Below are 72089 nucleotides of genomic sequence, written 5' to 3'. Positions count from 1 at the left end.
AAGGTGGTATCTCATTGTGATTTTAATTTGCAGTTCCCTGATGGTTAGTGATATTGAGCATTTCTTCATATGTTTGTTGGCTGTTTATGCATCTTCTTTAGAGAAATGTATATTTGTGTCCTTTGTCTGCTTTTTGATGGGATTATTTGTTTTTTCTTTGCTGATTTTTTTGAGTTACTTGTAGATTCTGGATACTTGTCTGTTGCCCAATGCACAGATTGTGAATATTTGCTCCCTCTCTTTGGGTTGTCTGATTACTCTGCTGATTATTTCTTTTGCTGTGCAGAAGCTTTTTAGTTTAATTAGGTCCCACTTATTTATTTTTGTTGAATTTGCCTTTAGGGACCTAGTTATAAATTCTTTGCCTAAGCTGATGTCCAGAAAAGTTTTCCTGATGTTATCTTCTAGTTTTTGATCCATGTTGAGGTGATTTTTGTGTAAGGTGAGAGATAGGATCCAGTTTCATTCTTCTACATGTGGTTTGCCAGTTTCCCTAGCACCATTTATTGAATAGGGTGTATCTTCCCCAATTTATGTTTTTGGATGCCTCATCAAGGATCAGTTGGCTATAAGTATTTGGCTTTATTTCTGGGTTCTCTATTCTGTTACATTGGTCTATGTGTGTATTTTTATACCACCACCATGCTGTTTTGGTAACTATAGCCTTGTAGAATAATTTAAAGTCAAGTAACGTGATCCCTCCAGATTTGTTATTTTTGCTTAGTATAGCTTTGGCTATGTGGGCTCTTATCTGGTTCCATATGAATTTTAGGATTGTTTTTTCTAGTTCCATGAAGAATGCTGATGGTATTTTGATGGGAATTCCATTGAATCTGTAGGTTGCTTTGGGCAGTATGATCATTTTCACAATATTTATTTTTCCCACCCATGAGCATGGCATGTGTTTCTACTTGTTTGTGTCATCCATGATTTCTTTCAGCTATGTTTTGTAGTTTTCCTTGTATATTTCTAAGTACTTTATTTTTCTGCAGCTATTGTAAAAGGCATTGAGTCCTTGATTTGATTCTCAGCTTAGTCATTGTTGGTGTATAGCAGTGGTAGTCATTAGTGTACACTGATTTTGTATCCTGAGACTTTACTGAATTTGTTTATCAGATCTACAGTTTATTTGGATTAGTCTTTAGGGTTATCTAGATATAGGATCGTATCATTAGCAAACAGCGACAGTTTGACTTCGTCTTTTCCATGTGAATGCCCTTTATTTCTGTGTCTTGTCTGATTGTTCTAGCTAGGACTTCCAGTACTATGTTAAATAAAAGTGAAAGCGGGTACCCTTGTCTTTTTCCAGTTCTCGGGGGGGTGCTTTCAACCATTCCGCATTCAGTAGAATGTTGGCTATGGGTTTGCCATATATGGCTTTTATTACTTTGAGATAAGTCCCTTCCATGCCTATTTTGTTGAGGGTTTTTACATAAAATGATGCTGGATTTTATCAAATCTTTTTTTCTGCAACTTTCGAGATAATCATATGGTTTTGTTTTTAATTCTGTTCATGTGATGTCACATTTATTGACTTGCATATGTTAAACCATCCCTGCATCCCTGGGATAAAACCCACTTGATCATGAAATATTATCTTTTTGATGTGGCATTGGATTTGATTAGCTAGTATGTCAATGAGGGAGGTATATTCTTAAGGAATGAAAGATAAAATTTTTAAAGTGGAATTTATGAGGGAAAGCTAATATATGTGAAAAAATAACATCTTCTGACATCTATGTAACAGGAGTTTCAAAATGAAAAAGTAAAATAGAGCAAGTTATGAATTTAATAGGGAATCATTACTAAGGATACATATTTTCATATTAAATCTTTAGATTATAAAAGCCTAGCAAAACCAAAACAACAAAATTGGGATGGGGTGACACTCTCATCTGAAACCATCCTGCTCCACTAACAGGCAGTTTCCCCATCTCTCTCCTTTTCCTCAGTCCTCTCTATTCCCTGAGTCACAACAACATTGAAACTAGGTCAGGTAATAACCCTATTATAACCCCTAAGTATTCAAGCAAAATAAAGAATTGCATGTCTCTCACTTCAAATCAAAAGCTAGAAATTAGTAAGCTTAGTGAGGAAGGCATGTTGAAACCTGAGATAGGCTGAAAGCTAGGTGACTTATGCCAAACAGTTAACCTAGTTGAGAATAAAAAGGAAATGTTCTTAGAGGAAATTAAAAGTGCTACTCCAGTGAATACATGAATGATACAAAAGCAGAAGCTGCCTTATTACCAATACGGGGAAGTTTGAGTGGTCTGGGTAGAAGATCAAACCAGCCCCAACATTCCCTTAAGCCACAGCTTAATTCAGAAAAAAAGCATTAATTCTCTTCAATTCTGTGAAGGCTGAGAGAGGTGAGGAAGTTGCAGAAGAAAATTCAAAATCTAACAGAGGTTGGTTCATGAGGTTTAGTGAAAGAAGCCATAACCATAACATAAAAGTAAAAAGGGAAATCACAGTGCTAATGTAGAAGCTGCAGCAAGTTGTCCAGAAGATCTAACTAAGATAATTGATGAAGGTGGCTACAATAAATAACAAATTTTCAGTGCAGACAAAATAATTTTCTATTGGAAAAAGGTGCCATCTAGGACAGCTGGAGAGGAGAAGACGTTGCCTATCTTCAAAGGACAGGCTGACTCTCTTCTTAAGGGTTAATGTAGCTGATAAATTTAAGCCGAAGCAAATAACTCATTTACCATTCCAAAAATCACAGGACTCTTAAGAACTATACTAAGTCTACTTTCCTGTGCTCTATAAATAAAACAACAAAGCCTAGATGACAGCACATCTGTTTACAGCATATTTTACTGAATAGTTTAAGCTCACTGTAGAGACTTACTGCTCAGAAAGAAAGAATCCTTTCAAAATACTACTGTTCATTGACAGTGCACCTGGGCACCCAAGAGCTCTGATGGAGATATACAAGAAAACTAATGTTTTCATGCCTGCTAACACAACATCCATTCTGTAACTCATGGATCAAGGAGTATTTAGATTTTCAAGTCCTGTTATTTAAGAGAAACATTTTGTAAGGATATAACTGACATGGATGGTGATTCCTCTGACGGATCTGGGCAAAGTAAATCGAAAACTTTCTGGAAAATATTCGTCATTCTTGAAGCCATTAAGAACATTCTTGATTCATGGGAGGAGGTGAAAATACCAACATTCATAAGAGTTTGGAAGGAGTTGATTTTAATTCTCAGGCATGAGTTTGAGAGCTTCAAGACTAGTGGAGGAAGTGACTGCAGATGTAATAGAAATAACAAGAGAAATAAAATTAGAAGTGGAGCCCAAAAAATGTAACTGAATTGTTGTAATCTACTGGTAACACTTGAACAGCTAAGGAGTTATAAACAAGTGAAGGATTGGAGAATACATCACACTACAATATGCCACTTTGGCATAATAATTATTTTGAGCTGAAGGCAGTTGAGAAGAAGCAGATACAGAAAAGCTCTCTACCTTCCTCTTATTTGCCTAAAGGCAGGACACACATTTACAAAGGTGTTCCTCCTCTACTCTTTACCAGGAAGGGAAAACATTGATCACAGAAGACAAATTTAGACTCTCATCAGCCCAAACAGATGGAAGCTCTATAATAAGCTTTACTAAGTAGTCTTTATCCACTATTAGTTCCCCAGTTGTTGCCTTCCTACAATTTGCCACTCCTAGAAGCTCAAGGACCTTTTCCTTTGTCTTGTCACTTTCAAAGAATTTTTTGTTCTTTGTTGAAGATACTATGTAAGCTAGAGTTCTAAGCCACTGCTCTAAGAGTTACTCACTCCCTGGGTGTCCCTGACATATACATGAAATACACATGCTAATAAATAGGATCAGAATCCTGAAAGACACAATTCTGACTGCCATAATCCCAAATATTGACATTTCTAAAGACCAAAATTCCCAAAGTCTAAAATCCCTAACATCTAAAATCCCCAAAATCACAACCACAGAATAGTTTTATCATGTTAAGTAGAACTACTAACTTGTTATTGCCTTTATTTGGAAATTAAGTATGGCTAAAGAGATGTGTATGGGTGCCAAGTTGACAAGAGGTGGAGTTAATTTTAGATGTCAGCTTAACTGGATTTAGGAATACTTGAAACTTGGTAAGGCATAAACTTGTCTGTGTGTCTGTAAGAGTGTTTCCAAAGAAGATTCATGTGTGAATCTGAGAGGATTAGGTAGGGAAGACCTGCCCTCAACATTGGTGGGCAACATCCAATTTGCCACAGAGTCCCAGAGAGAACAAATACCGAGCAAACTGGTATCTCTCTGAGAGCTGGGACAGACTTTTATTCTGTGTCCTGGACGTCAGAGCTCCAGGCTTGCCAACTTTTGAATTCCAGGACTTATACCAGGGGTCCCAGGGTCCTGAGGCTTTCAGCTTTGAACTGAGAGTAACACCATTGGTTTTCCTAGTTCTCAATGTGAAAACATTAAAACTTCTTCAATAGGTAAAGAGATGTTCTTATCATACATCTGCATTTTTGAAAGATAAAATTTCTCCAGGTCTCAGCGCTTTGGGTGACTGCATATGCATTGATTACCCTTTGAAGTTTTTGATCAATCTTGTCAAAAGACTTGTCTGTCCATCACAGCATTTCAGATAATCACAGGCATAAAGCTGAGTGCACAAAATTGCCAACCATACTGATAGGCATTTATATATTTTGCTTTTTCACTTATTTCTTTATGAACATGGTTCACTTGCTTGATACTCATGTGCCTGTCATTTGTGTACCCGAGTTTATGTTTGAAATAATATGTATGTTATATTGCTGTTTTTGTTGTATAAATTATGTATGACATGCTCTGATGTGTTTTATATGTTTCTCAAATAAATTGCCTTTTAAAAATATAAATAAATGTCCTTTAACAAATTTTTAAATTATTTTTTCCAGAGTTATAGTTTTGGAAATTTGATCATGTGGGATTTCAACATTCAGGATCAGGACATTCAGAATTGCACCTCTTGGGATTAAATAAGCTCCTTTAATGAACTTCTATTTGTTTTTCTCTTTCAATATGAAAGAAAGAGTAAAGTTGATGACAGTAAGAGATTTCAAAGTGAAAGTTTTTAAACAGGTTAAATATTATATAATTTCCGATACAAATGAAAGTAACTTTTTTGACACAAAATAGTACATATAATTCTAGACTAAAATTTTGATAATCGGTATAAATAATGACATATATAAAATTATGTTATTCAAATACACTCAAGGAGATATAAAAATATGAATACAACACAGAAGGAATTATAAAAGTTGCCAGAGATATAAGGAGATTTGTACAAGAATATTCATTACTGCTACGTGTGTAGTGTTAAAATATTGGTCCTCTAGAGGAGATTGGAGAAATAATATTTCAGTTCATTTAAACAATACCAACATGAATAGACAACAGATACATCTATATGATGAATATATGTCATTAAATGTATTTCATTAAAAATAGCGTAAGGTATACAACATGATGTCATTTGTATAAAATGTTATAATATGTAAAGCAACTGTACACACATATCTGTATATAGTTGTTGTCGTATAAAAATTCATAGAAATTATAACCCCCAATTTCTTTACTAGTGGATACTATTGCAAAATAGTGGATACTATTGCAACAGTGCTGGAATGCTATCGAATAGTGGACACTATTGTGAAAGTTTTGGAATTTAATTTGGATAATCATGGGAACTTCAACAGATTTTCTTTAAAAGAACCTGAAGCAAAAGGATAAAATGTTAACATTTTATGAAGTAGTTTAATAGACATTTTATTGTTATTTTCTATTAAATTTTGTATATTTAAAATACTTTAAATAAATATCCAATAAGAATCAATATTAAATTATCAAAAGTATTAGCAAAGAGAATTAGCACAACATACACAGATATAAGCACAATATACACACAAAAAATAGCTTTTCTAATGGGCAGAAAAATCAATTAGAAAAATAACAAAAATCACAATAAACACTTGAGATACTAGTAACTGCTCAAACAGAAATGTATAACTAATATGAAAAAGTACACATTTTTATAAGAAATCTTTTATTTCAACATGGGAAAATGTATATTATAAAATTTCCATTTTTTATTCAAATAAATGTATAAACAAACACAACTTTAAAGCATTTTTTGCTTTTTATGAAATACATAATCTTTTCTAAAGTAAATAAAGAAAAGCCATCAAAACTAGTATTTTCAAAAATATGCCCATAATATAATTGATAAACTCATTCTAAATTTGATCTTGAATAAAAATACAAAATTACAAAGACAATTTTGATCAACATACACAGTTTGCGACTTGGCTTATATATATGCATTTTGTAAAACAACAATAATTAAAATAATATTGATGGATACATATGCACACAAATAGAATGTTGAGACAAAAGCAATATCCAAAAAAAAAAGGCCTTTGTACTTATTAGAAGATTGCTTTTATCCGTGGAAAAAATAAATATATCTTTTTGATACTATATTTAAACATAAATTCCAAAGGTAATAACTGTAGGAGTGAAATCTTTTGAGTAAATGATGGAAGATATATGATATAGAAGAAAACTGCAAGAGTTCAACTTGGGTTTGACAAGGCATTTTTGCATTGTAAGGAGAGGGAAGAACAAAATTCAAGAAGAATTTTGGATTTGGTGGCAGAAAAATGAAAAATCAATGGGATCCATTTCCTTAATCTCATATACTGTGTGGCCTCAAAGTTAGGAAACAATCAGACAAACTTCACAACATTTGTCTTCTTCTGTCATATGCCTGCACTGCTAGGAATAAAGATGAGAAGCCAAGAATGTTATTGATCCACAAGTTCATTTGCACACTCTACAAGAACTAATAATTGACTGCCTATGAATCACAAGGTAATTCCTGAATTGTACCACGTTTCATTTTAAGACAAGTTTTCTGTTTATTTGTTTTCATTTTTTGTTGTTGCTGTTTCCTCAAGAGTGAGGTTTTTTTTTAGTTCATGGACTTTGGCCCTGTAACAGGTTGGTTACATACTATAGCTAGCCTGAACATTTCTTCAAATACAATTATTCTAATTTTTTTAAAGGCTCAAATAAGTTCAGTTAAGCTTTCTTGTTTAATTGTATGTTTTGGCACGTAGTAGTTTTAGTGAGGCACAGAAGTAAAGCTATCCAAGTATGTGAAAAGAACCATTCTCTTGTTCTTTATGACTGATGGTGATTGGGCAGAATGAGAAACCTTGCAGGAGAGCACAATCTTTTGTCTTTTGCAGACCAGAGAGGTTTGGATAATGTTCAGAGGAAAACTTAAACCTTGTGTTGTTTATCTATATTCATGGGTTAACCTTCTAGATCCACTCATCTCAATAATTGCATGCATTCTACCAAATTTCCCTATGGGATTTCTATGAAATAAATTGTTCTTGGTAGCATTTCTGAAATAAATACTCTCTTTGGGAATAAATATTTAAGCAAAATCAAGGATGAGTGTTCCATGAAAGAGTTTTAAGAGAAGTTGTAAATATTTGAGAAAGAGACCACTAGCTTTTGAAACTGATAAAAAGTCGATTTACTAACATGATTATATCAATCACTGAAATCTAGCCATTTGCAAGCCTAATACTAGATTGCATATGGTCCATTTCAGGGGCTAATATATCTGTCTCTACTTTATGGAGATTGCCTTAAAGTGGTTTTGGCATATAGTAAGTTACTCAACCCAAGAGATGAGTGATAGGTTTTGATTTAGTAAGTTCTTTCCTTCCTTTTCATTTAGTGTTCTATAATTTTTGAAGAACCAAGAGACTGAGAGAAGTAAAAACGTCCATGATCAAGAACACGGAGTTTGAAAAAAAAAAGTCATTTGTTAAGACATTTTGAGGACAAAATTCTAGAGGTGCCAAATCCAACCAGTTAATTGTTGAGCTATCCAAGTAATCTATGATTTAAAAACTTAACTCTTCAGTTACCAACAAAAGAATTCAGCTGAAAAGTTTGTGTAATAGGTTAATGTTTTCTTTTTAATCAGTTTGAATTGAATTGAATGTGGTAAAATAATTCAGAAATTTTTGCATAATTGCTTTATAAATTCTTATTATTAAGAAACATTTAGTTCTTAGTTTCTTGAAAACAATTTAATTTGAACTTTATCTTTAAATAATTTTTTTCTGTTTTTTAACATCCTACCTATTTTTAAAGGCAGAGTTCATAATCTGTTTTTCACTGCATCCTCTGATTCCTCCCATCCACAGTAATTTATTTTGCCTTTGAATTCTTATAATGCTTCATATTTTACTCTGCAAAAAAAAAAAAATTCAAATATGATTATTCTGTTTAAAAAATGACTTCTTCTAAGGTTAGAATATGTCCCTCACAACATTAATGTGTTGGAGACTTTGTTCCCAGTGTAAGAGTGTTGGGAACTGGGACCTGTAGGAAGTTATTTGGTGATGGGGCCTACATGTTTATAAGCAGATTCGTTCTGTTATTGTGGGAGTGGGCTAATTATTCTGGAGTGGTTCGTTTTATAAAAATGACTGTCTTTCACACATATTCTCTTGCCCTGCTTCTCTTCCACCATGTTATAACACAGCAAGAAGACCCTCACCAGATGCAGCCCCTTGATTTTGGACCTCCCCCCCTCCAGAGTTGTAATCCAAATAAACTTCTATTGGTTATAATTTACTCAGTCTGTGGTATTTTGCTATAGCATTAGAAATTTACTAAAACAAAAAATTAGTACTGAGAGGTGGGATTGTTGCCACAATAAATACCTGAAAATGGGAAAGCAACTTTAGTCCTGGGTAATGGGTAGAGGCTGGAAGAATTTGGGGAAGCAGGCTAGAGAAAGCCTAGATTGCCATAAACAAAGCCTTGAGGACAATTCTGGTAAAAGTTCAGAAGAAGAGCAGACTAGGGAGAGTCTGTAACTTTTTAGAGATTACTTAAGTGGTTGTGATAGGAACGCTGGTTGAAACATGATTAGAGGCCATTCCAATGAAGTCTCAGATGGAACTGAAAAACAAGATATTAGAAATTGGAGCAAGGACCATCCTTGTTATAAAGTAACAAATAACTTGTCTAAAATGTGCCCATGCCTGGGAGCTTAATGGAAGGCAGAATTTAAGACTGACAAACTAATATATCTGACAAAAGAAGTGTCTAAGCAGCAATGTACTCAGATTGCTGCAGAGTTACTTTTAATTGTTTATAGTAAGATACAAGAGAATACAGAGTGGTATAATTTGGAAAATTTGCAGCCTGGTCATGTAGAGTGAAAAAGACTATTTGAGTGTGGCCAAGGAACCATATTCTAAAGACATTATTATGGACAGAAAGGAGCCAGAGGGTATTCATCAAGACAATGGGAGAAAAGACTCCAAAGGCATTTCAAAAATCTTTAAAGCTGCCCCTCCCATCACACGCCAAGAGTTCTAGGAGGGCAGAACTGTTTCTGTACATGGGCCTTAGCAGCCCTCCACACACTCCCTGCCCAGAGCTGCCTTGAAACTCTGCTCCCTGTATTCCAATGCAGTGCTCGTCAGATTACCCAGCCATAGTTCAAGCAAGCTCCCTTGCTGTTCTGGCCACTGCTTCAGAAGGTACAAGCCATGAGCCTCAGTGGTGTCCACATGGTGTTGAGTCTGCAGGCATGCAGAATGCAAGAGCCATGGGAGCATGGCTTTGTCCACCTAGAAGTGAAAAGATGCTGTGGACCAGGAAGCCCAAGAACAAACTTGCCCAGGGTTTGGGGGATCTGCCACAGAAAATATCAATGAAAGCAATGGCTAATGGAGCCCTGGGAGCAGGGCCACTCCCAGGATTCTGAAACTGTAGGGCCACAAGCACGCAGTTCCAACCTGTAAAAGCTATAGGCAAAAGACTCCAACCTCAGATGGCTGCTTGGGTTAACCCCAGCCAAGCTGTAGGAGTGAGGCTGCCTAAGCCTTTGGGGACCCAAAAGCTTCAGTGTGCACAGAATGTGGGACACTGAGTCACAGAAAATTATTCTCCAACTTTGAGACTTAATGTCATTACTCTATTGAATTTGAGCTTACTTGGAATCAGTTACCTATGTCTCTTTTTTAAAATGAGAATTTCCTTCCTGTGCCGGTCCCACCATTGTATTGTGGAAGCAGATAACTGTTTCAATTTCACAGGCTCACTGCTGAAGAGAATTCACTTCAGAATGAAGTGTTTAGTCTCACTAACATCTGACTCAGATGAGACTCTGGACTTTGGACTTTTGAGTTGATGCTAGAATGAGTCAAGACTTTTGGAGCTATTGGGATGGAATCAATGTATTTTGCATTGTGAGAACATAAATTTTAAGACGCAGGGACTTTATGCTATGGTTTGAATATGTCCTCCAAAAGTTCGTGTGTTGGAAACTTGGTCCCTGAATTAACAGTGGTTGGAGGTGGGGCCTATGAGAGGTGATTATATCCACCTTCATGAACGGATTAATGCCATTATTGTGGGAATGGCTTTGTTATCACAGGAGTCTCTGTTATAAAAGTGAGTTCTTTCATATATGCAGTCTCTTGCCCTTCCACCCTTTCACCATGTTATCAAACAACAAGAAAGCCCTTACCACATGCAGCACCTTGATCTTAGATTACCTAGCCTTCAGAACCATGAGTCAAATAAACTTCTGTTGTTCATAATGTACTAATCTGTGGCATTCTATTATAGAAACAGAAAACTTTCCAAAACAATTCTCTTCCAGAGGAATAATTCAGGAATAATTCTCTTGTTTTAACACACACACACACACAAACACTCTCAGCAAAATCAATGAAAAACACATATTTCTTCATTAATTCCTTGCTAAATTTCAAAATTAGACTTTAGATTTTGAATTCAAAATAGGAAATGATCTTTTCCATTATCAAGTAGAGTTGAGACAATGCCAAAAGACATCTCAGCAATACCACATCAATTCCTATATACAAAAAAATTAGATAAATTTCACATCCTGCCCTGTGATTAAGTTATCATCTGGCTTCTAGTAATTAGTCCCCAACTAAAAACAGCGTTGGTTCCAAATGTTCATATACAAATTCATTATTTGAGGATAAAACTCTTTTTTTTAACCCTCTGAAAAACTAATAGAAGATGCAATTTGATTTTCAGACCAGCCTTTAAGACTCTTCATTAGATTGTGTGTTTGTTGCATTTGTTTGCTCAGCATTTATCTCTTACTTCTGAGGACAATGACACCCTTCCTCATATCTCCCTTCCTCAGACCACTTCCAGATGTGGGAATCATTTGGTTACCTCTGGCCATAGTGATTGGTTCTTAAAGGGACACATGATTTATTTTGATTAATTAGCAAAAATGCCAGGAATTTTTTTGGAAATTGCTATAGTTTGGATATTTGTCCCCAAACCTCACGTTGAACTTTGATTTCCAGGGTTGGAGTTGAGATCTAATGGGAGGTGTTGGATCATGGGAGTGAGCCCATCGTGCACAGATTGATACCTTCTCCGTGGGAGGCAATGAGTGAGTTCTCACTCTATTAGTTTCTGGGAGAGTTGGTTGTTACAAAGAACCTGGCACCTCTCCTTCTCTCTTGCTTCCTCCTTCACAATATGATCTCTGACCACGCCAGCTCCACTTCACCTTCTGCTATAAGTAAAAGCAGCCTGAATCCTTCACCAGAAGCAGATGCTGGTACTATACTTATTGTAAAGCCTGTAGAAGCATGAGCCAAATAAACCTCTTTTTCTTTGTAAATTACTCATCCTCAAGTATTCCTTTATAGCCACACAAATGGACTGAGACAGAAACATTAGGAAAAAAAAAAAAAACCCTTTCCTCTGAGGTTGCCAAATTGACAGGATGTGAGTTCATTTTTATCTTGCCAAGAAATTGGGAGGGTTTGCATGGAAATGAAACCAACACAGAAGAAAGAAAACTGAGAAGGAGATTGAGAGATACCATGTCCTGAAAGTACATAGTATCCTGGATCTATTATAGTAGTAGCTGAAATCCATGTGCAGGTTTTGCTGTTATATGAGCTAATATTGTGTCTTTTCTCCTTTAAGGCACATGGGGTTTGATTTCTATCACTTGCAATAGAAATTGTCCTAAGTCATAGAGGTCATATCAATATGAAATACTGAAACATTTTATTTAAAGGTGTTATCCATACCATTGCTACAATGAAATGTAACTAAAAATATATAAAAACGTCAAACTTAAAGCTCTGGGTTGAAAGAGAAAATAGATATTTAGGCTTTGCTTCTTCAGACAAAGGTTGAAATGGACAGAATTTAAATACTTATGACATTTAATTAAATGGGAGCTAAAGCAAAATACTTCTATGTTCTGAAGTAACTCTTTGGAATCTACGAGCTCAAACTTACAAATTTGGTGAATTAGGTTTTCTTAAGCATTCTGTTATTGTTTGCAAACAATTAGATTGTACAATGCCTTTACATTTAAAATAATAATTCTCATATCAATTATTTATTTTAAGTTGAAATCATGAAGTTAACTTGCCAGGTACTCTAATATGTCAGGTCCTCTTAAAATTGTGAACCCTTTTATGAAAACACACAGGTCATTCCTAAATATAACAAGAAACTTCTTAATAGTAAGGGTCTGATTTATTTAATCATCTCATTATTTAACTGTAAGTCTTCCAGTTGATTGTAAAATGATGGATTCTAAATACTTAAGGAGCAATACCAGTCACTGTCTCATAGTCCCAATGTAACAAACTCAGAGGTAGTAAAACAATTCAGTAGTTCTCCGCCAGGTGGAAGTTAATAAATTCATGTCCTTTTTCCATCTGATCTGCCTTTTGTCAGATGATTTTTCAGCACACCTCAGAGGGCAAAGGAAAAGACTTCCTCGGTCCCTGTACTGCCACGAACAGGGCCCCCATTATCTATGTGCTTTTGCTGGGATTATATTTTCTTCCCTCATCACTTGGACATTTCATTAATCAATGTATTTATTTATTAGTTCATTCATTTATTTATTTTCTAGACCAGGTATTGCTCTGTTTCCCAGGCTGGAGGGCAGTGGCATGATCGTAGCTTACTTGATCTCTTGGGCTTATGTGATCCTCCCATCTCAGCCTCCTGAGTAGCTGGGACTACAGGGATAAGCCACTGCATATGAACCAACTTGGACATTTAAAATTATCCTTTCTAATTCAATGTTTTATCTCCCTGGTTGTGCTAATTACCTTTATTACTCTATCACATGCAACTACCACTTCATTGCCTAATTTGATTTTGCACTATGTTTCCCCTTGTCTTTTCTGGATCTTGCTGTAATTCTTTTGCCATTTTTTGAAACAAGGCTTTTTAAAAAGAGACTTGCATGTTGTAACACTTAGGGATTGCATTTAGATGCCTATAACAAACATCCAACTATCATGGTTAAATCAGGGTTTTTTTTTTTTTTTTTTTTTTTTTTTTTTTTTTTTTTTTTTTTTTTTTTTAAGACAGAGGAAAAGACTCTTCCAGCTTCTGTTGATCTCTAAGGGCATTTAATTCAAGACACTTATACCGTGCAGCCGTATTTTGGAGTGAAGTCTCCTTCCCTCCTTCATTAGTTTGTCCTTTACAATAGATCAGAAGTACTTTGAGGAGAAAAACAGAAAATGATAATTAAAGCAGAAAAGGTCACTTTTTAATAATGAAAAGATTTTGGCTTTAGAGATGTTAGTTATGAAGGGGGAGATCTTCAGGAAGTTGGAAAGAGATTATTAGGACTTGGGAACACGAATTGTTCATAAGAGTAAATCTCTTCCCTATTTAATAAATGGTGCTGGGAAAATTGGCTAGCCATAAGTAGAAAGCTGAAACTGGATCCTTTCCTTACTCCTTATACGAAAATTAATTCAAGATGGATTAGAGACTTAAATGTTAGACCTAATACCATAAAAATCCTAGAGGAAAACCTAGGTAGTACCATTCAGGACATAGGCATGGGCAAAGACTTCATGTCTAAAACACCAAAAGCAACAGCAGCAAAAGCCAAAATTGACAAATGGGATCTAATTAAACTAAAGAGCTTCTGCACAGCAAAAGAAACTACCATCAGAGTGAACAGGCAACCTACAGAATGGGAGAAAATTTTCACAATCTACTCATCTGACAAAGGGCTAATATCCAGAACCTACAAAGAACTCAAACAAATTTACAAGAAAAAAACAAACAACCCCATCAAAAAGTGGGCAAAGGATATGAACAGACATTTCTCAAAAGAAGACATTCATACAGCCAACAGACACATGAAAAAATGCTCATCATCACTGGTCATCAGAGAAATGCAAATCAAAACCACAATGAGATACCATCTCACACCAGTTAGAATGGTGATCATTAAAAAGTCAGGAAACAACAGGTGCTGGAGAGGATGTGGAGAAATAGGAACACTTTTACACTGTTGGTGGGATTGTAAACTAGTTCAACCATTGTGGAAAACAGTATGGCGATTCCTCAAGGATCTAGAACTAGATGCACCATATGACCCAGCCATCCCATTACTGGGTATATACCCAAAGGATTATAAACTATGCTGCTATAAAGACACATGCACACGTATGTATATTGCAGCACTATTCACAATAGCAAAGACTTGGAATCAACCCAAATGTCCATCAGTGACAGATTGGATTAAGAAAATGTGGCACATATACACCATGGAATACTATGCAGCCATAAAAAAGGATGAGTTTGTGTCCTTTGTAGGGACATGGATGCAGCTGGAAACCATCATTCTTAGCAAACTATCACAAGAACAGAAAACCAAACACCGCATGTTCTCACTCATAGGTGGGAACTGAACAATGAGATCAGTTGGACTCAGGAAGGGGAACATCACACACCGGGGCCTATCATGGGGAGGGGGGAGGGGGGAGGGATTGCACTGGGAGTTATACCTGATGTAAATGATGAGTTGATGGGTGCAGCACACCAACATGGCACAAGTATACATATGTAACAAACCTGCACGTTATGCACATGTACCCTACAACTTAAAGTATAATAATAATAAATAAATAAATAAAAATAAAAATAAAAAAATAAATAAATAAAAAGAGTAAATCTCAACTCTTTTTTTTCTTCTCTTTTCTTAGTTATAGTAATACCCAGATGTAGGTTCCAAAGGTAACCAATTGAGGAAAAAGAAAAGAAAAGAAAAGAAAAAGCAAGTGAAAATAACTACCAAAAGATGGGAGAAGGGGAGGGTAAGGTGCAATGTGAGATTACAGTCTTTTATAGGAGAAAGACTACAGCTAAGTTTTATATTAGATAGGCCAAGTAAAGATAATATAGAAGTTACTTGAGTGAGCTTCTTACTGGATTCACACCTCCTGACTCAGTTAACATAACTGTCATTTTCCAATGTTAACTGAATCCCTCCAGTTGAGCTGTTTTCTCAAACCTGATTATAGCAGTTGAACTGTGTACTGCAATTATGTAATTAAATTAAATCTTATCTATTCTGATAAATGAATAAAGGCAGAGGGTTTTTCCACAAAAAGGTGATTCTAAATGCTTTGGAAAAACTTGATAAATTTGAGTTCATTAAAATAATATTAATAGAGTAAAGATAGATGAAACAACTGGAAAATTAGGGAAAATGATTGAAGTATGGAAGGATTTGGTTGTTATATATTTGTGCAGGTATCTAAATTCTGTATCCACTTTTAAGAAAGAAAATCTGTATATTATAGAAGTTGTATTCTGGAATGACTGATGGAGAAAAAGCAAAGCAGAATTCCATTCTGCAGATGCATATTCCAAGAACAGACAAAGGGTGTAGTAATGTGTAGATGTCATCCTGGTAACTTACGAGAAATTCACACCTTAAGGGCGCTGAGAGGCTTGCTTTTAACGGACTCTGTAGAAAATCTATTTTAAATTGATATTTTTGACATGAATAATAACCTGATAATATGTTTATTGTACAGATGTGGATTTTGAATAGTAGGTTTTCTAACAGCAAAGGCCAGGGTACATTACTTCCTGTGTGGCATAAATCTCAATAGATCCTCCTTGTCTCCTAAAGGAGAATGTCCAAATCCCCTTGACAGGCATGGGGTGGGGGATTTTATGTACTTGACACTATTTGCATCACTTCATTCCCTACCCTGTACTCCAGTGAATCCAAACTGGTCACTTGTCAGGAGAAAATTTCCTCTTGCTTGCCTTGCTTTTGTTATATGTGCTGTTCATTTTTTCCAAAACATTTTTCTCCCCAACTCTCTGCTTAGTAAATTCTACTCTTGCTGCAGTATTCAATGTGAGTTTGTAATTACTTCTCTGATGTCATCCCAGCTCCTCCCCCTACCCACGTACATACCTCACACTTGTCACACACAGAATTAAGTGCTTCCTTCTTTCTGAATTCATAGAATGCCATAAATGCTTCTCTTTTATCATTAACCCTTGCTGGATAACTGGGATTTATTTGATCTTTCTTTCAACTAGACTCTTACATGGCAGAAGCCAAGGTTTGTACATTGTTCAGTCATTTAATCCCTGTCTCCCAGAGCAGTGCCTGGTCCATAAGAGTTCTGCTATTATTATTTTCATATTCAGCTGTTTTTGGAACATAATGCCAATATTATGTGATCACGTCAAACATTTCCAGTGCTTTTTAACCCTAGCATTTTACCTGGAAAAAATTATATTATTTCACATGAGACTTTAGATAGTTTTGTTTATTTGTTAACTCATAATTGCTCAGAAATACCTGAAAAACCTAATAAAGCCAAGATGTATCCTGACTGAGAAAAACTATTATTGAGACTTCTTCACTCATCCAGAAATAAAATTAAAACCACAATGGGATACCACTACAAATGCATCACGATAGCCAAAATTAAAATAGAAAACTAAAAAAAAATCATAATGCTTTTGGCTAGTATATAGAACAATCAGAAATTTCAAATTCAACTGCTAAGAGTGCAGATTGATACAACTACATTGAAAACCATTTGGCTGTTTCTAAAACTCAACAAGAGCATACCCCATGCCTCATAATTGCACTCTTAAGTGTGCATATGACATATATGTGTACATATATTTAGTAAAAGACATGTATTAGAAAGTTCATGGCTGCTATTCATCATAGCCACAAGCTGAATACTACCCCAAAATTTGACAATGGAATGGATAACTAAATTATAGGAAATCAAACATGGAATATTATACTACAGTGAGAATGAGTCATCTACAATTACACACAATGGCGTGGATTAATCTCATAAACTTGATGTTGTCTGAAAGAAACCAGCCACAAAGAGTATACTATATTTTTACATTTTTATGCAGTACAAAAATGGGCAGAACTAATTTATGCTGCTAGAAGTTGAGGTAGTGATTACCCTTGGCCAAGAGTAGACTGTAAGGAGGCACAAAGGGAACGGCAGGGACACTGTGATGTTCTATTTCTCAATGCAGGTACTGATTCAGTTTGTAGGAATTCATCAAATGTGAATATATTCCTTATTGTATGTATGCTGTACTTCAATTAAAAAATTGTAGACTTTGAGAGGTGGCTTACGCCTGTAATCCCAGCACTTTGGGAGGCCAAGGTGGGCGGATCACGAGGGCAGGAGTTCGAGACCAGCCTGGCCAACATGGTGAAATCCCATCTCTACTAAAAATACAAAAATTAGCTGGATGTGCTGGCAGGCACTTGTAATCCCAGCCACTCGGGAGGCTGAGGCGGGAGAATCATTTGAACCCGGGAGGTGGAGGTTACAGTGAGCCGAGATCAGGCCATTGCACTCCAGCCTAGGTGACAGGGCAAGACTCCGCCTCAAAAAAAAAAAAAAAAAAAAAAAAAGTAGTGCTATGGAATGATGTACACTCTGTAGGGTACATATGGGTCTATGGGTCCAGAGGTTGGTTTAATGTCATCTATGTCTGTGGTTCCCAATACTTTATACATACAACAACTTCTTTGTTTTTACTTTTTCAAACTCACAGTTTTCTTTTAATTTTTAATTTTTGTGGATACATAGTCGGGGTATATATTTATGAGGTACATGAGATGATTTGGTATGGGCATGTAATTTGTAATAATCACATCATGGAGAATTGGGTATCTATCACATCAAGCACATCTCTTTTGTGTTATAAACAGTCCAATTATAATCTTATTAGTTATCTTTAAATGCACAATTACTATTGATTATAGTCACCCTATTGTGCTATCAAATCGTAGATCTTATTCATTCATTCTTTTATTTATACCTATTAATCATCCTCACCTCCCCCTTACACCTCCCACTACCTTTCCCAGTCTCTGGTAACTATCCTTTTACTCTCTATGCCCATGAGTTCCCTTGTTTTGACTTTTTGATCCCCCCCACACACAAATGAGAACATGTGATGTGTGTCTTTCTGTACCCGGCTTATTTTACGTAATATAATGAACTCCAGTTCCATCCATGTTGTTGCAAATGACAGGATCTCATTCTTTTTAGTAGCTGAACAGTACTCCATTGTGTGTATCACATTTTCTTCATCCATTCATCTTGATTAACTCTTAGGTTGCTTTCAAGTCTTGGCTATTTTGAACAGTGCTGCAACAAATATGGGAGTGCAGATACCTCTTCAGTATACTGATTTCCTTTCTTTGGGGTTACCTGAGCAGTGGGATTGCTGGATCATATGGTAGCTCAATTTTTATTTTTGGGGTGAATATCCCAACTCATTTTTTTATAGGTTGTACTTTCCCACCAACAGTGTATGAGCTTTCCCTTTTCTCCACATCCTGGCTAGCATTTGTTTTTGCCTGTCTTTTGAATATAAGCTATATTAGGCTGTTCTTGCATTGCTATGAAGAAATATTTGAGACTGGACAAAATATCAAGAAAGGAGATTTAATTGGCTAATGGTTATGCAGGCTGTACAAGCAAGGCACCAACCAGCTTGAAGGGAGAACTCAGGGAGTTTTTACTCATGGCAGAAGACGAAGTGGGAGCAGACACATCACATGGCAAAAGCAGAAGCAAGAGAGCAAGGGGGAAGGTGTTACACACTTTTAAATGACCAGATCTCATGAGAACTCACTCACTATCTCAAGGACACTACCAAGTGGGATGGTACTAAACCATTCATAAAAAATGTGCCCCCGTAATTCAATTAGCTCCTACCAGGCTTCACCTCCAACCCTGGAGGTGGATTATGTTTTAATATGAGATTTTGGTGGAGACACATATCTAAACCATATCCTAAGCCATTTTAACTGGGGTGAGATGATATCTTGTTGTAGTTTTGATTTGCATTTCTCTGATGATCAGTAATGTTGAGGACCTTTTCTAATGCCTGTTTGCCATTTGTATGTCTTTTTAGAGAAATGTGTATTCAAATATTTGGTCATTTTTAAAAATTAGATTATTAGGCTTTTTCCCACAGAGTTGTTTAAGTTCTTTATATATTTTGGATATTAATCCCTTGTCAAATGGATAGTTTGCAAGTATTTTCTCCCATTCTGTGGACTGTCTCTTCACTTTGTTGATTGTTTCCTTTGCCATGCAGAAGCTTTTTAACTTGATATGATCCCACTTGTCCATATTTGCTTGGTTGCCTATGCTTTTGGAATATTATTTCAGAAATTTTTGCCCAGACCAATGTCCTGAAGATTTTTTCCAATGGTTTCGTTGCGTAGTTTTGTATTTTGATACCTTAGATTTGATTTGTGTATATGGTGTGTGTATATGGCATGCAATAGGAGCATAGTTTTATTCTTCTGCATATAGACATCTATTTTTCCCAGCACCATTTATTGAAAAGACTCTCTTTTTGCCAATATGTGTTCTTGGCACCTGTGTCAAAAATGAGTTCACTTTAGGTGTGTGGATTGTTTTTGAGCTCTGTTATGTTCTGTTGATTTATATATCTGTTTTTATGCCAGTACCATGCTGTTTTAGTTACTAGAGCTCTCTAGAATAATTTGAAGTCAGGTAATTTATTCCTCTGTTTTGTTCTTTTGCTTAAGATAGCTTTCATTACTCTAGGTCTTTTATGGTTCCACGTAAATTTTAAGATTGTTTTTTCTATTTCTGTGAAGAATATCATTGGGATTTTGATAGGAATTGCATTAAAGCTCTAGATTGCTTCAGGTAGTATGGACATTATAACAATGTTGATTCTTCCAATCCATGCACATGGAATATTTTTCAATGTTTTGTGGCCTTTTTAGTCTCTTGTATCAGTGTTTTATAGTTTTCATCATAGAGATCTTTCACTTCTTTAATTCATAGGTATTTAATTTTGTTTGTGGCTATACTAAATGAAACTACTTTTTAATTTTTCAGATTGTTCACTGTTGACATATAGAAATGCTATTACTTTTTGCATGTTGATTTGTGTTCCACAACTTTACTTAATCTGTTTATTAGTTCTACTACTTTTTTGGTGAAGCCTTTAGGTTTTTCCAAATATAAGATTGTATCATTTGCAAACAAAGATAATTTGACTTCTTCCATTACAGTTTGGATGCCCTTTATTTTTTTCTTTTGTCTGATTGCTCTAGCTAGTACTTCAGTACTATGTTTAATAACACGGATGAAAGTGGGCATCCTTGTCATGTTCTAGATCTTAGAAGAAAGGCTTTCAGTTTTCCCCATTCAGTATGATACTAGATGTGCATCTGTTGTATATAGCTTTTATTATGTTGAAGTATGTTCCTTTTATGCCTAATTTTTTAGGGTTTTTATTATGAAGGGATGTTGAATTTTATCAAATGCTTTTTCAGCGTCAATTGATATGATCATGATTTTTGTCCTTCATTCTGTTGACATGACGTCTCACATTGATTGATTTGCATATATTGAACCATACTTGCATCCCAGAGATAAATCTCTCTTGGTCACGAAGAATCATCTTTTTCATGTGTATTGTATACAGTTTGCTAGTATTTTATTGAGGAAATTTGCATCAACATTCATTAGATATATTAGCCTGTTGTTTTCTTTTTTTGATGTGTCTTCGGTTTTGGTATAAGGGTAATACTGGCCTCATAGAATGAGTTTGGAAGTATTACCTTTTCTTTTATTTTTTGGAATAGTTTGAGTAGGATTAGTATTAGTTCTTCTTTAAATACCTGGTAGAATTCAGTGATAAAGGCCTCGTGTCTCAGGCTTTTCTTTACTTGGAGACTTTTTATTATTGCTTTGATATCACTATGTGTTATTGGTCTGAACAGGTTTTGGATTTCTTCATGGTTCAATCTTGGCAGGTTATAGGTGTCTAGGAATGTGTTCAATTCTTCTAGATTTTTCAATTCATTGGCATATAGTTGCTCATAGTATCCACTAATGATTCTTTAAATTTCTGCTGTATCAATTGTAATGTCTTCTGTTTTCATTTCTGATTTTATTTATTTGAATCTTCTTTTTTCCTTAGTTAGTCTGACTAAAGGTTTGTCAATTTTAACTTTTTTTTTTAAAAAACTGACTTTTTGTTTCATTCATCTTTTATATTGTTTTATTCAATTTCTTTTATTTCTGCTTTGAATTTTATTATTTCTTTTCTTCTATTAATTTTGGGTTTGGTTTGCTCCTTCTTCGCAAGTTCTTTAAGATGAATCATTAGGTTGTTTATTTTAAGTTTTTCTTCTATTTTGATGTAAGCACTTTTTGCTATAAACTTCCATTTTGGTACTGCTTTTGCTGTATCCTGTTAAGTTTTGGTATGTTGCATTTCCATTATCATTTGTTTCAAGAAACTTTTCAATTTCCCTCTTTTTCTTCGTTGACCCACTGGTCATTCAGGGGTATATTGTTTAATTTCCATGTATTTGTATAGTTTCATTTTATTGTGTATAGTTTTATTCCACTGTGGTCAGAAGAGATGGTTGATACTAGTTCATTTTCTTTTGAATGTTTGAAGACTTGTTTTGTGACCTAAAATATGGTCTACCCTTGAGAACAATCTATGTGCTGAGAAAAAGAATGTGTATTCTGCAGCCATTGGATGAAGTTCCACTTGGTTTATAGAGCAGATTAAGTCTGATGTGTCTTTGTTGATGTTTTGTCTGGAAGATCTATCCAATGATGAAAGTGGAGTGTTGAAGTCTCCAGCTATCATTGTATTGGAGTCTCTCTCTCTCTTTAGCTCTATATTTGTTCTATTTATCTGGGTACTCCAGTGTTGGGGGAATACATATTTAAAATTACATTCTGTTGCTGAATTGACACCTTCATCACTGTATTGTGACCTTCTTTATCACTTCTTATAGCTTTTGTCATGAAGTCTATTTTGTGTAACTACTCGTGCTCCATACTGGTTTCTGTTAGAAAGGAATACTTTTTCCCATCCCTTTATTTTCAGTCTATGTGTTTATTTATAGGTGATGTGTATTTCTAATAGATAATAGATCATTGGCTTTTGGATTTTTAATCCATCCAGCCACTCTGCATCTTTTGATTGCAGAGTTTAATCCATTTACATTCAATGTTTTTATTGATAAGTAAGCACTTACCCCTGTCATTTTGCTATTTGTTTTCTGTTTTTTTTTTCTTGTCTTCCTTTCCTTCTATTTTTTTCTTCCTGTCTTTCCTTCAGTGGAAGTGATTTTATCTGGTAATGTGATTTAGTTTCTTGCCTTTTTTTGTGTGTGTATCCCTTGTATGTTTTTTGGTTTGAGGTTACCATGAGGCTTGCAAATATTATCTTATAATCAATTATTTTAAGCAGATAACAACGTAACACTGTTTGCATAAACAAACAAGCAAAAAGAAAACTAATAAAAATTCTACTACTTAGCTTTGTTTAGTTTTTGATAGGTTCATTGTTTAATCTATTTAGGATAGAAGTAGTTTACACACCACAGTGACAGTGTTATAGTATTCTGCATTTTTCTGTGTACTCACTATTATTAGTGAGTTTTGTGCCTTCAGGTGAGTACTCATTGTTTATTAACATAGTCTTTTTTCCTACTCCTTGTAGCATTTCTTGTAGGACAGGAGTGGTATTGATGAAATCCCTCAGGTTTCATTTGTCTGAGAAAGTCTTTATTCCTCCTTTATATTTGAAGAATATTTTTCCAAGATATACTATTCTAGGGTAAAAGTTTTCTTCTCTTCAGTACTTCAAATATGTCACACTATTCTCATCTAGCCTGTAATGTTTTCATTGAAAAGTCTGCTGCCAGATGTATTGGAGTTCCATTTTATGTTACTTGTTTCTGTTCAGTTGCTGTGCTTAGGACCCCTTCTTGATCTTTGAAAGTCTGACTATTAAATGCCTTGAAGTAGTCTTGTTTGGGTTAAATCTGCTTTGTGTTCTATAACCTTCTTGTACTTGGCTACTGATATCTTTCTCTAGGCTTGGGACGTTCTCCGTTGCTATCCTTTTGAATAAACTTTCTACCCCTACCTCTTTCTCTACCTCCTCTTTAAGGCCAATAACTTATATTTGCCCCTTTGAGGCTATTTTCTATATCTCGTAAACATGCTTCACTGTTTTTAATTTTTTTCTTTTGTCTCCTCTTACTGTGTATTTTCAAATAGACTATTTTCAAGCTCACTATTTTTTTCTTCTACTTGATCAATTCTACCATTAAAATACTCTGATGCATTCTTCAGTATGCCAATTGCATTTGTCAGCTCCAGAATTTCTGCTTGATTCTGTTAAACTATTTCAATCTGACTGTAAAATTTATCTGATATAATTCTGAATACTTTCTATGTGTATCTTAAATTTTTTTGAGTTTCCTGAAAACAGCTGTTTTGAATTTTCTGTCTGAAAGGTCATATATCTCTGCTTTTCCAGGATTGGTCATTGGTACCTTATTTAGTTCATTTAGTGAGGTCATGTTTTTCTGGAGTGTTTTGATACTTGTAGATGTTCATCTGTGTCTCGGCAATGAAGTTATGTATGTATTGTAGTCATCACAGTCTATGGTAGTTTGTACCTGTGGTCCTTGGAAAGACTTCCCAGATCTTAAAAATTTCTTGGGTTTTGTGATCTAAGTTATATCTGCTTTAGGGAGCACCCCAAGTGTAGTAACACTGTGGTTCTCGCAGACTTGTAGGGGCACTGCCTTAATGATCTTAGACAAGATCTGAAAGAATTCTCTGGATTAACAGGCAGAGATTCTTGTTCTCTTCCCTTACTTTCTTCCAAACAAATGGGGCTTCTCACTCTGTTCTGAGCCACTTGAATCTGAGGGTGGAGTGACACAAGGACCCTTTTGGCTACCACCATTCTGTTCTGGATCTGACTTGAGGCCAGTACAGTGCTGGGTCTCACCCAAAACCTGCTGTAACCACTCCCTGGCTACTGCCTATGCTTTCTCAAGGCCCTCAGGCTCTGCAATTATCAGGTGGTAAATTCAGCCAGGGCTGTGTCTTTCACTTCAAGGCTGTGAGTTCCCTAGGACCTGGGTGGGTACAGAGGTGCTGCCCAGAAGCCAGGGACTAGAGTCTAAAATCTTAGAATTCTATCTGGTGTTCTATTGTACTGAGGCTGGGCTGGCACTCAAGCCACAAGACACAGTCTTTCCCACTCTCCTCCTCACTTTCCAAAGGCTGAGGAGACTCACCCCATGGCCACTGCCACCACAGGCCACAAGGAGTACTGCCAGACTGCCACCTATGTTTCTTTAAGTCCCAAGGGCTTAACCTGTGGAAATAGCTGTGGCAAATGCTGCCTGGCCTGGGACTTACCCTTCAAGGCACTGGGCTCCCCTCTGGCAGAGGACAGGTCCAGAAATGCCATCGAAGAGTCAAGTGCTGGAATCAGGGGCCCCAAGAACCCACTTGGTCCTCTACCTCATTTTGGCTGAGTTGGTACATATGGTGAAAGACAGAGTCCCCTTTATTTTCCCTCTTCTTTTCTCAAACAGAGGGAGTCTTGCCCCATAGTCACCATAGATGGGAATGTGTTGAGTCTCACCTGAAGTCGTATGTCTCAGAGTTTCACCCAAGGCCCTCGACTAGTACCTAGGTATCACTGCTGGTTATTCAAGGCCCAAATACTCTTCAGTTAACAGGTGATGAATGCTGCCAGGACTAGGTCATTCCCATCAAGGCAACAGGTTCTCTTGTGGCCCAGGTTGTATCTAGGAATATCATATGGGAGCTAGGGCCTGGAAAGGTGGCCTCACAACTCTGACTAGTGCCTTGTCCTGCTATGGCTGAGCTAGTATCAAGGATGCAAGATAAAGTCCTCCACACTCTTCCCTCTCCTCTCCTCAAGCAGTAGGGAGGGATCTTATTAGAAGCCATGAGCTGTGTAGCCTGGGGTTAGAGGAGGGGTGATGGCAACACCCCCTTAGCCCCACACTGACTGGTGTCTCAGGAGGTTGCATGTCCCTTCAGTGGTCTGGCTACAGGCCCAGTTCAGCACTAGGAGTCACCTGGAATTGCAGCCTAGAATGCCTTTCAAGTTTATTTAGAGCCCCAGAGCACTTTAGTCTGTAGTGGCAAGGCCTCTGGGAACTCAAGTTCTGACCGCGGGATCAGCAATTCCTCTCTCACTAGGGCTGGTTTAAATGCTCTCTCTGTGAGCTGGTGGCAACTGAGTTTGGTCCAGTTTTTCTTTCTGCTATAGTAGCACAGCACTGACTTCAATGCTTCACAATTGCTGTGCTCTCCCTCCTCCAGCATACAGAAATGTGCTCTTCCTTCTCCAGTGCACGGAAACACTCTCCACAGCAAACTGCTGATTCTGGGAAATAGAAGAGGGGGTGGTGAAAGCAATTCAAGACTGTTTTTTTGTTCCTCTTTCAGTCAGTGATACAAAGTTAAAACCAAGTACTCTGACTGCCCACCTGATTTTTTGTTCTTGTAAAGGTGCTGTTTTTGTGTAGATAGTTGTTAAATTGGTGTTCTTTTGAGGGGGTAGGGGAATGATTAGTGGAGCCTACTGTTCCCTGATCTTTCTCCACATCAAGCTCACTTATTTAGCACTTAAATGAAAGACTTAATGTTTTGAAATCTTCTACTTGATAATAGCTGCAATGTATTGAGAGATTCCTCTACTTCAACCAGGTTAAGCTCAAAGATACAGAGCCAGCGAATGGCAGGCCTAGTATCTATACCCAGCTCTCACTTCAAAGCCTACACTCTATAAAACACCTTCTAACAGATAATCTAAATTTACTCACTAGAAAATAATTATTTTCCCATGTTTATTAATCAAGGGTATTTAATTTTCCATTAGGTGAATGCAGCTAATATTTCCGTAAGAGGTTGATAGAACTGCAGTACTAATGAAGAAAGCCTGACCCATTAGCTTTTACGTCTCCCTATAAACAACTACATTATTTTTCTTCTGCCTTTGATAAAATTTATATTGCTTTTCCTATCCCTTTATTTGCACATAACCCTAAGTATCTAGTTATTTGGATGTGAAGCCAGTATTTCTGGAGTTATGCTACAAACATCCCCAAAATCTCAGTGCCTCACAATAAACAAGTTTAATTCTCACTCATAGACCATACGAGTTGTGAGTCTATTTCATTTTCATTTATCCTGAGGCAAGATAGGGTAATCAGTTTCTTTCTGGGATGTTGTTAAGCTTGTGGCCAAGAGAACATTCAGTAATAGCAGACTCATGAAATGGCTTCTCACCCCTCTGCTTGGAAGAGGCGTGCTCACTACTGCCAACATTTTATTGGCTGGAATAAGCCATGTCACCTCAAATAACTCTAGTGGAATGGGGAGCTTTAATCTCCCCACTAGAAAGGACACCACAAAATTATAGGGCGAAATCATCTATCAGCCACTAGGTAAGGGACATAGGACAGCAAACATTTGATAGTAGTGATACAGGATACTGGAAACATTTTAAGTACTATTTAGTTTCCACTGTATAAATGAAATAACTTATTTTGTCTATTAACCAATGGAGAGATAGCTATATTATTTTGCATTTTATTGTTACAAACAGTGCTTACAAATCTTTCCTTATAGGCATTCACAAGAGTTTCTCTAAGATAAACATTTAGAAATGCAGCTGTGGGTAGTAGTTTCATATGTATCTTCTACTTCAGTAGATCTTGCCAAAGTTTCTTCTAAAATGTTTAACTTTATCCTCTTACCTGCAATACACAGGAGTTTCAGATTCTCTACATAAAATGTTTCTATATGTGCTGTTACTAGGTTTCTTTTAGAAATAAATGTTATAGAATGTTAAATCTGGGTGACAGTGACTATTCATTCTATTTCTTTTCTGTATATTTAAAATTTCTCTTAAGTGCTAATCAACTTAATATTTAGTAAGAGTATTTTTAAATAAAAATAAAATAAAGAGCAGCCATAGAAGCAAATCGTTGTGAAGAATTCCTAGAAGTCTCTTTTCATTATCTTCTGAATCATTGAATGATAATAGATATTTTCTTCTAAATGTTCAGACATGCCCTTCTATTATTTCCTCCTCTGTTTGCTAAGCATTTCTTCAAGTACAAATATCCAATAGAAACAAAAAAAGACTATTTCTTTGCTGTTTTACACTACTTAAACTACTACTAGATAGAGAAGAAATTGATGTCCCTTTTTCCATGTTCCTTGGTCACCTGTGCTACTGGAGTGTGTGCACAATTCTGGGGCATATGTCAGTTTTTTTTTTTTTCTTCTTTAAGCTTATGCATCTCTCTGCCTGAAGACTTCTTCTGACTTTAGAAGTATGCTCAACAAACAAGTGGCAGATTAGAAGTGCCAGGATGTCAATGTTCCCAAAACCACCCTCAACCAATTGGCAACAGCTCTCCCAGATTCCTGAGACTCTGCAGGGAGAGTGTTCTAGAATCTCTCCAAGTGTTCTCTGAAGGATTGAGCCTCAGTGGTCCATGGTGGTGACCTGCCCATTTCTGTACCCTTTTTGGTCTTCCTTTGTCAAATTTGTCCTAACATGCATTAAAGTTTCTTCATGAAGACAAATATACCTGAGAACTGACTGCCTTTTAAAACGTTTATGACATTTAATTAAATGGGGACTAAAGCAAAATACTTAATTTAATAAGAGCTAATCATTATAGATATTTAATATACTAAAATTAATTTATATTTATAAGTGCAAATTATTGAATTTTCATAAAAATAATTTATTTTAAACAAACTTAGAAAGTTGAACTTCACATTCTAAAAAATACTGTGCCTTTAAATTTGCAGCCTTAGTGAATAGAATATCATTTATAACTCAAATTATTAAGAAGCTGTTTCCATAGAGTAGTCTTCCTATAGACTTAAAATAACTCACATTCATACTTTTCAGTGAAAATGCAGAGGTAGAATAGATTTTTTAGAACAGGATTAATGAGAAGTATTTTATGTTATTTCATTTTAATAGGGTAGAGGCAACATAGATGTGTTTAAAAAAGGAAAATGATATAGTTTAACTCTGTATCCTCACCCAAATCTCACCTTGAATTATAATGATCCCCAAGTGTCAAGGGCAGGACCAGGTGGAAGTAATTGAATCCTGGGCATAGCTTCCCCAATGTTGTTTTTGTGATAGTGAGTTCCCATGAGATCTGATGGTTTTATAAGGGGCTTCCCCCTTTGCTCAGCACTCATTCTCTCTACTGTTGCCCTGTGAAAAGGTGCCTTCCACCATGATTGTAAGTTTCGTGAGGCCTCCCTAGCCATGCGGAACTGTGAGTCAATTAAACCTCTTCTCCATAAATTACCCAGTCTTGGGTATTTCCTCAGAGCAGCGTGAGAATGGACTAACATAGAAAAGAAAAAGATGACAGAGAAACAGAGATTGAAGACACACACACATGCGCACACACACACATAGACACACGCAGACTCTTTTCCCTATGTGATAAAAATATAAAATAAATATTTTTGAATGAACAGTCAGTCACTGTATCTGCATACAACTTTTGAGGAAGCATTGACCTAACTGTAATAGGAGATGACAACTTAAGTTAAACTATGAGTGGAAATTCTGATTATTTTATCTTTGTGACTGGAGCTTACCATACTGGATGCTGAAAAACTCTTAGTGAAATTGTTTTGATTATCTGAAATGTTGCATTACTCAGGTTGATCATTCTGAGAGTCATATTTTATATTCTTATATAATCTAGAGGTATGGAAGCAGTAAGACAGATGATTTAAAATACATTGATCAAGAAAGTAATTTAAAATAAAAGAAGAATCTCAATAACTTATTGGTACTTATGTCACATACACTAAGCACAAAGCAAAGCAAAATTTATTTCACTGATTTTTATTTACTAAAGGTATATTTTCTCCATGTGATATATCTGCTAAAAATAAAAGAAGATGTTAAATTAGATAGACCATATAATTGTCTGACATTATCTTCCCAGGTAGCAAGAGTGTATCTAAAAACATTTTTTTCCCCTTTTCTATACTTCCTTTTTTACCAACCCTCTCCCCTTCTCAGTCAGATGAAACCACACTACCTCAAGGAAAATTAGGTTTGTTAAAACAAAAGAACAAAGAGAAAGGCAGGTTTGTTTTTTGTTTTTTTTGGTTTTTTTTTACCTCCAATACATGCTCCTGAGAATCCAAAGAGAAGGCCCTGGTGGAACTGAGTATGGAGCAAATAGAGAAAAAAGGGGAGAGGTTGAAAAACCTGCCCTAGCTGTCCCCCAAAACCCAATGCATGAGGCTTACCCAGGTTGAGAGAGCTCATGCACAACCTTAGGAAGGTGTTGCTCAAACACTAGCATGTGTTAAAATCACCTAGATGACTTGACAAGATGCAAGGTTTAGTCAACCTCCGAGTTTCTGAAGTAGATCTGGGGTGGGGCTCAATAATTTGCATTTCTAATTAGTTTCCAGCCAATGTTGATACCGTTAATCTACAGACCATGACTTGAGAACTAGTGATTTAGGAGAAGGAGGAATGGCCTAAAGTCAAGAAAAGGATTTAAAAAATCAACTTCCAGATGAAGACTTTATAATGGCTTGCTCTGGAACGCCATGTAAAAATGCAGCCAATGCATACAGAATATATCACAGCTGATCAAATAAGAATTTATATCATCTGGCAAGAGAAGATATTCTCTAGGTCCCTGGGAATTAGGGCTCATCAAAGTTGCCAACTGCTAGCATTTGGTTATTTTAGTAAAAGTACTTGGCCATATGCTGTAATTTGACTAAATCCCATGTAATCTCTTGGGAACCCACTGTTTTTAAGGATCTAAATTAGTTGAAAATACCTGAAAGCAAAAAAAAAAAAAAAAAAAAAAAAAAAAATGAGGCTCTTGATAAACAGACATATCAATACCAAGGTGGAAAAGAAAGTCTCAGCACCATATTCGGATGCAATTAGATGTAGCAAATTACCTCCCATTACACTCCAAGGCTCCATTCATGCCTTACATACTCTGATTCTGTATCTTATTTGTAAATGTTCCAGTCTACCTCTTCTCCTTATTCATGATTTTCCTTAATCTTTTCTTATCTTTTTATAAAATCTACTCCTCTCTGGCATTAGCTAGAACCATCCAAATGTCCTGTAATAAGAGGATATTTAGCAGTGATTAATTCCAATAGCCATCATTATTTCCCATGAATGTATTTTGAAGTTTTTCTGTATCCTACTGCATCTTTTTCTTCAAAGTTCATATTAGCACAGAGAGGATGCTGTTAAATATTTTCAAGACTATGGTGTCCAACATAGTCTTTTGATTATTATCCAAACATCCTCACCAGTCTTGATCTTCAGGAAGACACAATCAACTCACTGCTGCTCCACAGATGTCAAATAACAAGTTATGCCAGGGAAATATCCATGCTGGTCCATCTGGAACAAAATGTAAACACAAAATCTACGTTTCATAACATCTCCTTCCAATCATATGACAACTTGGATCTGGATTTAACATGTGGACATCAGGCAGTGAATAAACCCTGATGGCCTATCTGGCAGTCATCGTCCTGGATAAAGACTGGGAGGAAAAACAGGCCATGAGGAAGCTGTACTATGTCAGAGCTTAGCCCACCCTTTAACCTGGGCCCATGCCATGCAACTTGCATCCAAAGGGAAAGCTTGGTCCTGCAAAGAACCTGGAATAAAGAGAATAAGCATATCTCGATTTGTACACATATTCATGACTTCTGCATGGGGTAGGTTATTATCAGTCTGATTAAGGACCAAGCCATGTTGAAGATGAGATACACTCTAAAATTTGTGGTCCTTATGCAGCTTTTTGGGACTACTGACATTGTAATTATAATATTATCTGATCAGGCCATACAATTACCAATGGTCTGAGGTATGAGGCAATGTAAAATCTTTGAAGTAGTTCTCTTTTCTGCAAATACAAAATGTTGTGAGAAGAAAAGAAACTTTCTAGGTGATAAATGCCATCCATCTACTGGTAAACAAAGTTTGTATGTGTGTATATGTGTATTACTGCATAACTCATCACTCAATAAAACAATACGTATATTATTATGTTCATGGATTCTGCAATTCAAAAATTTCAAAAGAGCACAATGATGATTTTGTGTTTCTGCTTTGTGATGTCTCAGGTCTCAACTGGAATCTTCAAATACTGCAGGTGACTTGACCACTGGGGGCTTGAATCATCTGAAGACGTTTATTCATTTGTCTCGAGGCTAATACTGGTGGTTGGTTCTCTACTGGGTTATTGCTTGAGCACCTACATAGGTAAGCTCATGGGTCTGCTTAGGCTTTCTCACATCATGTTGGTTGTGTTCCAAGAACAGGTGCTCAAAAAGAATCAGACAGAAGAGCATCACCTTTTAGGAATTAGCATTGGCTTCAATTTGGTCAAACTCATACACCACCCACATAGAATCCCCCCTCTCGATGAGAGGGGTGTCCAATCCACAGTCTAGGAGTGCGTGAGATGGGATAATTTTGCAGTGATCTTTGGAAAAAGATAACCTGTCAAGGGACCATCTCACTTCTCTGAGTCACACTTGCTTTTCACTATTTGGATGATTTTCTTCTCTTATTACAAAATGTTGGGACTGCCTTACTGTAGCACGTCATGTTTCACTCTGAAAACAGAATCCTTACTTCTCAAGTTTAATTTGCTTTGATGGACACAATTAAGATTCCACAAGACACATGCTGGATGTTGGGAATGTATCTTAATGGGAGAAGACAAGAGGCCTTTTTAGTAAGCAAAAAGAAATGACTCACTTCTGTTGGTCAAACGTGAAAAATCTTTATGATTTATCTGGACCTGTGACCCATCCACTTTACCTTGGGCTAGGTGGAAAAACATACTTAAGATGCGGAAATTGGGTTAAAAATTGCTTTGTCTGACTGCTGCTAACAGTTGAAGAAAAAATATTTAATGAGCAAAGCAGTTTCTAAAACTAGAATCGAGTTAATTTGTGCCCAAATCTGCACCATTATTCGATAAGCCTGTATGTTTCATAGAAATTGAATACCTTGTCCATAAGAGGTTGCCTACTGCATCAGCTAACCCTGGTTCAATACAAGGCTATTTCCCGTATGGAAAGTTCTCTTGAAAACCCCAAAGGTCTCAAGATTCTGAACCTGGGGGTCCTAGGTAAAGGCTTTGGGCTTATTTGCATCTTTCTGTCTCTTTCCAAACTCTGCTAATGATTCTAAGGTCCCTCACCTTTCTGTGAACTTTACTAAAATGAGTGTGCCTGAGTGAGTTGGGCCCCTTTCCTGAGTTGCGCTCTCCTCTTTCAGCAGCCTAGGAGATGAGACAATGGGTTAATTGAGGTAGCTACCTGCATGCAGCTTCTGGACGAACCTATCTCTCTGTTGTTTTTGGATTATAGTCTAAGTAACTGCCTCAAAAATATTTTTTTCTGAAGCTTTTGCCAATATTGCAATTTTCCGCCAAGGATTTTGAGGAAAATGAAACCATCAGTGAATTGTTCATGAAAAAGCAAAACTAATACACCAGTAACTTTAATTATATTTTATAATGTATTCATATATGTTATATATATATAGCACTTATATAGATAACATTTATAAATATATATAGTACTTATATATATAACATTTATAAACATATATTGTACATTTGCCCTTCTTCCATTATGGTACACTCTCTAACATGTACCTTGTAGAATCTTAATGATGTGCTCCAAAGTAATTCATCCTTTAGAATTAAGGGTCCTATCTTCACAGTGGGAAAGGTCATGCTAAAATAAGGGTGTCTCTCTCTCTCTCTCTCTCTCTCTCTCTCTTCCTTCCTTTCTCTCTACATATACATATCATAAGGTGAGAATAGCACCCTCCTCTATGATGGGATGACAGTTAGTTCAAGGACAGTCTCATCAGTTAGGAAAATTAACTTCTCCCCTGTCTTCTAAAACAACTATTTCAGGAAGATACATACATTAAACCACTGTTCAGGAGGATATGGTCGTTAGACCTCACGTCTTTGCCTTCTTTCACTTTTAATGAGGGTGAACATTTGGATAATAGTACTGAAGATATAAACATTTCCATGATTTACAATAGAGGTTCTCAAACTCAGGGTGCACCAGAATTATTTGAGAGTTCACTAAAATGCAGATTGCTTCTGGGCGCTCCACTTTCAGACCACTGCTCTACAGCCTTACTACCCTAAGTATGGTCTGTGGACCGGCAGCGTGGGCAGTCACCTAGGAGCTTGTGAGAAACAAAAGATCTCAGACTCCAACCTAGACATGGAAAATCAGGATCTGCATTTTAGCAAGAACATCAGGTGATTGGAATGTCCGTTTAAGATTGAGAAGAAGAAGCGCTGTTCTAGAATCGTAGTTTGTAGCCATTTCCTGCTGTTCCTATTTACAATTGTATTATAATATGTGCCTATGGTCATACCTATTGTTACAGGCAATTTCCACTGTACCCCACTTAAAATAGCCAAAAAAGTATATTCTGCATCCAAGGATTTAATAACACTATTAAAGTCATAATTATTCCCTAAAATTGTTTTAATATTAGTAACAAGTAGACCATAATATATCCCACGTTTTTTTTTTTTTTTTTTTTTTTTTGAGACAGAGTCTGGCTCTGTTGCCCAGGCTGGAGTGCAGTGTTGTGATCTTGGCTCGCTACAACCTCCACCTCCCAGGTTCAAGCTATTATCCTGCCTCAGCCTCTCAAGTAACTGGGATTACAGGCATGCGCCACCATGCCCGGCTGATTTTTGTATTTTTAGTAAAGACGGAGTTTCACCTTGTTGGTCAGGCTGGTCTTGAACTCCTGACCTCATGATCCGCCTTCCTTGGCCTCCCAAAATGCTGAGATTACAGGCGTGAGCCACCACACCCAGCCCCACAATCATTATTAATACTATAGTTAAACCTACAAAAGGTCTGGGGCTCTCTTTTATTCCAGACAAGAGTTAAAAATAGTGGTGGACAGCACTGATTCATAAATGGAACTCAGAACAAGAACTTACAAAAGTAAAAAATAAAGAAGGAAATCACAGAAGTGTCTAGACAGAAAAGCACAAATTCCCATGTAGACTAGATTAAATCACGACAAAAATGAGCATCATTATCTTCATTATCCTATTAGATGGAATGTCCAACAATATCTCATGGCTAACTTAGCTGGCTCTACAAAAAAGAGAAAGATTCAGTTTACTGAGATAATTTGGAAAATATAGTCAAAATTTAAAAGCCTTTTAATACAAAATTTTCCTTGCTAGCATATGTTTTTATTTTCAAAGGACAGCTTCAGTGTAAATTCAATACAGCAGATACTTTTACAAATTTATGTATGTATGTATATATGAGTTAACAGAGTAAAATGTGTAATCCTAAACATTTTGCTTTAGGAACTAAAAGAAACACTATTCTATTGAATCAACTTACTACTAAACTTTAAAATATACATATTTAGGCCCAGTGTGGTGGCTCACACCTGTAATCCCAGCACTTTGGGAGGCCAAGGCAGGCAGATCACTTGAGGTCAGGAGTTTGAGACCAGCTCGGCCAACATGGCAAAACCCTGTCTTTAATAAAAATAAAAAAATTAGGCAAACATAGTGGCACACGCCTGTAATCCCAGCTACTTGGGAAGGTGAAGCAAGAGAATCCCTTTAACATGGGAGGTGAAGTTTGCAGTGAGCGAAGATCATGCCACTGCACTCCAGCCTGGGCAACAGAGCAAGACTCCATCTCAAAACAACAACAACAACAAAAAAACCAAAACTCCCTTATATTTAGAAGATGCCAGATGGCTGCTGAGCTCCCATGCATAATATTTCTTTTTTCCCCATGCCTTAATATTATAGAAAATAAAACCTTGTAAGTTAAAAAAAACATGGGAAACAGAAACCCTGAAATATTTAAGAACTTAAGAACATTTTATAATCCGATTAAGAGGAAAATCTCATCAAGTTAACAAATGAGTTAACAAATGAGTTAACAAAATCTCATCAAGTTAACAAACCCCATAGACATTTTAAATGTGAGTTTCCCCAAAAACTCTTGTGGAAGGGGTGCAGGAGTAGATCTGAAGGAGTAAGGATTAGGAACAGAAGAGAAAGTGCTGTGGGACAATTGGACCGCCGTCCCCATACTGCAACTGAAAGTGTTTTTCTTCAAGAGAAAATTAAGACAATGGTTCTCTAAATCAAGTTTCTCTACATTGATTTCTTTTACAATTTTTATATCCATGTGAATCCTATGAACATCTTACTGAAAGACATTCTGATTCACGAGGTCTGAGTTGATGCCAGAGACTGGACCTTTCTAACAATCTCCCAGGTGATACCAATGCTGCTGCAACATGGACTGCTCTTTGAATACCAGGGTCTACACCATCAATAACCAACTAGAAATCATAATGAGAGAACGCCATCCCATCCACAATAACGATATCCCAGAGTATCTGGAATAGATTGGAAGAAGAATTCACAAAATTCAAATAAAGAAATATTTAAAAATTTTTTTTAAAATTAAAGGAGGTAAAGAAAATTATCCATGTCAATGCAGTAATAAGATAAAGGCAAAATGGGCTGACTGAAGACTTCTGCCTCTACCTAGCTGTGTGACTTTGCAGACTTACTGTGAGTCTTCATTTCATCATCTGAAAAATGAAAGGGACCAAATTCATAACTTAAAGTCTCCAATAGTCAAATAACTGGGTTTTTAAATTTTTTAATTGAGAGTCCATGAAAAGTGGTCTGAAGACATGAACCAAAAAAATACATATTTATTTTTTTCTCAACTCTAATTGACATCTAACATGTCCTTCAATTAAAAGTGATAGCCCATAGTAGTAAAGGCAGAAACTGTTTTGTAGTTACCAATATAGATCACAGATATGTTCCTATTACGTTATACTTATTGCAAATGTCTCTTACTGTCCTTTCTACTCATCACTGTTTTAAAATTATGGTAGTAGATTGCTAGTTAATAAATGCATTTCACCACATAAACAGAATTAAAAACAAAAATCATGTGATCATCTCAGTAAGTGCAGAGAAAATTTTCAATAAATCCCAACATCCCTTTACGATAAAAATTCTCATCAAAGGAACATACCACAAAATAATAAAAGCTGTCTATGACAATTATAAGCAAAAACTAGAATAAATGGAGAGCAAAATCATGTTCATGCATGGGATAAGAAATCATGGTAATTTTGTTGATAAGGTCTTTGGTGTCACAAACTCAATGACTTGAATTACTTATCTGAGTTGAAAAATGTTCTAACTGGCTCTTTCTTTGGTGTTCATTATTGAAACAAACAAACAAAAAAAGAAATACAAAATCCTTAGGGGAAATGGTCACTGGGGAAATTTTAAGTAATAATTTCCACTACAATTTTTAATTATGATATAATTCTTCCTGGGCTATATGGATTATTTGACATGGTCATGTACTGCAAGACTCAGCCATTTTTGCCCAACAGGTAGCTTTCTTGATGGTATTTTATATAATATTATTCTTTAAAAACTAGTTTTAGTGGTGATTTTAAAAGTGATTATCAGCAATCAATTGATATCTCAGGAACACAGACCTGGAACTTGATAGTGTGGAGAAATATGTCAGTTGTACTTCAAAGAATGAGTACTTGTGAGATTTTTCTAGGGACTCATTCCACTACTCAGGAACATGTGTACATCTGGCTTCGAAGACTAGAAAGTAGTAAAGTTTTCAAGTGCTCTTAATGAAAATATGGAAAGCTAAAAGCAAGAGAATAACTTGAGAAGTATGACTAGGGCCTGAGAAGGATTTCTGCAGGGTCCTGAAAAGACACTGGAGTTGAGCTCAGAGACAAAGCATTGCTTAGAATTTTGGTTTTGCTTCTTGTTAGTTGTGTAATATTGAGACATTTTTATTGTGCCTCCCTAAGCATATGAATTTTACATCTATAAAATGGGCTGATACATCTCCTTGACAGGATTGTTGTAAATACTATATCAGGTAATATGAAAGAAAGCCCTATAAAACTCTTTGGGAAACAGAAGGGGCTCACAAAATACTTACTGTTGTTCACACTGCTCCTCTTTCCTCTCCTTCCTCACTGAGGTGCCCATGAATTGAACTGCACATCAAGTTTAAGAATGTGACACTGAGATGAAAAGTAGCAATCAACATTTGTAACCCTCAAAACACATGTGGATCAGTGTATGTGTGATTCACTTTTCTTCACTCTTGATATAAATGTGGGTACTTCTCAGGTCATCAAAGACATTTGTCAAGATTCAGTATTCCAAAGTCTGGTTAAGTTAAAGCTGTACCTACTTCCATAAAAATGCATGTTGATGGTCAGAAAAAAATGTTTACTAATGTGTCAATTCATGCCTCTACCTCAGATTCCTCAACGAGGGACACCAACAATACTACCTACTTCATAAGGATGTTTTGGTATTGACTAGGCACTTACTAGAGTTCACAACTTGTAAAAGGTGCAAGTAAGCAATCTCAATTATTGTACAGCAGACAGACCAGACTCAGCAGACTGTCACAGGTGGAACAGGTCAGCTGGAACTTTCAGACTCACAATGAGTGAACAAGAAAAAAGCATTGAGTGTAACAAAACTTGCAAGTAAAAAAGTTACTCTCAACTCTAGAAAAAAACAGGTCAGGAGGAGACATTTTTAGAAATACAAATAACAGTGAGTTTATCTGCCACTTAATTTCCATGGGGACCTATATGTCTTTTACCATACCTTTAACTATGAAGCATACTATTATACAAATCCAGCCTTTCAAATGCTAACCCAGAATCTGTGACTTATTAAGCTCATTCATGCCTGAAGGCTTTCCATTCACAGTCTTGTTGTTTCCACAGAAATGTCAGGAATATATCCTTCAAAGTGTATTTCCAGTTTCTGCTAATAATTTTATGGCATCTGGACTATATCCTCTGAAAGAATATAAAACACCTTTAGCTTAATATCAGCCATCACGCAAATGTTCTCCTCATGTCCCAATGACCCACTGTTTTACCTTTTCCCATCAGAAAATAGACAGCTATTGTAGTAATAAATGTGTGGGTTCCTAACAGGAAGCTGAGAACAAGGACATGAGGTGTTGTGTAATAACAGTAGGTAGACAAGGCACCTTAAGGATGTATCATTGAAGCAAATTATTTTAGGAATATTTAAAATTAAGATGTATTGCATCATGCCATCTTTATGCATCTTGTTTCCATCACCAAACTTTACTATGGTGATGAAGCTAAGCAGGAAGATGTTGGAAGCACTCTCATCCAATATTTGCATCATAATCCAAAATAGTAGATCATTTATATGAAGAAGTAGCTATAACAAGAAAAGTATTTTCTCTTTGATTTGATGACCACTTATATCAAATTGTTAAAACAGCTTTTTCTACTTATGTATAATTAAGACAAAGTTTAAAATAAGACAGCTGGTCTAAGTTGAAAAGTTTTTAAGCTTAATGAGTGTATTTGTAGAATATGCATATTGGAACAATCCTTGGTGGGAAGGAGGCCTGCTCAAAAAGTAAAGAACAATGCAATTTTGGAATCTGTCCCCTCACTGCTCTGAACCAAGGATAGGAAACAGCAAAACCAAGGACACATGGAGCGTAGGACACACAGAGCATTTTTCGTAGTTCTGGGACTACACAAGTAGCCTTCCTTTATTGTGAGTGAGCTATCTGATTTGAGAACCAGCAGGTATTTGCTTTCTATTTGCCTTTTTAGCATTTAAATGACTTGAATGTCAGCCTCCCACTGATTTTATCTTATTGTTATTAATCTGACTTGTAGAAGAAAATATCTTTTGGGAAAATCCATCTGATATAGACCCACTTTACCAATAACAACAACAACAAAATGCTCTACTTAGGGTTAGGCATTTTATAAAGTTTTCAATACTTGTGAAAATAACATTTTAGAATTAAGAGACAATATAAAGGGGACCTGTATTAGTCTGTTTTCACACTGCTGATAAAGACATACCAGACACTGGGAAGAAAAAAAGGTTTTAATGGACTTACAGTTCCATGTGGCTGGGGAGGCCTCACAGTCATGGCAGAAGGCACATCTTATGTGGATGGCAGCAGGCAGAAAGAAAGAAAGCTTGTCCAGGGAAACTCTCATTTTTAAATCCATCAGATCTCATGAGACTTATTCACTATCATGAAAACAGCGCGGGAAAGACCCATCCCCATTATTCAATTACCTTTCACAGGGTTCCTCCTACAACACATGGGAATTGTGGGAGTTACAATTCAAGATGAGATTTGAGTGGGGACACAGACAAACCATATCAGGATGTAAATGATGAGTTAATGGGTGCAGCACACCAACATGGCACACGTAGACGTATGCAACAAACCTGCACGTTGTGCACATGTACCCTAGAAGTTAAAGTATAATAAAAAAAAAAAAAATCTGAGCTGAATGTTTGACAAAATGGCACACATGCCACATCTCTGTAAATGAGGCTTTATCCATACATCAAAAAGGCTCGTCATAGGTGCTAGAAATTAGGCCAGAGAATGTGGCTACAAGAAAATATCAGTGGATTTGTGACACTAAGCTCCTTATTGAAGGATAAAAGACGTTAAAATAAAATCGGGAAAATGCATATCCTGCTGCTCTTAAGTCAGTGGTAATATTTATATATGACAAACCACCACAGTTAAACTCAGCAGTAATCATGAAATCTAATAGGTCTCTAAAATTAAAATATTAAGTTATCTTTTTGGATGTTTTAATAGGAACTAACATTTCTGATTTTAAGCTGAACACAAATGAATGTTTAGACTATTTATTACAGTTTCACCACTGAGACAGAGCTGGGATCCCCCTCTTAGGGTCATGTGCACCTCCCCACCAAGTATGGAAATAAAGATAAATCTTGAGTTCCTTCAAGGGAAATTTCAGGCACCTAGCTAGCCTCCAGAAGTAAATAAAAGACTTGATAAGCCAGAACGTAATAGTAGCTTAAAATAATAGCCAATGAACTTGGAATCATGAGACATTTTGTTCCCTATGGAAACTAAAGATAACAACGTAAGTGTCTGAGTTGTTTCTCCAAAGCCTAGATCCCTACCAAATGCATCCATTGGCATATAGACGTCAAATAAGGGGAAACTAAGGTCTGAACTTTGACCATCATTCTTTGTTTTAAATGAGATGCCTGGAGAAAGTCATGTGACCACCTTGGCAAAATTATAATAGTGAGAGACATATAATATAGTTGAGCCCATCTTGCTTCTAACCTCACAAGCTGTTCTTGCCCAGTCCTGCACATAGGCCAGGCTAGCTATGGGAGGAGTTTAGTTTATAGTTTCACTTTAAAACAAGGATGATCATAGTCCCTTCCCAAAACTAACTCCTCCTTGTTGGGACCCAAAACCATCTTTATAAACCTAATGAGAGGCTACGAGGTTAGAATTATGGGAGGGCCCTGAATTCTGCTAAGACCTAGGCATAGTTAAATATAACTGGTTATTGTTTTCTAGTTTGCCTTTTGTAATTGCTTTCTACTCAGGAGTCACTAGCCAGTGGTCATAAGATTTATAACTTTCCCGTTTGCCCCTCTAGATAACATTGTTATTGTAAAACCTAAGATGTGTTTGAGATATTTTTCAAACTTTGCATTCTTGTGGACTAACTGATGCCACTTAGACTGGTGACAAATCCCTCCCCCTAGGACTGACAGCACACTAGGACAATTTTGGCACCCCTGTGATTTCTTCCCTGATCCAACCAATCAGTAGTACCCATTCCCTACTCCCCTGCCCTCCAAGCAATCCTTAAAAACCCTAGTTTCTAAATTCTTGGGGAGGCAAATTTAAAAAATACTTCCTGTCGTCCTTGCTTGGTCATCCTGAGATTATTAGACTCTTTCTCTGATATAACACCTACTGTTTTCAGTGCATTGGCTTTTTTCAGTACTTGGAATCTAGAAGTGACCAAGAAGACTTAATTCCTGAGCCGGGCACAGTGGCTCAAGCCTGTAATCCCAGCACTTTGGGAGGCTGAGACGGGCGGATCACAAGGTCAGGAGATCGAGACCATCCTGGCTAACACGGTGAAACCCCGTCTCTACTAAAAAATACAAAAAACTAGCCGGGCGAGGTGGCGGGCGCCTGTGGTCCCAGCTACTCCGGAGGCTGAGGCAGGAGAATGGCGTAAACCCGGGAGGCGGAGCTTGCAGTGAGCTGAGATCCGGCCACTGCACTCCAGCCTGGGCGACAGAGCCAGACTCAGTCTCAAAAAAAAAAAAAAAAAAAAAAGATTTTAAAATATAATCCAACTTAGATACCATCTTCTACTTAATTCTCATTTTGGAGAAGGAAAACTGGTTTTCAAAGAGCTTAATGATTATCTTTTTTTAAAAAAATATTTATTATTTATTATTAAGTGCTTTTATTTGGGTGCCACTAACAAATAATTATCTCAATTTAAAAAGATAACAGAAATCACATCCAGCCAAAACCATTTTTTTTTCTGAGCAGTAAGCAAGAAGATATGTCACATGGTCAAAGATATGAGTGAAACCAGAACCTATTTTTTTTTTTCTGAGCAGCAAGCAAGAAGAACCCAGTGGTGACAATAGTCACGCCCATGAGCCATAGCTAACATTCTTTTCTGTTACGCTACAATTTTTTTAATGAAGTTTATCTTCCTTAACCAATTGTAAATCAGAAAATCTTTGAATCTGCCTATGACCTTTAAGCTCCTACTTCAAGATATTCTACCCTGTTAAGCCAAAACCAATACATAACCTTCATTAGTTGATTTACAATTTTGTGTATAACTTCTGCTTTCCTAAAATTTACCCTTGTCTTTAAAAACCTTCGCTTGTATGCCGTCAGGGAGGTCAAATATTAAGCATTAGAAACCTGATCCTCCTTACTTGGATCCCTGCAAATAAACACCCTTCTTTCTTCACTACAAATCTTTGTGTGATTATCTGGTCTTACTCCATAGGGCGAATGGATCCTAGTTTGGTTTCATAACACGAACTTGGTTATAGATATCAAATTTCTTTAGATTTCTGTATTTTTCTAAAGTACTGGCACAGAGAAAATAATTTTATCAACTTACAAATTTATCGATATTTATATGGATTAAACCATGCTCATGTTTTCATCATTGCTATAAGAGTTTGGGAGAGGAAAGGTTAAGTAGCTACAGAACAAATCAAAGCCTGAAGAAGACATTTCCAATGTAACTTGTTCTAGCTACACTTGAAATGGAAGTTGAGAAAAATCAACTGTGAACAAACAAGTTAGTCCATTGGGGAGTCATTAAGATTTTTCTCCTTCCATGAGTCAAATGTTCTAGGGAGCCATTATCATTTTTTCTCTCATCTCATCAAACTACACAAAGAGAAACACAAGGTAATTCCCTTACAGACTCCTCAGAGAAAGCCCAGTGGCTCCACCTTAAATGTCATTACTGTAAACCTCCTGAGACATTGTCAGTCAGTCTTCCAGGGAGAGAATTAATCTCTGCTGGAGATCTGTGCTGGACTTTATTCTAGATTGTTTACCCTGGTTTTATTGTTTGGAAAAGTCAGTAAATCTCAGGTCTTATCATAGGACTCAGATTCGCAAATTTCTCTATCATTTTGGCTACACAACTGCGAGTCGAAGGGAGGCATCACTTCATCTTTGGGGTTATTCTCTTTTCTGTTGCTTCAGGGATTTCTTATGCATGTACCATCAGTCAAAGAGTGCCATTGTTTTAAAATTATCAGGAACAACGAAACATAGAGTTGGAAAGAATCAATCACTTCAGTTCAGCTTATTTAAATAATTATTGTGTACAATCTACATGCCAGAAAAATATTCCAGGTGCTTGAAATCTAGAATTGACCAAGAGGACTTCATTCCTCATGGATTTTAAAATGTATTCAAACTTAGACACTATATTTGACATCATTCTCATTTTGCAGAAGGCAAACTGACATTCAAAGAGCTTAATGACTATCGTTTTTAAAAAATTATTTACTATTAAGTGCTTTTATTTGGGTGCCACTAAAAAATAATTATCTCAATTAGGAAAGATAACAGATATCAAATCAAGCCAGATATTTATTATATATGTCATATGGTAAAATGTGAGTGAAACCAGAACCTATTTCCATCTCCACCACTAGCTGTGACATTTATCTTTTATAGCTTCACTTTTCCTTCTAGAAAACTGATATAATAAAGCTTGATCTCTCTGTACTTTTCACAATGTTGTCAAATGAATTACATCATGATTGATAAAAAAAAAATTAGGCTTTAGATTAAGGATAATTTGAATAATTTTGATGGATAAATGTTAGCCACCATTTTACCAAATTTATCAAGCACAGGATTGAATGATTTTCAGTAAAAAGATTTAGTACACAGGATACAGTTTGTAACTTCCCATGCTCTCCAAAGTGTAAACAAGCAATTATTTAAATGTCATTGAAAGATTTCCTGGGTAAAATAAATAAAGTGCTCTGCAACTATTCAGTATTTTTATGCTTCATGGGAATGACATGTTGTAATTAATTATTGCAGTGTACTTTCTAAAAATAGGTTTTGGGGATTTGTTTAAGGAAAACATGGTAAGGGAAAAAAGAGGAAGATAGTACAATTTATAGTAACTTTTAGAGGAGACTTGATTGTCTTAATGTCTGATGATAATCTAGTAGCTATGCACAGAGGTAGGTCTCTTTGATGCCTTGACATACAGTCCATGTGGATTTAGACCTAACAGTAACTAAGACCTAATGATGCCCAATGCCTCAGCCAACCGCCTACCACTAGCATTTCCTTAAATGTGGGAGAAAGATAGTTATGCATGCACAATTTCTTTGTAAGTTTATTGTTCTGTCAAAGGTTGATTTTTACCAAGACTGAGGTCATTAATTCAGCTTTGGGACTTGACTGTATCCTTTTTTTTTTTTTTTTTAACTTGAAATTGCTGGTAACAGAAAAGGAAGCAGGTATTTACCTTTTATTTTAGGCCAGATCAATTCTATTCTCTGCCAATTGTCTTCCTCATCTCCCATAGAGTATTAAGGGACTCTCTTTTTACTATTACTGGTAATAGATATTTGCTGGTAATAGCATAATAATCCAAACATTCTTTATTGTAATAAACTTGCGAGCAGTTAAAGACAATTGAGTACTCTTTTTATAGATGTGAAAACTAAAAGTCAGAGAGATTTCCTGACATCTTCAAGGTTGCTTCATCAGTTTGCAGTTGGACTGATTTAGAACACATGACTGTCTACTTATCTTAATGCTCATTCCACTCAACCAATGGTTCTCAATGTGTGATACACAGATCAGTAACATTAGCATCACCTGGAAGCTTGCTGTGTCCCAACCTATGTGATATGGTTAGGCTTTGTGTCCCCACCCAAATCTCATCTTTAATTGTAATCCATATAATCCCCACATGTCAAGGGAAAGACCAGGTGGAGCTAATTGAATCATGAGGGTGGTTTCCCCTATGCTGTTCTTGTAATAGTGAGTTCCCACAAGGTCTGATGGTTAGAGAAAGAGCTCTTCCCCCATCATTCTGCACTTCTCCTTCCTGCCGCCTTGTGAAGAAGGTGGCTTGATTCCCCTTCGCCTTCTACCATGACTAAGTTTCCTGAGGCCTTCCCAGCCATGCTGAACTGTCAGTCAATTAAACCTCTTTCCTTTGTAAATTATCCGGTTTCAGGCAGTTCTTTTTTTGACAGAGTCTTGCTATGTTGCCCACGCTGGAGTGCAGTGGTGTGATCTCGCCTCACTGCAACCTCTGCCTCTTGGGTTCAAGCAATTCTCCCGCTTCAGCTTCCCAAGTAGCTGGGATTACAGATGCGTGCCACCACACCCAGCTAAATTTTTGTATTTTTAGTACAAATACAGCATTTACAAATACAACATGTACAAGTACAACACGGCAAGACAGGGTTTTGCCATGTTGGCCAGGCTGGTCTTGGACTCCTGATCTCAGGCGATCCACCTGCCTGAGCCTCCAAAATGATGGGATTACAGTTGTGAGCCACCACGCCTGGCCAGGCAGTTCTTTACAGCAGTGTGAAAACAGACTAATACACTAGGTCAGACAGAGTAAGAGCTTGGCAAAGATGTCCACATCTTAATTCCCTGAACCTGTGAATACTTTGCCTGGCAAAGGGACTTTGTGGGTATGTTAAGAATCTTGAGATGGAAAGATTATCCTGGGTTATTTGGATAGACTCGGTGTAATTGCAAGAGTCCTAATAAGAGAAAAGCAGAAGGATCACAGTGGGAAAAGAGACATGTTGATAGAAGTAGAGCTCAGAGTGATGCAGGAAAGGCAGGTGACTTCTGAAAGGCAGAAAAGGCAAGGAAACAGATTCTGCTCTGCGGTCTCCAGAAGGAATGTGGCCCAGTTGACCTACCTTGGATGTCTTACCTCTGTAACAGTAACATAATACATTGCGTTGTTTTAAGACATTAAAGTTGTGGCAATTTCTTATAGCTTAGTAGAAAACCTAAGAGACATGAAAATTGTCTAGTATTTTAGCAAGCCCTCTAGGTAATTTTGGTGGATGGCAAAATGGGAGAATCTGCTCTAAATTATTCAGTAGAAATGTTAATAGGTCAACAAAGTTGTGTTATGAAGAGTTTGCTAATGAAATAAATACATGGGAAAAAAAAAAAACTTAAAGAGAACTCTGCAGAGGCCCAAGGGCATCAAGAAGAGATTAGATGCCCACCTAGGCAAGCAAATAGAGAAAGAACCCCACGGAGGCAGGAGGTAAAGAAAATTCTCCATGACAATGCAGTGATGAGATGCAGGCAAAATGGGACAACTGAGGACTTCTGTCTCCCCTAGCTGTGTGACTCTGCAGACTTAACTGTGGGTCTTTATTTCATCATCTAAAAAAAAAAAAAAAAAAAGAAAGAGACCAAATTTATAACTTAAAGTCTCCAATAGTTAAATAGATTGTTTTTTAAATTTTTAATTGGGAGTCCACGGAAAGTGATCTGAAAACAAAAAACAAATCTTTATTTTTCACTCAACTCTAATTGAAATATAACGTGACCTTCAATTAGCAGTAAAGGCAGAAACTGTTTTGTAGTTACCAATAGAAATCACAGGTAGGTTCTTATTACATTATAATTATTGAAGATGTCTCTTAATTTCCTTTGTACTAATCACTGTTTTAAAATTATTGTAGTACATTGCTGATCAATAAATGTATTTCACCACATAAAAAGAATTAAAAACAAAAATTATGTGATCATTTTAATAGGTGCAGAGAAAGTTTCCAATAAATCCCAACATCCCTTCATGATAAAACCCTTCAATAAACTAGGGATCAAAGGAACATATCACAAAATAATAAAAGCCATCTACGACAGACTCACAGCCAACATCTTACTGAACATGAAAAAGTTGGAAGCATTATCCTAAGAAAAACAAGACAAGGATGTCCACTCTCACCACTCCTATTCAACACAGTACTGGAAGTCCGGCTGGGTGTGGTGGCTCACGCCTATAATCCCAGCACTCTGGTAGGCCGAGGCAGGCAGACTGTTTGAGTCCAGGAGCTCAAGACCAGCTTGAGAAATAAGGTGAAACCCCACTATGTTTTACGTATTTCTCTACAAACAATACATAAAAATTAGCTGGTCATAGTGGCACACACTTGTGGTTCCAGCTACTTGGGATGGGGGGATCAGTTGAGGCAGGAGGATCACTTGACCCCAGGAAGAAGAGGTTGCAGTGAGCCAAGATCTTCAGCCTGAGTAACAGAACCAGACCCTGTCTTAAAAAAAAAGAAAAAAAAGAAAGAAAGAAAACAAAGTTCTAGCCAAAGCAGCCAGGCAAAAGAAAGAAAAGGCATATAAATAGGAAAACAGGAAGTCAAATTATCTTTCTTCTCTGATGATATAATTCTATAGATAGAAAATGCTAAAGACTCTGCCACAAGGATCCCAGACCTGATAAATGACTTCGGTAAAGTTTCAAGACACCAAAACAGCTTATAAAAATCAGTAGCGTTTTAGACATGAAGACTTTGCCCATGCCTATGTCCTGAATGGTACTACCTAGGTTTTCCTCTAGGATTTTTATGGTATTAGGTCTAACATTTAAGTCTCTAATCCATCTTGAATTAATTTTCGTATAAGGAGTAAGGAAAGGATCCAGTTTCAGCTTTCTACTTATGGCTAGCCAATTTTCCCAGCACCATTTATTAAATAGGGAATCCTTTCCCCATTTCTTGTTTCTCTCAGGTTTGTCAAAGATCAGATGGCTGTAGATGTGTGGTATTATTTCTGAGGACTCGGTTCTGTTCCATTGGTCTATATCTCTGTTTTGGTACCAGTACCATGCTGTTTTGGTTACTGTAGCCTTGTAGTATAGTTTGAAGTCAGGTAGCATGATGCCTCCAGCTTTGTTCTTTTGACTTAGGATTCTCTTGGAGATGTGGGCTCTTTTTTGGTTCCATATGAACTTTAAAGCAGTTTTTTCCAATTCTGTGAAGAAACTCATTGGTAGCTTGATGGGGATGGCATTGAATCTATAAATAACCTTGGGCAGTATGGCCATTTTCACAATATTGATTCTTCCTATCCATGAGCATGGTATGTTCTTCCATTTGTTTGTGTCCTCTTTTATTTCACTGAGCAGTGGTTTGTAGTTCTCCTTGAAGAGGTCATTTACATCCCTTGTAAGTTGGATTCCTAGGTATTTGATTCTCTTTGAAGCGATTGTGAATGGAAGTTCATTCATGATTTGGCTCTCTGTTTGTCTGTTACTGGTGTATAAGAATGCTTGTGATTTTTGCACATTAATTTTGTATCCTGAGACTTTGCTGAAGTTGCTTATCAGCTTAAGGAGATTTTGGGCTGCAGCACACCAACATGGCACAAGTATACATATGTAACAAACCTGCACGTTATGCACATGTACCCTAGAACTTAAAGTATATAAAAAAAAGAATATAATTGAATTGCTTGTAATACAAATAATAAATGCTTAAGGGGAAGAATAAAAATAAATAAATAAAAATCAGTAGCATTTCTATGCATCAATAACACTTAAGCTGAGGGCAATAAAAATGCAATCCCATTTAGAATAGCCACACACAAAAAAATAAAACACATAGGAGTATATCTAACCAAGGAAGTGAAAGATCTCTGCAAGAAGAACTACAAAACACTTCTGAAACAAATCATAGACAACAGAAACAAATGGTAATACATTCCACGCTTATGGATTGGAAGAATCAATATTGTTAAAATGTTCACACTGCCCAAGGCAATCTACAGATTCAACACTGTTCTTATCAAATTACCAATGTCATTTTTGACAGAATTAGAAAAAAAGATATTCTAAAATATGTAGGGAACCAAAAAGAGCACAGATGGCTAAAGCAATCCTAAGCAAAAAGAACAAAGCTGAAGGCAGGCACCACATTACTTGACTTCAAACTATACTATAAAGCTACAGTAACCAAAACAGCATGGTACTGGTTAAAAAAAACACAACAGACATAGATTAACAAACAGAATAGAGAACCTAGAAATAAAGCCAGACACCTACAACCTACTGATCTTCAACAAAGTTCACAAAAATAAGCAGTGGAGAGAGGACTGCCTATTCAATAGTTGGTGCTAGAAAACCTGGCTAACTATACACAGAAGAATGAAACTGGACCCCTGCTTATCACTGTATACAAAACTTAAGAGGGATCAAATATTTAAATGTAAAACCTCAAACTATCAAAATCCTAGAAGAAAGCCTAGGAAATACCTTCTGGACAGCAACCTAGGTGAAGAATTTGTAAATAAGTCCCTGAAAGCAATTGCAACAAAAACAAAAAATTGACAAATGGGACCTAATTAAACTAAAGAGCTTCTAAATGGCAAAAGAAACTATCAACAGAGTAAACACACAACATACAGAATGGGAGAAAATATTTGCAAACTATGCATCTGACAAAACATTAATATTCAGAACTTAAAAGAAACATAAACAAATCCACAAGGAAAAAAATTAAAAAGTGGTCAAAGGTCATAAACACACACTTCTCAAAAGAAGACATAAAACAGCCAAGAAACATGTTAAAAAATGTTCCGCATAACTAATCATCAGAGAAACATAAGTCAAAACCACAAGGAGATACCATCTCACACTAGTCGGAATGGATTATAAAATGTCAAAAAGTAATATGTTGGGAAGACTATGGTGAAAAGGGAACATTTATACACTGTTCATGGGAATACAAATTGGTCCAGTCACTGCAGAAAGTAGTATGAAAATTTCTCAAAGAACTAAAAATAGGATTACCATTCAGTCCCATCAACCCCATTACTGGATATATACCCAAAGGAAAATAAATTATTCCACCAAAAAGATAGAATAAGTCTAGGTATCCAACAACCCACTGGACTGGATAAAGAAAATGTGGTATACATATACCATGGAATACTATACAGCCACAAAAAATAACAAAATCATTTCCTTCGTAGCAACATGCATGCAGCTAGAGGCCATTATCCTAAGTGAATTAAGACAGAACAGAAAACCAAATATCACATGTTCTTACTTATAAGTAGTGGCTAAATCTCGGGTAACATAAGCATAAAGCTGTGAACAGTAGACACTGGGAACTGGAAGAGAGGGAAGGAAGAGTGGTGATAAAGGGATGAAAAGCTTCCTATTGGGTACTATGTTCACTATCTGGGTGACATGATCAATAGAAGCCCAATCTTAGCATGACACAGTAGACTCTTGTAACAAACTGTAAGAAACCTGCATATGTACTCCCTCAATCTAAAATTAAGATTAAACAATAAAATAAAATAAAATAGTGATAGTAGATGCATCACTAGATCCTTATTATACAATGCACTGATATAATAACACATGTATTTCTTTATTACAAATTTATCTTTTTACATTTAGATAACTATCTGTGTAAAAGCTTGGTTTTTTTAAAGCTATCTATGTATGCATATATATGTGTATGTGTATTGATATTTTAAAAATCCTACTCTGAGAAACATTTCATAGACTCCGTACAGGCTGCCCATGGGATTCATTATAAGAAAACTAAGGAATAACCTCTGATATCATGTGTACCTCAAAATATGATGTAAAAGAAACAAGAAAGATATCCTTATAATGCATTTACAAATAAAGAAACAGAAAAAGGAAGGCAAAACCTTGTTTAAAGTCACTTAAATAAAACTAGATAAGCCAAGGGCTTGGATTCTTTTCCATGTTCTCTCATATGTCCACCTGAGCATCTCCGACACTTCCAGAAGCCAAACTGGTATGAGTTCTGCCTAGTTACAAATCTCTGAAATCTCATCTTTGCTTCTGAATTACACTAAATTATACAGATCAAAAAACTCAGGCCTGGCACAGTGGCTCACACCTGTAAGCCCAGAACTTTGGAAGGCAGAGACGGGCAGATCACTTGAGTCCAGGAGGTCAAGACCAGTCTGGACAACATGCAGAAACCCCATCTCTACAAAAATACCGAAATTAGCTGGGTGAATGCCTGTACTTTCAACTACTCAGGAAGCTGAGGTGGGAGAATCACTTGAGCCCAGGAGGAGGAGGTTGCAGTGAGCCGAGATCACGCCCTGCACTCTGGCCTGGGTGACAGAGCCAGACACTGTCTCAAAAACAAATAAACAAACAAACAAACAAACAAACTTGAGGAAGATGCTCTAAATGCTTTGAGAAGAAGGCTATGCCAAGTTTCTAATCTCCCTTAGTTGTACTGGCTTCAAAGTCAGTCAGTGGTTTAGAGATACTTCCCACAGAATGAGCTCAACTCTCAGCTAGGGACCAGAAAAATAACAAACTCTGATATAGGCAATACAACAGTTGAAAAGATGACTTTGAAATCGGATACAATCCACTGAGCAGCTTTCCACAGCGTGTTTTGCTCCTACCATACTGTATTGCTTGAAGGAACTTTGAAGTCCACGTTCAAATCTGCAACTGTTTGAGTGTGATGCAATAAGATATCCTAGGAAATTATGGTGGATAGAGGAATTAGCCTCCTGGATACCCAATAATAGATGAATCATGCACTCTTGGGAATTCATAATTAGTTCAGATGATCCTCCAAAATGTTATCTGTTCATCCAGAGCTTACCTAAATCATCTGAATTTCATCACCATCCAAATTTCAGCTGACACGCGTGTGAGGATTTCCTTTCCCATGTGATTTCTCTTTCCACTCTCAGCCAGAAATAGTCCACCCACTTTCTCAAGGTCAGACAGCCGACAGGTCTCAAGAGGGCTGGAAAGCAAAAACAAGCAAAAAAGTAAATAGCAATACATTCAATGTAAAATCCAGTTGTAGATAATTAACTTCTCAAGTGAATACTGCAGACCTTTATATATTGTGGTGTGAAAATATCTGTAAAGGATGCCATAATCGTGGCCATTTTAATGTACTTGTAGTGGAAAATAATAACACTTCATTTATTCTTGCTGCATTATCCAAAATCTAGGTTATACCATGAAATAGCAAAATAGAAGAGTTGGGAAGTTTAGAAAAAATAGCCACAGAGATGAGTAAGACCTGGTGATTTAAATCTACAAGGAAACATTCAAAGAAACAGGACTATTCATCACGGAGAAGAAAAAACTGAGGGCAGCCGAGAAGCATACTACCTAAGACTAAATAAAATAAAACCAAAAGGAAAAAAATATCTTAGACAAGATTAGAGAGCGACTGTGGTTCACTTATCCTGAGATCAAAACCAAAGGACAACATTATAAAGTGCTCTGAGATATTGTCTGATCTTCAACTTGTTCACTTTCAGGGTGATTATTATGGGAAAGCATATAATCTCCTCTCTGAAAATCTCTATTGAAATATTATTTTCTGTCTGACATCATTTAAATATGCCTTATCTTGATTTAAGAAAATGGGCAAGATTTTCCAAGTTCCCTTATTATTAATGAATTCCTATATTCTGTATGTTATCCTATGATAAGAACAATTGCAATCACCAAGGAACCTTGCCTATATAAATTGCCATGTTTAAAGAGGTATCCTTTTAAGAAATAATGATATAAAATGGAGATCCCAGCTAGTGAAGGGTAAAAAAGTCTGCACTGAGAAAGAAGCATAGTGTGCCCCCCAATCGTTTCTCAGGCTCACCTTCTAATTTGCTGAAGTTGTTGCATAACATTTGGTTTTAATATAGAATGTGATGATTCACACAGACAGAGTTATCTGTCTTATGATACCCAGTGAAATTAAGTGAGAAACATTAAAATAACATTGGGTATGAAAGTAATATTAACTGCTCAATTTTCCCAGAAAAGTCCATGAGCTTCTTCACATTTCATAGCCTACTTGCTTTTCTGTGGGGTCATGTCACTAGTTTTGCCAATAACCTGTGAACAGAAGTGCCATGTCTCTTTTCCAGGTCAAAATATACAAAATATACACCTCATCCTGTATTATTTCTTCACATATTTCTTCCATGAGGCTGTGATCCACATAGGAACTATGTGCTAAGAAGGCAGCAGTGGAAGGCAGATACTGATTGAGTTGTTGCAGTCTTGGTGTGAGTAATAAATAGAATTTGAAGAGTTAAACATCGCCCACCTATGCTGACTCATAGTTGCAATAATTCTTGAGTAATAGTTGAGATAAAAGCATTTCCACTCTACTCTCAATTTTCCCAATAGCCACTCCTGTAAAGAAACAGCATCACTAATTTTTGACTAAGGGTGAGCAGATGCTTTTTTACCCACTGACTGATGAAAATTTGAAACTAGCCATCAGTCATAGCCCTACATACTGATTATGATTAACACAGAGATTTCTTTAAAACTATGAACATCACATGATCTATTTAAACAATGATAAAAAGTGAGCTCATATGAAAACACCCCCCCACATATATATAAATAGAATCTTACATTTACCTAATATTAAGGAAATATTGATGTTATTGGTGTATTTTTAGCATTTTTTCCATTTCCATATTGTATGAACCCATTTAAGGCAAAGAATCATTTTGTATACATTCACACACAAACATTAGTTAGGCATTTTATTATTTTATATTACAGACATTTCTATAAAGCATACTATAGAATTAAGAAAATGGGTATTTTGCTATAGCAGAAAAATTATTTAAGCACTTTTAGGCTCAGGTTTTGGAGTAAATAATATCCACAGAATTGTGAAGCACTAAGATTCTGGTTGAAGAAAAGTAACAAACATAGGATTTTATAGAGTAAACAATGTACTTACCACCACCATCGTCGTTTTTTTCTCTTTAATTCTCATGATTCTTTGAGATAAGGATTTTTATCCCCACTCTACAACAAAAAAATCTTGTTTAACAAGAAAAGAAATGGAATTAGGGTTTCAATCTAGATCTAGATCTCTTATTTACACCATACATCAACCATGCACTAAGAATGTTTCCTTACTGTGTCACCAGGGTCCTGGCAGAAACTCAAATAGGGAAAAGCAAATGGGATTTAATAAATGAACAATTCAAAGATATAAAAATGTGGACAAGGGAAATCATAGGGAAGATGAAACACCTGACAGGTTGAAATAGCAGGGAAGCCTTGAGAACCTTAGACATGAAGGCACACACTTGAGGCCCTTGATAAGGAAATGACCACCATCAACCTGTGCTCTCTCTCCCCAACAATTGAGGGTTTCTTACCTGTGGCTTCCATTGCTCAAATACAACTGAGATACAGGGCAAAGGAGCCTGGTTTATGCTGCCCACTTAGGTCAGCCTCCTGTGGCACAGAGTAGGGCTTACAAGGTGGGGGTGAATCTGGAAGGACAAAGAGAGATTACCCAGCCTACATATCAATCACTTTCATATATAGATAAACTACTTGGACACATCCATATTGGAAAGAAATGCATCTTCATGAAAGGCAAGCTGAAAATATAATTAAGAATGAAATTGAGTCAGGTATGAACCATTTCCTAGGCAAAGGTTTTTTCACATATTAGTCAGAGAACACAGCTGGTTGTGAAAGAGAAGAGCCTTCTGAATTTGAGCAGGTGTATGATTCTGGTGAAAATAAGGATATGAGTCAAGAAAAACAGATGAAAGAAAGAAAACTGTTGAATGAGGAGGGGTAAGGAATTGAGGAAGAGTTTGGTTGTATGACTTGGGAAAGGCAGACGGAAGGCTGGCATGATCATGAGGGAATGACAGCTGGAGTTAAGACCTTGTTGATAACAAATACACATATATGTTTTATTTTAGTTACTATACATAGTCTTGTGGAAAAATAAGTCTGTATTTATTCACCATAATGGGACATGTGGGCTTTTAAAATAATGAGTTCTGAGTGAATTAACTTGATAAAGATAAGATGAGGGCAAGTAAAAATTCTACAATGCCTGCATTCTCTTTTTTCTCCCATCTCTCTTTAATACAGCCCAATTATATTTCCATGAGGATATCATAAGACGAGAGATTTTATTTAAGAAGGGGGAGTGGGGAGGGGGGAGAGAGAGAGAGAGAGAGAGATCCTTTAGCAAAAATCCAGGGATTATAAAGATGAATTAAACCTTTGACTCAGTTTCATAGTATCTGAAACCCAGACAGAGTTTTCATCTATTCTTCTGAGGACAGTTCCAGAGATTAGCCATGAGGCATTATCTGTATAATAAGACAACTTTTGCTCACAATGAAGTTCTGCCCTTCATCTTCCCATCACCTCTGTCGGAGCACTGAAGAACTTCGTTCCAGCCCATTTATTTTAGTCTCATTAATCTACCCTTAAAATCATTTCACCCTCCATCTCCTCTTCTCTTATTAAGTAGGATATATAAGCATCTGGACCTCACTGGGTTATTGGGTAATCATACTCATGTGATTTTTTTCCCCTCATGCATATTAATAAATTTTGTAAATGGTTTTCTCCTATTAATCCACCTTTTATCAGCTCATTTTCAGTGAACCATCAGTAAGCAGTGAGGACACTTTCCCTCTACCTCTATAGATCGGTAGGAGGTGTTGAAAACAAATCCCATTTCTCATTTTCATTGATGGTTCACTGTATGAGTGAGTAGTATCTGCATAGAAGAGTTCATGACCCAGGAGTAAGATTCAATCTTTAGAAACCCTTGCTTATCTCAAAGAATGTTTGAAAAGAATTGCACTAGTCAATTCCTCTAAACACTAGGTGGCTTAACACTAAATTGTCATCTCATTTTTAGCTTTTCCAGATATGTTGGCAGATTTGGCAACAGCAGGTTTGCATTCCTAACATAGCAACTCCATGGAGGGTGCAAGTAATGCATGCACATGTTCTCATCTAGAACTAACTACTAACAAGCTATATATCTTAGTATAACTTTAATCCTTCTATACTAACAGTCTTACTCTGCTCAAATTCAGTTCTATTTTCTGCCAGATCTCTCCTGACATTTGATGTTGTCAACAATAATTCACACTACTGTGATATATGATGTATTATAATTATGGGCTTATATTATGGACAAAATCATACTCTCAGGGAACCCACAAATGGTTCCAGTACAGAATTTTTTAAGGTTCCATTAAGACCAAAGTAAATTATTGCAGTGCTGGCCAACAGTCTAGATGACCTACTTAGGAAAAGGCATAGTTGCCCAAACTGTTGTTGTTTTTTTACAATTTTTATTTTTTACTAACACTTGGTTCTTCCAATATACCACTGAAATCATCTGAGCATGGAGTTCTATTTAAAATTAATAAATGATCCAAAGGCAGATGAATTTATGTGAGAAGCAGACCAGTTTTACCATGTAAACAGTATTACCAAATATTGTTTTCTGTTCCCAAATAAATGTTGCCGAATTAAGCATCAAAGTGACAATAGACATTTGGCTGTTATTTGCTTTCCAGAATCATCTAGCTCCATCTGTTCATTGTATCTGGGTGTTCCTGTCATCTGAACATTCGGGCCAGTCCTGAAGTTGCACAACTCAAGTTGAGGAAGCAAAAGAACCACTACTTAAATTGGTCCATGCAGATTTCTCCTGACCATTATGGTTACTTGTTAGGATTCTCCATGGCCTGGGGTCTTTTTGCTTTGACTTTACTGTGGGCCAGAGTTATATGGCTGCCCCATGAAATAAATTTAGTTTCTGTATCAATAGCCACATTAGAGACTACCAAGAGTTCTTAAACATTTGTGGTGCTATGGACCCATGCCGTCAGGTAAAGCCCATGGATCTCACTCAAAATCATGTTTCTAAATGCATAAAATAAAGTACCTGGGATTACAAACAAGTAATTACACTGAAATATAGTCATCAAGATATTAAAACATGATATACTCAAAAGTATTTTATATGTTATATGCTGATTTATTGCTAAATTAAATATAAATATTTTAAAGTATTATAATAATTGTCATAATTTCAAAGTCTGAATGTACTTAATGATATTCTGAGATATTTACCACAACCATTCTATGAGATGACAAAATCAGGGGTCCTTTTAATGTGTGGTTTGCTGCCTATATTAACAATTGAAAGAAATGCTAAATTTCATTTACAGTATGGTAAAAATAAAGATTTTTTTTTCCATTCATGTGCATAAAATGTTTGAATTTTATTCACAGACACTTTGGAGGTTTATGAATCTTAGGTCAGGAAGGATCTATTCAAATCTAGATTACTGCTATAAAAATCAAACACTTGGGCGGGCGCAGTGGCTCACGCTTGTAATCCCAGAACTTTAGGAGGCCGAGGCGGGTGGATCACGAGGTCAGGAGATCGAGACCATCCTGGCTAACATGGTGAAACCCCGTCTCTACTAAAAATACAAAAAATTAGCCAGGTGTAGTGGCAGGCACCTGTAGTCCCAGCTACTAGGGAGGCTGAGGCAGGAGAATGGCATGAACCCAGAAGGCGGAGCTTGCAGTGAGCAGAGATCGCGCCACTGCACTCCAGCCTGGGTGACAGAGCAAGACTCCATCTCAAAAAGAAAAGAAAAATCAAACACTTCTGCTGAACCAAGTCACTTTAGTGGAAAGAGAAGACTGATGTGGAGTGAGTTTGGAAACACCTCAATCTATTGAGCCATTCTGAGACTAAAACATATATTAATAAAGATTTTTAATAATAATATCAAGCATCCCCTCTTCTATTAGGTGAAGACAAAAAACTACTACTTAAATACTACTTAAACTTATTGTTTCCAAGTTAGCTGATTGATCTACCACCCACTGAACTTGCTGGTTAGTGACCTGTTCTCATGTAAAGGGTTAGAAGCCAGCTTTCTAAATACGGCTCACTAGTAGGTTTAAGGAGTGAACATAGAACTAAACACAACACATAGTTCCATCAGTCTAGCAAGCAGGCTTCATGTATTGTAATCCTAGCACTTTGGGAGGCCTAGGCAGGCGAAATCCTGAGCTCAGGAGTTTGAAACCACCCTGGGCAACATGGTAAAAGCCCGTCTACTAAAATAACAAAATGTTAGCCGGGCACGCTCACACGTGCCTGGAATCTCAGCTACTGGGTAGGCTGAGGCAGGAGAATCGCTTGAGCCTGGGAGGTGGAGGTTGCAGTGAGCCACGATTGTGCCACTGCACTCCAGCTTGGATGACAGAGTGGGACTCCATCTCAAAAAAAAAAAAAAAAAAAAAAAAGACAACCTTCAGCCAGCTTTTCCTTTGTAAAAACATTTTGTGGTAATGTTGACATGTATTAGTTCTCTTTGCCTGATTTGAGAGAAAAGCAATTTCAAACAGAAATTTTAGTTAGTCATTCTTTCCAGCCTTGTTTCCCCTCCACAAAGTGGCAATGTCTTGAACTTCTCATTTCTGAGTTCCTGCCAGACTCTAATCATGACAGACTGGAGGTTAAGAGGAAGAGTCAGGGACTGGCCTTGCAGGAGACCAGTACTTCATATTTTGTAGCATACGAATTCATTGTGCACTCCTAAGAGCCAGTGAAAGAGTTAAAAACTCACCCTCTATGGAAAAGCAAAAAACCTAAATAGATATTTTTTAATAAGCTCCTCTCGGACCAAACATTTTTAGAACAGTTACTCACCATATCACAGCACTCAATAAATGTTTATTATTATTTTCCTCAATAATAACAACAATGTGTTAAAATGCTTTCCAACCAATCTGAAAGCTAAGCTGAGGAGGAAGGGGACGCTTGTCATTGCCTCCTCTCCTTTCAAGCCACCACAAATATTATGCTCTTGCTATTTTGTTTAACTTGGGCCAAATACACTTCATAGAGTAACGGGCAGGGAGAGTTGGGTGCATTAAGAATAAACTTCAAAAACCCTCTGGCTTTGGGGCTTTCTTGTGTTATTCCACCTCAAACCCAGAGGATATGAAAGATGGGAAGATTAGTGAGGGTTTTGCCCTGGCTGTTCTTTTACTGAATGGCTTCACAAATGCCAATTGAAATAATTATCAAGCCATTAGGATGATTTGCATTAAAAATGGTAACTTTAGCAAGCAGTCCCTGTGTGTGTAGAAGGGCAGTTGGGGGGTAGCATGTAATATTATAAAAGGCCTATTGAAGCCATACCAGCTTCCTGGCTTCCCGAGGATTACCACACAGTAGTTCACAAAAAGGTTATTCTTCCAGCTCTATTTATACTCACAGTACTTACAGTGCACGCTCCCAGCACACCCATTCCTGGTATTGATTTGTGCCTATGCCCAAATTATCATCTGGCACGGACAAGGCAGCAGCTTCTGGAGATGGTGATGCAATGCTTGGATCCTGGTAGAACAAAGAAACGGCCTCTGCTTATCAAAACTTCCCCTTGCTGCTAAGATAAAAATACCAGAAGCCCTGGTACCATTTCCTATTTAATTTTTTTTTTTTCTTTTTCACCCAACTGTCTCATTAAAGCCAGTGGTTTATCCTCCATCCCCCTTTGAGTGTCTACTTAAAAGAACAAGGCAAGATATTATGGGGATCAAATTTTCATTTAATTTACCACTTTTCTTAGTGAGGGAGGCAGTTACCTTATACATGGTATTATAAATATTTGTAAATGATGGTTTGTCAACATCTCACACTCTACTGGGTGACGGGGCTGGTGCAGTGAATGAGAGTGTAGTGTCTGACAACTGCTAACATCATAGATGGCAGTTCTTAAAAGGTGCAGGGGGAGGAACACAGGCAAGATGAGGGACCATGTGGCCCAGGAAGCTATTACACGGGCCATGCTTTAAGTATTTGCTGAAGGTGACCAAACATGTGTTGTGGAACAGTTCGACCAAATAGGCACCACTGAATTCTCAAACTTGAGTATGCCCCCGAATTGCCCAAGGAAAGTCTTAATTATTGGGGTGGATAGCCTCCACCCCAGAGAATCTGATTCAGCATATCTGTTGTAGACCCAGGAAGCTGTATTTTCAATAAACACCAAGGTGAGTTCAATGCAGTTGGAAGAATAAAGACTGCTCTTAAGGGTAAGCCGGGTACCATAAGTTTTTGAACATTTCGTGAGAAACCTATTAAAAGACAAAATTACAACAATTTAGTCTAAAATATAACTTGCTTTTATTTGCAATTCTAGAATTTGTCAATATCACATTCTACAAAATAGAACGAGTGTTCCAATGAGCTCAGTAGAGAAGGTTGACCTTATAGACAGAAAAGGGCTGAAGAAAGTAGAAACAGAGAATGAAAAGCAGATTGGTGGTTTCAAAGTTACTTTCCTTATAGGATTAAAACAGAGGAAACCTTCATATTATGCTGACCGAGGTTGACAGGAATCTCCCGGTTTTTTTTACAACTGGCTCATTTCAAAGTTAAGTTTGATTACATGGCATTAGCACAAACGACTTCATTCTGGTTGGGTCTGGTCTGCTGGAGCCCAGTGCAGGAGGCTGGTCCAAAACAATGGCCTCCTATAAACTTTAATAATCCTAAACAAAAATGACAAATTGTAGGTGTACAGCTTAAGAGATCCTCAAAAGAGCAGATATTTCTGCTATTCAGCAACTGCCTTAAAAAGAAAGTAGAGGATGTTTTGAGGACTTTAAAAGCCTAACTTAACGCTCATTTCAAGTAATTGATGCCACCAAGAGAAGCCTAACTTCTAATGCCATAGACACTTTTAAACTGTTTCTGAACTTTACAGAAATAAAACTCTAAAGGATGTACTTTTAATATTTTCTTTTACTCAGTATTCTATTTGTCAGGCTCACCCATAATATTGGCTATAGGTATATTCATCACTTCCTTTCTTAAAAAATGTATCTTCTTAGCATTCACTTTGAGATAGTTGGGTCATTCAATTATTATTTTTAGCTTTTTGAAATTGTTATCTTTTCCTCTAGTAATGAGTCAGCTAGCTGATTCCAGGTGTCCACCTTGAGACATGCCAAAATTAATTTTTAGCCATATGTTGTTTGTTTAATTAAATCTATGGAAACAAACAAAAATCGTAGCAGGACGAGCTGCAGACAAAACTCCTCAGACACCGAGAACCATTTTCCAAGCATGGCCCCAGGATCAAATCCCTGACACACTTGCACGGGCACATGTGCCAGTTTTGTCGTATCTCTAACTATGTCTTCAACTACTTGCTCTTGATCATCTATTTGTAGACAGCAATTAGTAAGGTTAAATTTCCCACAGACCCTTCCTTCAGCTGCTAGCAAGTAGTTGAGAGCCAATCTATTTTGATAGATACCATTTCTCATCTGAGTCTCTTGCTGGCCCCGAATAGTCAAGGCTCTGCCGGTTTTATTAGTGATTATTTCTAAGACAGCTTGTAACCGCATGATTCGGTTGATCATGTAAATGGGGGTCCGGTATCCCCACAAGCCGTCTTGTGCCCAAATAGCAGGCCCATAATATTGTATGATTCTCTCAGGGGGCCATTCATCATCTTTCCAATTTTCTATAGCTATACTTCCCTTTTCACGGGAAGCAAAGACAAGGAAACCCAGGAGTTTGCCTGTTTTTATGGGCAGTAAGAAGAAAGATGGTTTAATAGTGCCAGTAACACAACTACCTGCCCACTGGTCAGGTAATCTGGCATAAGCTCTATGCCCACATATCCAATATAATCCAGTGGGGGTCCCGGTGGGACTCTGGGTGAGTCTACACGGTTTGCAACTTTGGGAATTCGCTAAATGGATTCCTCTCTGTTTGATTTGAACTCCACCAAGTGACTGTTTTTGTGGTACCATTATACAGTTTCTGTCCCAGACAACTAAGTCGTCCTACAGGGTGAGTGAATTCTTTTCCTTCTCTAGCTATGCAATATTGTCCAATAATTGGGGCTTTTAGGACCCAGAAATTATCAGGGTGGTTCTTCTGAGCTGGAAATTCATCTGGAACTGGGTCTGTAGGCACTCTTTCTTGGACTTCCCATGGCCATTGATCTCCCATTACAGTTCCTCCACATACATAACATGAAGCGACATTGAGAGACTGGGCTACATGCTCGGCTAATTGCAAAAACAAATTTCTTGTTTTTCCTGGAATTTCTAGTACTGGTACATTTAGTTCATCATAGAAAGTTCGAAACACTGGCTCAGGAGAGCGTTTGTAAACTTCTCCTCAAACCAAGATATTTACTCGAGGATCCAGTCTGTCCCCATCGATTCCTAAGGCCACACGCTCCCCTTTTTTCCAGCAAGGATCAAGGGGATTGGTTATTACTAGCTCTAAGGGGTTACACTGTCCCTTAGTGCAAGAAGGGCCATTTTTTCCTTTCTGAAGGTGGACTGGATCCTTTTCATTTTTTATCCAAGTGGCCCAAATGACACAAGACCAGTATCCACATTCATTTCCACACAGTTCTAATTCATGACAAATGTACTTATTTTCCATCATATAGCCTTTTTCCCAACTAAAAGAGCCACATCCCCTTCCTAACTTACTGCTATTAATGACGGCACAGGCATCAAATTTCAAGATTATGCGTTTGGGCACCCCTTTTTCTTCTGTTCTGGCTAATACTTTACTTGTATCATTTATGAGTCCTCACCAGTCTTCAGTCCTTAATCTTATTTCAAAAACTGTGGACATGGGAGGCTCAGAGGGGTCATAACACACATCTGGTCGGTCTTTCCTGGGCTACATTGTGTCATTATATAATGTACTGAGTGTCATTATATAAACATGTTCCTTTTAAAGTTCCTAGGCATTCATAGTAACTATAGAACAGAAAGATTGTTTTCACTTGTTGCCCTACCTGGGTGACCTGATGTATACACTGAGAGCAGTCTTCCATGCAGGGAAAATCAGTGGAAGTTTTTACTACATGAGTCCAAATTATAAGGAAAATGAGTCTCCTGATGATTCTCATGCTTCGGCCATGTGAGAACAGTCAGCTTCCGGGTGTGACTGCAGCAGGGCTTGTCATCCTCCTCAGAGTCACTTTGCAGGGGTTTTCCGAGCTTGGTTTTGCCTCCCAGGTTTCGTCGGCTGCAGGTTTCACATGGCTGTGGTGGATCCAGGCTGTGGTGGATCCAGGCTGGGATTCCTTCTACCTTTACGGCCGGGGGGGTGGTCAGGATGACGGTCTGAGGTCCTTTCCACCGTGGCCGCAATGGGGCTACATTCCAGTTCTTGATCCACACGTGATCACCTGGAGAGAAAGGGTGAACTGGGGAGAATAAGTTGATGGGACACCTCTCATTTAGCCAAGTTGAGATTGTTTGTGTAATTTTTCCTAAAGCCTGTAGCTGTCGCTGTAATTCAATTTCACCTAACTCTTGGGGAGTGCCTGGAAGCTCCCGTAGTATAGGAGGCGGCCTATGATACCGTATTTCATAAGGGGAGTATCCTGTTTTCTTAGAAGGAGTGCATCTAATTTTAAACAATACCATAGGAAGGGCCTGTATCCACTTTACTTCTGTTTCCTGACATACTTTCCCTAACTACTTCCCAATTCATTCGCTCCACCTTTCCAGAACTCTGAGGTTGGTAGGCGGCATGTAGCTTCCAAGTGATTCCTAATGCCTTTGCTGTCTTCTATACCAAGTCAGCCACAAACGCCGGCCCATTATCTGAGTCGATTCGTAAGGGCAGTCCAAACCTAGGAATAAGATCTCAGAGAAGCACATGGGTTACCTCGTAGGCCTTTTCAGTTTCATGTTGGATAAGCCTCCACCCACCCAGAGTAAGCACACACAAGAACCGGCAAATACTTGTTACCTCCACATTTCGGCATTTCTGTGAAATCCACCCGAAGATCCTCAAAAGGAGCCGCTCCATAAGCTTGTATGCCGGGTGGAACATTGGGGCCTTGCCTCACATTGTGCTGTCGGCAAGTAATGCACCGTTGTGCTACTGCTTTGGCAAGGGCTGGCAAGTGTGAGACGTAGAAGTACCAGCCTAACAATTTTTCAAGTGACTCTTGACCTAGATGAGTGGTTTTGTGCATGGCCAATACGATTGTGGCTTCCAGCAACTGTGGCACAGCTACCTTCCCATCTGGCAGTCTGATCATCCTTCTTTTATTACTTGCCCCGCTTCTGCGTGGAAGAAGTCTTTTTCTTCCTCAGAATAGGTAGGTACCGGGTCAGGTGTTTGAGAGAGTAGGGGGGCTACTACCAATGCCGGGTAAGGGGTAGATCCTGCTTTTCGAGCTTCTGTATCAGCTCGAGAGTTTCCTACAGCCACTGAGGTGGAGGCTCGCTGGTGTCCCCTGCAGTGCATGACTGCCACCCTCTGAGGTTTCCACACTGCCTCTAATAATTGTAGAATTTCTTGTTGATATTTTATGTCCTTTCCCCCAGAGTTTAACAGACCCTTTTCCTTATACAATGCTCCATGCATTTGGAGGGTTAGAAAGGCATATCGAGAGTCAGTGTAGATGTTTACAGTCTTACCTTCCCTGAGTTCTAGAGCCCGAGTTAAAGCAATGAGCTCAGCCTTCTGGGCTGAAGTGTCCTGTGGCAACGGTTTGGCTTCAATTACGGCATCCAAAGTTACCACCGCATATCCTGCACATCTTTCTCCTTGTGGGTTAAAGAAGCTGCTCCCGTCCACGTGTAACTCCCAGTCTACTGATGCCCATGGCTGTCCTGAAGGTCAGGTCTGCTAGATTAGACTGAGTCCAATACCTCTACACAGTTATGCTCGACCGGGCTCTCTGATACTGGGAGCAGGGTGGCGGGATTTAGGGTGTTACAGACTTCAATAGTTATTCTGGGATCTTCACATAGCAAGCTTTGGTACTTGGTTAATCTAGCATTTGTTAGCCAATGATGTCCTTTGGTATTCATCAAAGTTACCACAGCATGGGGGGCCTTTATATTCAGGTTTTGCCCAAGGGTTAGTTTATCTGCTTCCTTGTGCTAACAGGGCTGTTGCTGCCAGGGCCCTTAGACATGGTGGCCAGCCTTTGGAAACCCCATCTAGTTGTTTTGAGAGATAGGCCAGTGCCCCACAGTCTGGGTTAAAACTCCAACTGCCATTTTTTTCTCTTTCTGACACATAGAGTGTAAAGGGCTTTGTCAAATCTGGTAGTCCTAGGACTGCAGCCAATATAAGTTTTTCCTTTAACTTACAAAAGGCTTGCTGCTGTAGAGACCCCCATTCAAAAGGCTCCCAGTCAGGCCCCTTTGTAACCCTGTACAAAGGTTTGGCTAGTACTGCAAAGTTTGGAATCCATAATCTGCAAAAACCCCACAGCTCCTAGGAAATCCCTTACTTGCCTTCTGGTTTTAGGTGCCGGTAGGCTGCAGATGATCTGCTTTCTTTCTGACCCCAGGCTGTGCTCCTCTTTCCGAATAGTGAATCCCAGGTAGCGTACCTGCTGTCTGCAGATCTGAGCTTTCTTCTCGGACACCTTATACACACAGTCCTCCAGGTGCTGAAGCAGGGCATCCATTCATTTTGCACACCCGACTGCCGTGGAGTGTCCCAGCAGAAGGTCGTCCACGTACAGGAGCAAGACGCAGCCTAGGTCTTTAGCAGGAAACCTTTGCAGGTCTCGAGCCAGGGTCTCCCCGAAGATAGTAGGGGAGTTCTTGAACCCTTGAGGAAGCCAGGTCCAAGTGTAACGAGTAGTGACACCTGACTCCGTATCTTCCCACTGAAAGGCAAACAGCTTCTGGCTTTCAGGAGTTATTCTGATGCTAAAGAACGCATCTTTTAAGTCCAGACAAGTAAACCAGCTGTCCTCAGCCAGTAGCAGCTCTAACAATGTGTAAGAGTTAGGAACTGTTGGGTGCAGAGTCACTGTAGCTTGGTGGACCAAGGGCAAGTCCTGTACTCGTCAGTAGTCCTTGGTCCCTGGCTTAGGGACAGGCAGGAGGGGGGTGTTCCATGGAGACTGGCAAGAACCATAATTCTATAGGCTTTCAAGTGCCTGAGATGAACCTGGATTCCTTTGAGAGCTTCTCCAGGAACTGGATGCTGATTTTGTCTAATTAGTTAGGCCCCTGGCTTAACTTCTGTGAGTATGGGGGCTTGGCTGACCACCAGTCCCGGAGGATTATCCTCTGCCCATACTTGGGGCCATCACTTAGCTAGAGCTGGTTTTATCTCTTGGCCTGGCTCGGTTAGAAAAAGTCTCCATTCTTCTTCCTGGGGGAGCGTAAGGGCCATGATAACTCCTGTTCCTGGTAACTTTAGCTGTAAAGAGCCCTGTTTAGTAAAGGAGATGGTGGCTCTCAGCTTGCTAAGCAAGTCTCTTCCCAGCAAGGGCAAGGGACAGCCAGGCATGTACAAGAACTGGTGAACTATCTCATGTCCCCCCCACCGAGCAGGTCCGTGGTAGACAGAAAGGCTGCTTAGTGGAAACTCCTGTTGCTCCGATTATATCAATGGTTTTCTTGGATAAGGGAGCGACCAGGGTGGTCACTACTGAATGTTCAGCACTAGTATTGACCAAAAACTTAATGTCCTTGCCCTCAATTGTAATTCTGACCATGGGCTCCTTGGGGGCACTTGAGCCCAGTCCCCTTCAGTCCAATAGCCCTTCAGCCAGATTGAACAAAGCTCCCTCATCTTTATCTGAGGTCTTTTGTTCTGAACCACCTGGCTTTTCCTTCAGTTGGGGACACTTATCTTTCCAATGTCCTATTTCCTTACAATAGGCGCATTGGTTATGTTGCAAGCTTGGGTGATTAGACTGGGTATTCTTCCCGGAACCCCCCTTCCCTCTCCTTTCGGGGAAATTCCCTTAATGGCCGCGGCCAGTAAGTCGGCGTTTTGCCTAGCCTGGCGTTCGCCTTCCTTACGGCTTTCTCTGTGGCTTGTTGCATCTCTATTCACAAACACTTGATTGGCTATTTTCAGTAACTGTGAGGTATTCATACCAGCAAACCCAGCCTATTTCTGCAGTTTTCTCCTGATATCTTCCACGCTTTGCCTAACGCACGCCATGTTAATCATGTGCTGATTTTCAGGGCTATCTGGATCAAAAGGAGTGTACATACGGTAAGCCTCACACAGTCTTTCATAGAATTGCGCTGGACTCTCCTCTTTTCCTTGGATGACCTCAGAAACCTTATTTCCATTTGTAGCCTTTTGAGCCCTTTTCTTTAGACTTTCTATTAAAGCCTCACGGTACCGTCTTAGCCTCTCCACGTCTGGGCCCTCATTCGGGTCCCATTGGGGGTCTGTTCCTGGCAGTTGAATTCTTATATATTCTTGGGGGTTTTGGTAATCAGCTGGGACGTGCTCCTCTAGCCACTTAGTTGCTGCCTGGAGCACCCTTCACCTTTTATCTGTATTAAAGAGGTACATGAGCAGCTGGTGGCAATCAGCCTAAGTAGGATTACGAGTCTGTATAATAGTTTAGAGCAAGTCACTTAAAGCTTGAGGCTTTTCAGTGTAAGATGGAGTATTATTTTTCCAATTGAGAAGGTCAGCAGAGGTGAAAGGTTGATACACAAAGGCATGCCTTTCCGCCATGTGTCTGTCCTCATCTACCCCAGTATTTCGCTGCTCTCTCAGGGGCATTTGGACTCCAGTCTTGGGCCGTCAGCGAGCTGCCAAGGGAGGAGTTTCTCCTGCGGCTTCACTTCCTGTCTTGTCTACTCTGGGTGGTCTAGGGGCGTGGTTATCTGGTGGAGGTGTAGGTGCTGTGGGCTCAGGGGTGGGGAGCCCTTCCTCCCGATAAGGAGGGGATATTGCTGGTACCAGTTCCTGCCATGATTCTTCTGGTGTTGGGTTGGACGGGACTTTTGGTGTTGACTTCCCTCGGTGGGTGGAGCGAGGACCATCCTCAACTAATTGTCCCTTTGCTACTAGTACTGCTGCTGCCTGTCCTCTTAACCACTGTGGGGGGTCCAAAGCTAGCTGTAACTGAGAATCTATATATGGTAACTGATCTGAGTACCCTCACTTACAGGTTACCCTGTGCCATACCTTTGAGACAAGGGACCTGTCCAGGCTTCCTTCTGATGGCCAACCCACCTCTAATGCTGGCCAGTCTATCTCACACAAGTTCTAGTTTTCCTGGTGTCATGGTGACTCCACAGTCTCCCTTAAATCCCTTTCTCAAGTTTTTCAACATAGTTCTTAGTGGGGTGGGCTTACTTTGTGCCTGACCTATGTTTCCTCAAGACAAAACACCACGCTCACACCACACACACACCACAAAACAAAGAATGGGTAAAAAGGGGACACACACACACTTTTACAGCTTATGCCAAACCAGAATCAAAACCAAAATCAGAGTATCAAGAAATCTAAGTCAGGTCAAAATCAAACCAAAGTATCAAGCAATCCAAGTCAAGTCAAAAGCAAAATCCAAAGTGCCAGTACAGGCACACCGTGGCTGATCAGGCCACACTTCCACTCAAATGGAGTAGGCAAGTTCCCAAGACCAGTCCCATCAAGCAATTTAAACCAAGTCAAAACCAAAACCAAAACCAAAGTGCCGATAAAGTCACGCCGTGGGTGATCAGGCCATGCTTCCACTCAAATGGAGTGGGCAAGTTCTGAAGACTAGTCTTACCAAGTTTCAGATGTCCAGACTCCAAGTACCAGTTCCTTCCCAGTGTTCAGCCACTATGCTGATCCTCCACGGGGGCCTGCCACACACTGCTCTGGCGAGGCGTCCCACTGGGGCAAATGTCTGTCCGAGAGCATTCTCAGGATCCAAGTCACTCGGGCTGGTCGGAGTCCCCGCAGGGATGTTCCACAGGGCAGGCTTAAGAGGCCGAAGGAGCTGCCTTGACCATCTGCCAATCACCCCGCTTCCCGGTCAGGGAACCAAGAAATGTAGCAGGACAAGCCGCAGACAAAACTCCTCAGACACCGAGTTAAAGAAGGAAGGGGTTTATTCATCTGGAGGCATCGGCAAGACTCTGGTCTCAAGAGCTGAGCCCCACAAGTGAGCAATTCCTGTCCCTTTTAAGGCTCACAACTCTAAGGGGGTGCGTGTGAGAGAGTTGTGATTGATTGAGCAAGCAGGGGTACGTGACTGGGGGCTGCATGCACCAGTAATTAGATTGGAACAAAACAGGATAGGGATTTTCACAGTGCATTTCTATACAATGTCTGTAATCCACAGATAACATAACCGATTAGGTCAGGGATTGATCTTTAACTACCAGGTCCTGGGTGCGGCACAGGGCTGGCTGTCTACCTGTGGATTTCATTTCTACCTTTTAGTTTTTACTTCTTCTTTCTTTGGAGGCAGAAATTGGGCATAAGACAATATGAGGGGTGGTCTCCTCCCTTAAAATGATGGATTGGGAAGACAAAGTAGAATAGAATAGACTTAAGGAAATAGATGAACTTTAAGGAAATGTGTGTGCCTATAATTTTTGTTTTTAAGTTCTCACCTGAGTTACTCCATGCAAAGAGCAGTTTTGTGGTTTTTGGTTTTAGAGACTAACTTTCAAGTAGCTTTGAATAACAGTTCTCAAAAGAAAGGGTCCTGCTTCCAGGGTTCAGAGTGTAGTGTCCGTGTTCCACCACAAGGCCTCAGCTCACCAGCTTCATTCCCTGGAAACAGATGATCCAGGGATGATCGTTTTTCAGCATCCCCAGGATGCCTGATGTTTAACAAATGTAGTGGGTAAGGTTTAAACTACCAGGTGGTATATTGGAGTTGGAGGGTAAAATGGTTTTCTTAGTCATCAACCAGGTATCTGATCCCAAAAGATCTGTAAATTGATTGATTCTTGTTAAAATTTTAAATCTTGGTGGTAGGAAGATGTTAGTGAAGCTTCAGTGATCCTTGTCCAAAAGCACTGTCAGTGCATCTGCAAGTGGCTGATATAGAAAGTGCAAGCTTCCAACTCCCTAAGTACTGTTAAGAGGTGGTTCCACTCTCTGAAGATTCAATGGGAAAATACAGTGATTTTTATTATTCCGCACTGGGACAAGTCTCCATGGTTTGAGGGGAAAAAAGAGATGCTTTTCTGGTGTGTGAGCCACTCTCTAGAAGACAACAAACTCCAGCACCAAGTTATTACGACCCATGTTTGAATGCAGGTGAACCAAAGGAAAGTAATTTGTTCTACCAAAAAGCCACCTACACTCCTATGTTTATTGCAGCACTGTTCACAATAGTGAAGATGGAATCAACCTAGATGTCCATCAATGGTGGATTAGGTAAAGAAAATGTGGTACATTCACACCATGGAATATTATGCAGCAACAAAAAGACAGAAATCATGTCCTTTGCAGTGACATGGATGCAGCTGGAGACCGTTGTCATTAACAACACAGAAACAAAATTCTAAAAAAAAAAAATTGTAAAATTCTGTAACAAAAAAGCAAATTCTGCATGTTCTCATTTATAAGTTGGAGCTAAATATTGGGTACTCGTGGACACAAAGATAGGGACAATAGGCACTAGAGACTAAGATAGGGGAGGCAGAGAGGAGAGTAAGCATTGAAAAACTACCTATCGGGTACTATGCTGACTATCTGCATACTATCTGCATAGTACCCAACACTATGTGTATTAGGCCATTCCTGCATCGCCATAAAGAAGTACCTGAGGCTGGGCAATTTATAAAGAAAAGAGGTTTAACTGACTTTTGGTTCTGCAGGCTGTACAAGCATGGTGCCAGCATTTGTTCAGCTTCTGTGGAGGCCTCATGGAGCTTTTACTCACAGCAGAAGGCAAAGCAGGAGCAGACATGTCATATGGCAAGAGATGGAGCAGGGTTGGGGAGTGAAAGTATCACACACATTTTACAATCAGATTTCATGAGAACTCACTTACTATCATAAGGACGAGAACTAGAACTGAGCCATGAGAGATCTACCCCATGTCTCAAACACCTCCAACTGGGCCCCACTTCTAACAATGAGGATTACAATTCAACATGAGATTTACAGGTGACGACATCCAAACTACATTTCTGAGTGATGGGTTCAATCACACCCCAAACCTCAGCATCACCTAATACACCCTTGTAACAAACCTGTACATGTACCCTCTGAATCTAAAATAAATGTTGAAAAAAAAAAAAAAGCAAGGGACTTCTTAGAATCATGATGTCAAGTGGACCTACCAGGACCTCCGTAGGGAGCAGCATTCCTTCCTTCAATGTTTCAATTTAGTGTAAGCTTTTTTATGGAGAGAATATTTTTCTCTAAAAACAATATGATAAAAAGCCCTTCAGATACCCTTTCCCTGACAAAGTTCTTCCAGAAATCTTTCTCCTGTTTGAGACCTCTACTGGTTTGATCTCTTAAATAATTTTGTTTCCCCTGCCTTTATGACAAATGTTATTTTGAAACACTTTTTTCACTGTTAATGTTGTAATGTATATTTTTGGGAATTTTTCTTTTGCTTATGACAATTGCTCTAGGTTGGACAAACAGAATGGGGGACTGCCACTTTCTTTTTTAAAAATTTAATAATATCAAATTCCCTTTGATAAAAACTTGACCAATTTATAGTAACACCACATATGACATTTCCTATTTCCCCAGAAAATTGCCAACAATATGCAAAATGTATTACTGAATATTAGTGTAGTTGTATAACTTTTAATATACTTATTAGCATTGTCTATTCATTCTTCTGGAGATTTCTTGAATATATTTTGCCCATTTTGTTATTTAGTATTTATTAGAACTCGTCTATAAAACCAATAAAGATTGGTACCTGTATTAGGAAATCATGCTTAACAATATTTTTATTCTGCTTATGATTATTACTGTGTTTTCTATGTCTTTCAACAACAGCTTTGCTTTTATATTTTTCTAGAACAATCATTGAACACCTATTTGATGTTAATCAGCTGACTGGAATCCTGGATACCAGTACTCTAAGTCAATAAACTATGATAAAATTCTAACTGTCAGAATGTGCTACTCTTTGGGTACAGAATCGGCTTAACCCAAATTGGTAAAAATTTTAAAGTCTGTTTTATTCTTTCTGGGTTCCTAGGTTGTTTATCCTTCGAAAAGAAACACACACACACACACACACACACTATCAAAACAAAGAACAATTTCCTGTTTCTAAGAAAAGTGTCTTTAAAAGACATCTTGAACATCAAATAGTTCTTACAAAACATTTTGATGAGCTAAGTGTAAACGATTCTGAAACACATGGATTAAATTTTCCTAGGCATCACTTGGGCTTAAAAATTAAGGAAAAAACACACAATCAAACTAGGTTTAGTGTTTTCCAACTCCAAGGCATTTGGTAAATAGTTCAAGACAAATAACAAATCCCAAATATGTCCAAATTGGCCCTTCTTTAATAAAATGATGTATGTAAGCCCCTTTACAAGCTTCACTCTGTTTTATCTCTCCCGTAATAGACACAAGAATGCAAAACTTCCCTAACTCTGGACTTCTTTGCTGGAATTAAGTCTGGCTCTGATGACATTATTAGTGA

General features: G+C 37.9%; 1 long non-coding RNA gene across 1 annotated transcript; it reads right to left on the bottom strand.

The window, feature by feature from the left end:
• Positions 1-29429: 29429 nt before the first annotated feature.
• On the bottom strand, positions 29430-62906 carry LOC107000468 (uncharacterized). Its single transcript, XR_003720063.2, has 6 exons — positions 62508-62906; positions 58956-59068; positions 54027-54143; positions 53600-53667; positions 51476-51622; positions 29430-30732 (listed from the first exon to the last, which is right to left on the bottom strand). It is a non-coding gene; the product is annotated as an uncharacterized LOC107000468 (long non-coding RNA).
• Positions 62907-72089: the final 9183 nt, after the last annotated feature.

The sequence above is a fragment of the Macaca mulatta genome, chromosome 10 (genome assembly GCF_049350105.2).
Source record: "Macaca mulatta isolate MMU2019108-1 chromosome 10, T2T-MMU8v2.0, whole genome shotgun sequence".
NCBI lineage: Eukaryota > Metazoa > Chordata > Mammalia > Primates > Cercopithecidae > Macaca > Macaca mulatta.
This window is presented reverse-complemented; position numbering and strand designations above follow the sequence as displayed.